Source organism: Epinephelus fuscoguttatus, linkage group LG5 (genome assembly GCF_011397635.1).
Source record: "Epinephelus fuscoguttatus linkage group LG5, E.fuscoguttatus.final_Chr_v1".
NCBI classification, from domain to species: Eukaryota; Metazoa; Chordata; class Actinopteri; order Perciformes; family Serranidae; genus Epinephelus; species Epinephelus fuscoguttatus.
In genome coordinates this window covers 33156463-33227193 of record NC_064756.1, presented here as the reverse complement: position 1 = coordinate 33227193, position 70731 = coordinate 33156463, and the positions used below count along the sequence as shown (strand labels likewise).

At 41.3% G+C, this 70731-nt stretch overlaps 5 protein-coding genes across 9 annotated transcripts in view; 3 read left to right on the top strand and 2 right to left on the bottom strand.

The window, feature by feature from the left end:
* Positions 1-1341, top strand: part of LOC125888735 (rho GTPase-activating protein 42) — an 84057-nt gene extending 82716 nt beyond the window's left edge. For both annotated transcript variants that reach the window (XM_049576281.1, XM_049576279.1), the window contains one exon: positions 1-1341. This exon is cut by the window's left edge and continues 3024 nt beyond it. The gene's annotated coding sequence lies outside the window, so the exon portion shown is untranslated.
* On the bottom strand, positions 197-9671 carry pgr (progesterone receptor). 2 transcript variants are annotated; one of them, XM_049576288.1, is made up of 9 exons: positions 8577-9671; positions 8320-8462; positions 7119-7228; positions 6027-6143; positions 5472-5777; positions 4434-4578; positions 4147-4277; positions 3619-3776; positions 197-3512 (listed from the first exon to the last, which is right to left on the bottom strand). In XM_049576288.1, the coding sequence occupies exons 1-9, from the start codon at positions 9213-9215 to the stop codon at positions 3357-3359; spliced, it is 1905 nt and encodes a 634-aa protein (XP_049432245.1). In that variant the 5' UTR covers positions 9216-9671; the 3' UTR covers positions 197-3356. The 2 variants fall into 2 exon arrangements, with proteins under 2 accessions (XP_049432245.1, XP_049432244.1); XM_049576287.1 differs by having other exon boundaries at positions 8320-9670.
* A 1240-nt stretch (positions 9672-10911) lies between these two features.
* On the bottom strand, positions 10912-21262 carry trpc6b (transient receptor potential cation channel, subfamily C, member 6b). The gene is made up of 13 exons (XM_049576282.1): positions 21139-21262; positions 20627-20711; positions 16927-17695; positions 16562-16747; positions 16254-16418; positions 14772-14988; positions 13979-14206; positions 13334-13598; positions 12963-13158; positions 12444-12650; positions 12157-12213; positions 11777-11852; positions 10912-11680 (listed from the first exon to the last, which is right to left on the bottom strand). Exons 3-13 carry the CDS (start codon positions 17671-17673, stop codon positions 11532-11534), a joined length of 2493 nt encoding a protein of 830 aa, XP_049432239.1. The 5' UTR covers positions 17674-17695; positions 20627-20711; positions 21139-21262; the 3' UTR covers positions 10912-11531.
* A 1569-nt stretch (positions 21263-22831) lies between these two features.
* On the top strand, positions 22832-37067 carry cep126 (centrosomal protein 126). 3 transcript variants are annotated; one of them, XM_049576277.1, is made up of 12 exons: positions 22832-23205; positions 23450-23569; positions 25002-25147; positions 25251-25362; positions 26566-26737; positions 28634-30310; positions 30419-30587; positions 33305-33423; positions 35502-35571; positions 35914-36123; positions 36261-36325; positions 36418-37067. In XM_049576277.1, exons 1-12 carry the CDS (start codon positions 23171-23173, stop codon positions 36499-36501), a joined length of 2979 nt encoding a protein of 992 aa, XP_049432234.1. In that variant the 5' UTR covers positions 22832-23170; the 3' UTR covers positions 36502-37067. The 3 variants fall into 3 exon arrangements, with proteins under 3 accessions (XP_049432234.1, XP_049432233.1, XP_049432232.1); XM_049576276.1 differs by having other exon boundaries at positions 26569-26737; positions 28634-30587; XM_049576275.1 differs by having other exon boundaries at positions 28634-30587.
* Positions 37068-40576: 3509 nt separating this feature from the next.
* On the top strand, positions 40577-70322 carry yap1 (Yes1 associated transcriptional regulator). The gene is made up of 8 exons (XM_049576293.1): positions 40577-41317; positions 42584-42819; positions 53888-54006; positions 55569-55682; positions 62412-62566; positions 64579-64706; positions 65874-65986; positions 67414-70322. Exons 1-8 carry the CDS (start codon positions 41117-41119, stop codon positions 67647-67649), a joined length of 1302 nt encoding a protein of 433 aa, XP_049432250.1. The 5' UTR covers positions 40577-41116; the 3' UTR covers positions 67650-70322.
* The last annotated feature ends 409 nt before the right edge of the window (positions 70323-70731 follow it).

Here is a 70731-nt window from a genome sequence, read left to right as displayed (position 1 = left end):
GAAAAACCAAGTTTTCTTTACAAATTCAAGGGACCATGGCATGACTGATTCACAAATGGTAATTTTGTTGGTTCGGAGTTCCTTTAAGAAGAAATGGGTATTATGATATTATTGTTCGATGTAAATATATTACCCATCAACTGCACTGATGTTTTTAGTCCCAGTATTATCCTACAGAAACACAAAAACAATCACGTCCAGTTTCACAAGTTTTATTCTCAGAAATATATCTTTTTTTAAACTTCCCATTCAATCAACACTTTCCTTTCATTAAAGGAAACCTGTAGTTTCATAAACATTTTCTGCTAGCTGTAATAGAACAAACTGTGATTTAAAATAACGATACTAATCTATTAGAATTTAAAAGAAAACGCATAATGGTTTTGCACCTTATCTTTCATGTTTATGGCCTGTGATCATTGTTCATCCACTGAACCTGCTCACTGCTGCAGCGCACTTTCTGGTTAGCTACACGGTACTGTACTGTACATTAATGCTCGTGAGTTCTTCTGTCGTCGCTAATCAAAAATATTTACTTCATGTAACTGTGTATTACTATAAATTATCACACCAAATATATGCAGTATGTAAAAATGTGTTTTTATAATGTCATGAAATGTTCATGAGGTGGAGCTTTCACCTTTCATGCCTCTGTTGGAACTGTACTCTCTGGTACACTGGTGTACCGGTAATAACAACAAGACATGTATCAGATTATATTATGTTAAAGATACCATTTAATATTTAATTTTCTAGTACTGTCACAACATTTCCAAAGTACAAAGTCCATTATTATTTAAAAGGTTAACTTAACTAATATTTCAGAAAAAGATCAAAGAAAGAAAATAATCAACAACACTTTAGCTCCTCAGATATTACAGACTGAACAGACTTTCTCTTGTGACCGAAAATGTATTTTAAAAGGTATTTGAGATCTTGTATACTTGCCAAGATCAGGGCGTTCTTTTCCATTTACATCTCTTAGAATGCGAGGTGGCCTTGGACACTGATGCTGGACTAACACTCCCTTACCGTCTGACTTAGCAGAGGAAATGATATTCATATCCTAAATATGTAACATTTGGCATCCTTTTTTTATATGGCAAGCTTGTTTCCTTGCAATCATCTACTGTGTCTTGATGGTGCGTAAATATGTCTTTAAATAAACAGCGTGATTTATTAGACCTGTGGTCCAACTCTTTTGTCACTGTTGATGAGTATAACTTAAGATCACTGCAGCCATAAACTTGATTGGACACGCAAAACAGACTGAATATTGAGAATGTATTGTCAGTGCATTAAGTGTTGGAGGGAAAAATACAGTTGTCTTTGTGTCCCTACTTTTAGACAGTTGTGTTTTTCACTGAAAAAAGCTTCTAGTATGATGTCGGTTTCTTCCTATCCATAGCTACATGACAATTTGTTTTAATTGGACAGTATTTTTTACTATGTATACCAGAAAAGTTATTTTTGGTCAAAGTGTTTTTGTTTGTTTGGTAAGTGTACGAGTCAAAAACATATTAACTGATATCAGTTGCATTAAAGTTACAGTAATACCATGTGCAAAGAAGAAAAAGATCAGGGTTTACTGACATACTGATGCAGACGTTTTTAAAGGTCCAGCATATAGCCTGACGTGCACCTCCCCAGGAATGTTACTATACGTCACGGTGACACAGACCTCCTGTTTATTTTCGTAAGCTTAAACCATTTCCCATTATGTTTTAAAGATAAAAAATAATAAATTGTGAAGAAAAATTAGCATTTTAAGTCTTGTGTGTGATTTATCCTGGTTTCATTTGAGTAGAGGAAATCTCTGCTATTCACTAGGCTAATTTATACAATGTAAAATGCCATAGGCTTGTGCTAATAAAGTTAGCATGTCATATTTGTTTGGAAAACATGCTTAGTATAAGACAGCTGTTTTGATGGTGAACCTTGTGTGTTGTAATGAAACCAAATTTTGTAACATTACCTTAGTTAAATGTTGCTGCTGTCCCTGTCTTCATTTGAGTAGAGGAAAAGTCCACTAGCCACTAGGCTAATTTATACAATGTAAAATGCCATAGGCTTGTGCTAAAAACATTAGCATGTTGTTTTTGTGTAGAAAATGTGTCCAGCAAAAGACAAATACTTTGTCTGTGAATGCTGCGAGTTATAGTGAAGCTAATTTGCGTACTTGTCACTTTTAAGCCATGTTTAATTTGTATTTTGGGTCTGTCAACTAAAGTCCACATTTCACAGAAATGCCACACTGACTAGTGTTTTCGAGGCGTAATGGCGTAGGCCACGTGCGTAGATTATAGCTCTCTACACAGAGCTGACGCACAAGTATAAATCCCGCTTTAGGGAGATATATTTGCAGAAATGAAATAGCTTCATCCATATTGCACCTTTGACAATAGCCCAGAATGGACAAATGGACAAATTCAAACCAGGAATTCACACTTGACACATGGGAGAAGTTTCAGCTGGTTGCTATCTGCAGTCCTCACCACTAGATGCCACTAAATCCTACACACTGCTCCTTTAAATGGTTTATTTGTAAAATTTGGCACTTTTAAAAACTTTGTCTATGTTAATGAACTACACTCTCATCGAATCTGTCACATGCTTCACATTAATGTCTGTAACTGGGTGTATTTTGATGCCCATTCAGCTGTAGATTAAAATCTTTCAGTACATTCTATTATGAAAATAACTCAGTGGGGGCATGGCGTCTTGGCAGAATTCTGTGTTCTAACTGACTCATTTCTAATTATCTTAAGATGGCAATAATTTGCTATTTGTTGCAAAATTTGTTATTATTATTAAATACTTTACAGATAGTTATCTTCCCAGTTTCTCCTCCCTTGAAGAAGGTACAGTGAGTCACGCTGCTACCATCCCTAAACAATGTCATTAGTTTAAGCAGCAGGTTTCAGTGTCTCCTGCATTTCACTTTCATTACAAATAAAATGTTGGCGAGAACGCTGAATATTTTAACATTTTGTCAGTACTGTCTTCTTTTATGCAGCGTCAGTACAAAAATATCAGTATCTCTAATGGTTGTCAAAACCCTCTGTGTATCAGCGAGCAAGTATCATCAATCAACAGAACTATACGGCGGAGCTTTATTGATTGATGCCTCTGACTTTATGAGACTCAAGATAGTTTTGTACTAAAAAATGCATTTTTAGGGAACATGTTCTTCTGTTTCACCTCATAAAGTACAAGGGCTTAACAGCATTTGAGGCAATTTGAAAGTAAAGATGACTGACTATAATCGTGAAGGCTATAAAGAATGCAGTAATTGTGGGCTGAATGATCCAGTCACAAGATGTCTCTGCAGATTTGTGATGTCCGTGCTGAAATCATCACTTGGCGTGGAATATGAGGGGCCTCACCATGCCTGCCAGGACCTTGGGAAGCTGGGAGGCAATGACCTCTGACATCATCTCTGGAAACTCCACTTTCATGGCGTCTGCCTGGATGAAGGTGCTCAGACAGAACAGGTTGACCTTTTTCACTATCTGTCAGAGAAAGAGACATTCATGTTTATCTTAGCACTCATTAAAGTAGCAATTAGATGAAGGCACGATATAACACTGTTGTACTCAGATCTACTTGGGAGCGTACATCGTGCATGGCGTCCATCAGTTTGGTGAGGTGGTAGAATCGCTGTGAGCTGGCCACCAAGCCCTTCTCCTTCATGTGGATAGCCTTGGTCAGCTCCCGGATGTAGCTTTGTCTCATTTCTTCAAATGCGGCCTGACTTTTGAGTCCCTCGAGAGGCACTGAGAGCAGAGAGAACACTTGTAGACACTTTTGCATGTAGATAAAGGATTACTTTGTTTCAAAAGCTAACTAAACACTCGAGAAATGTAATAGAAGTGCCAGTAAATGATCTATTTAGGGGTAACATGCTGCTGTTCAAAACAATGTTTTTCAGTAAGTGTAAAAGTAGGAGTTGATAGCAGCTGCTACATAAATCCTGTCAAGGTCCAGTCACCCTGTACAACACTCCCTTTGTTGTGCGGCTAGATGATCATCAAAGCTTCACATCTCAGCTTGCAACATTGTACAAGCCAGCAAGTGCTGTTCATCCAAACGAGGGTAAGAAGTGAGTCATCTTAAGTCTGGTTCAGGAAGTCTCCTGGCTTTTACCTGTGTTGAGTAATATTATGGCTTTCATGCAGAGAAACTCCTCGCGGGTAACTTGGAGATTGGCAAACTCCTGAGGGATGAATTGTATTGCCAGGCAGAGGTCGTAAATGGGAGATCTCCTCATTTGATCCCTAACAGACAAAAAACAGAAAATGATGAGAGCTTCTTTTTCTTCCAAAACCATTGCTTTGTGAATAAATGATGACTGCCATGTCCATAACTGCTAATTATAAATTGTAATGAACCAAAAACCAACTCAAATTGTCTGTGTAATGACGGTGACTTACTGACTGAGAACCAGATCAGGCGCAAAGTATAAATATTCACTGGTGACATTCTGGAAGGAGCGCCACCCCAGAGAGAACACCATCAGGTTCATCCATGAGTACTGGATCAGGGTCATCTGATCATTGATGTGAAGGTTACGAAACCCTGTGAGAGAAAAAAAAATCCTGTATTTAGAGCACTTTTTTAATAGTTCTTGTGTCACGATACATTTGCACGAATATACCATCATACCTAGTGATGCAGCAAATTGGTTTTAGTACAATAGAGTACTGTAGGGAAGACGTCTTTTATAGGCTGACATGGAAGTTAATGTTGCCCTAGTTCTCTCGACAAAAGGCTGATAGGATTTTTCCCTTGGATTCTAGATTATTGCAGAAAATAAGCTATGTGGCAAACAAACGTCTATGATGCTTATATGTTTTGTTCAGCAATATACTCTTCACAAATGAGCACCACTTCTATGATTTTTGAAGCGTAAATGCAGTCGCCGGAGGTAAAAGGCTAACTTTAGGCTATAAACAAACTACGTCACGGTGCCTTGACTTAACCTCACCACCACAACAAAGTTGTAAAGCTGTGTTCGGAGTTATGACGTTCTGTAGTTTCATTTAGCCACTCGTTAGCAACTGTCGGTTTTAAGACATCTAAAAGCTAAAAGTCTCTTAAACTTGTGTTAACCACAGATCTTATTTCAAGCATCCAACCAAAAACCCATTAAAAAAACTCATTAACTTCAAGACAAGGGAACCAGGAGTGCTAAAATGCTAACTGATACCTGGGTTTAAGGACTCATTCCTGCACCAGTCTACCTCGGCTCAACTTAAAGCTTTATTGTTTGAAAATCTTCCTTTATTTTACATTTCCTGGGACAAACATAATTTTATACTACTTAGATTCACTTCTCTCATAACCAATATTCTTGGCATCACCAAGCCTGTTATCTCAGTCAGTGTTTAAGGCTGGGACCTTCGGGGAGGCCTGCCAGTGAGTCCCCATGGTGACAAATGTGATGACCCTGAGCTGCAGAGAGCCGTTACCTGGCAGAGACTTGGACCACTTGACGATCCACAGCAGCTGTTTCTCACACAGCCTGTTGAGGCTGCTGAGCAGAATATGTGGGGCATCAGCCTGGGAAGCGTCATAATCAGAGTGCACGGTCTCGGGTTCAATGTTTTCCAGGATATTGAGGATCGTATGGGAGAGGTGCACCTCGCGGATGCCTGGTATGCAAGACATGGTCGTCAAGGCCTGATTGTCGCTGGACATGGCCAAGTGGGACTGGAACATCAGGGACGGGGCCAAACCCAAGGCTTTCAAGGCTCCAAAACGCTTCAGCTTCCTGCCTGTGACATGAGTGGAAGGCCTGGTCAGATAATGTGAGGTACAACTTGTGCCCATAATACATCATGCAGCTTATTCTGTCAAGTAAATTCACAGTTTGCAAAAATCCTGTTAAATATTAATTCATTATTGTCTTTTGATCTGAGCAGTTTTAACATACTCGGCATTACATTACCAATCAGTTTAATATCTGCCATATGGGTGCATTAGCTCTGTGTTACTGTGCATAAAGAAATCCAACTAAATGGTACCTCCAAGCATCATCCCAGCTTGATAGCACTTTCGGAGGCGACATGCGGGGCAATTTTTCCTCCGAATTTTGTCCACAATGCAGTCATTTCGCCCAGCGCAGAGATAGCTATGATGGCCTGTTGGGTGAAAGGGTACAGACAATGCACACAATTTTAACAGCACTTAATTTTCAAACATATAAGGTGGAGGAGAGGCACATAATGAGAGGGGGAAAGTGTCGAAGGGTTCTTGACTATTAGCATGGCTACTCCATCCACACTGAGGCAGCGTTAGGAGGAGAGATCTAAAGAAGAAAATTAGATAGAAGTAAGGCTGTGAGGACAGAATGACACGGCCGTGGTGAGACATAGTGGCTCTTATATAATCTCTCCTGTTGCAAGATAACAAGAAAAACAAGTCAAAGACGAAGAACACGGTGAACACTGGTCAGTGTGATACTGTTGCTCGTGACCTTCAACAACTACCATAGAAGGTCAGTCAAATTTGATGCAGTAACTTCCCTTGAGTGTACCACATTATCCACTGTAGACTTCAGATTAGAGATTAATAATCAGTTACAGCCTACCTCCTTTGTATTTCATTTTCAATTTTTAAGTTATGTGATGCCCACTGATAACAGAAAAAAAATGTTAGGAGGCAGATTTTCATTTGCAGGCACCCTAAATATTGAGTATTTACAATATACAGCATACTTAATGAAATATATTAACAACAGTTGGCATCAAACTAAAGAACAAAGGCAACATAAAAAGATTCGCTGTCCCAGATTGGAGTAGGCAGATGGAAAACAAAGGGGGCGGACTGATAAAACAGTCATGCATGTTTGATCAGCTGTCCCTGGCCAGATGTTAAAAGGCATCTTGAAATAGAATAAAAATCTGAAGAAAAAAAAAAGCAGTCAAACTGTTTGCTGTAGCTGAAGTGTTTTTCCTTTCATAACAGTCCCAAAACAGTATGTGGCTCTGACAACGCTTGACTGAAAGTGTGCACGAAAAACAAAAGAAAAGAGAATGTAGAACTTGTGGTTAAATTGGTTTGAAAATTAGAAATAAACATTTCCAGAAGTAGGTTAAAACGTTTTCTTTGCTCACCTTCAACGGCTCTTTTAAAAAAGACTTTACAGCTCCCACAGGTTAGGACTCCATAGTGGCAACCAGATGCCTCATCGCCACAGATCACACACTGTCTCTGCGGTGGCATACTGAGGGAAAGAGAAAAAATAAACATATGTTGATGAGCTCTTCTATGAAGGTGAATTCATATAGAAACTGCAGACATGTCCAGAACCTCCAAGATTTTAAAACTTCAGCCCTGTTTAAACTTTTTACGTGTAGGTGAAATGTAGCGCCTTGAGTAGGCAACATTAAGGAGTTCATCATATGAGTTTGATCCCAATTAGAACAAAGGCAAGATCCAAGGGCATAGGTTTCATTTTGAAACTGGTGAGGGGTGACACATATTCAGCTAGAAAATTGTGAGCCTCAAAGACTTAATCTCCTGCATTCTGGTGATTTTTTTTTTCTTTTGCGGTACAAATTTGTGCCTTTTCTATATTATTAAGTTGAAATTACTTTGTTGTCATCAAAATAAAAGTCCTCTGCTACTTTTATCAAATGCATATTATGGATATTTTACTATACTATACTATAATATAATAATAAAAGTAATGCTAAATATTAAGGGGGCATACCCCCTGCATCCCCCCCGAAATCTACACCTATGGCAACAGCTAAATGAGGCAGCCTGTAGTCTTACATTAATGACTGTCTTGTTTAACACCTGAGTAAATTCCAAGCCTGTCTATGTTTGCAAGGTAACAACTGAGTGACTTTTTTTAATGGCTTTCTGCTGCCCTAAAGTGACACCACTGAAACCAGACCAGAGACGCTGAGATGTTTTCACACCTACTTGTTGCCAGTACAAATGAACTTGTTTCGTAATGTTTCCATGAGAGGCAGATGACAGTTTAGATAGGCCTATATAGAAGTGAGCGGATGTCAGTGCTTGTCAGACAACAAGAGTTTGTTCTTTCCATCGTCTCTGACTCAGAAATGGACAGACTGACTCATAAACAACTGTTGTGCAGTGGCAAACAGTTTGTCCTGATCATCAGTTTATGTGGTCACATCTGGCAAAACTGTTCCCTTCTGTCTATCTTTTAACGCCAACTGTCACACAAGCAGAAAACGTACATTCAAAGTTAATAGGTGGCTCAGTTTTGATTGAAAAGGTCAGATGGAACTATATTTATATCTGTGACTTCCAGGTAAACTTTAGTCATGAAATATTTACCCTGGGAATGCGGAGAAAGGTGATGAGTTCCTCTGAATCAGGGTCTGGCTCTGGATCCCATCGTAGCTGCTGTGTGTGAACGGGTCCTCGGTCACCCCTGCGCACTGGGACCAGTATTGGGGCTCAGCTGGAGAGGTCTGCACCTGCCAACGGGGAAGTTCGCTCTTGTACATCATCACCTGCTGGGCTGCGTGCAAGTTGGTATCAAAGTTGATGACAGCCTTCCCGGACAAAGCGTACCTGGAGTCAGTCCTCACCTGGTTGAGCGCCGGCAGCTGCTCTGACTGGTTCAGGTCGATCAGAAAGTTTGGAGATCCCTCCAGTCCCGGTCGGGGACACGTCGCAGCAGGGGTAAAGCTGCTCGACTCCACGTCGCTGAGCCCACGTTGCTGCTTCCTGTCGGTGTCACAGCAGGTGTCGAGCGCAGGTATCTCTGATGATGGAACAAAGTTGGGACAGCGGGTGTCCATGATCACAGAAGGCTCCTTTTCATCCTTGATGAACTTACACGCCCCGGTTGTTGAGGAGAGGCTGACATTTGGCGAACTTTCGGCCACATTCGTCCTCTGAAGTTTTGAAAAATCTTCCCATGGTACACCGTCACACTTCAGATATTCACTGCTACGATCATAAAAATGTTTCCCAGCAAGTGAACCATCGAGTGTGGCACAGTCTTTGAAAACGGCACCTTCGCCGCTTGAATTCAGACCGTGGAATGGTGCGCCGGCGTTTCCAAAATTACGCACGGTGGAGGACAGGCAAGTTAGAGACTGTGACTCGTTCTGTAATTTCGTATTAATGAAATCAGCTCCAATCAAGTCACTTACTCTTGTATCGGTGGAATCGGCGATGGAAGTATTGGTGGTGCTCATCCTTCCGTTTATTTTATTTTCCATTTTCTAAAGTGCAGAGCGCGCAGCAGAGACTGGAGTCCGCCCGGAGGTTGGACAATGTGTGATAAACTGTGCCTCACAGACTTTTTCTGTAATCCTCCTCCCTGTCGAAAAAGGCTGTGGCTACGTCTTTCTTTCACTTAGGAGTCCTGTCCGTACAATTTAACAGCTGTTCAGAGAAGAAAAGGAAACTTTGTGCTGCTGATGAGGAATCAAAAGTGCGCAATTATGCTGTTTCCCAAAATAAACTTGATTAGTAAATTAGAAGTGTAGTTCCTCGTCCTGGTTTTAAGTGTCATGTTTCAAAGCTGAATGTGTGTTCTTCTTTTAACAGATTTACAATAGTTTTCCTCGTTCACACTAAATAGCCAGTCCTCCAAAGGATGCCAGGGGAGGACTTAATGTAGAGATGGATGGTTCCTTACAGCAGACCTTGAGTAAAACAGACAGCCAATGTGAAGCATGGATCACCTCAGTATCAGGGGCCAGTAGTCTCCACCCTACTTTTTATGAATGCGGTGCAACATGACGACAGTTTTGGCCAAATTAAAAAATATTGGAAGACGAGACAATGATAACTCCTAAACTCATTCATCCTTACAGCCTTGTTGAGTTCAACTGAAGGTCAAGACCTACAGTAACTGACATTATGAGCGTAGGTGTATTCTTTATTCTGAGTGAGCTGTCTCTTGCAGCCATGATAATGGGGTTTCATTGTGTTTGCAACTAGGAGACAGGTGGGACAAGTTTTATTCATCACTTTAGGCAACTTCACATCTCAGCTGTTCTAATGGGGTGTTATGTAGGTTTGTGAAAGCTGTAATGAAGTCAAATCAATTAGAAATTTGACTTTTTTTTTTATTTCTTGTCCGTAAGAGATAATTCCTCCAAGCACTGTCATCACCGTCTCTTGCCTTCTTTGTTCTTGTCTAATTTACATTTCTGTTATCACAATTAGATTACAGAGAGGGTTTTAACTCTTACAGTTAATCAGCTGAGTGTGGATGTTGCTGATACATGTGCTGATGATGCACACACAGACCTTGGCCCTGTTTCCTACGTCATTTGCTTGACGATATCAGAGGGGATTCTCACGCTGTGGCCTACATAATTCTTAGTACATTGTTTCACATGTGATTCAACATGTTTCTCAAATGCTGTAATGGCCTACTTATCAGACAAGAGTTTAATTTTCAAATGTGACACACATGGTGGCCAAGAGCCTCCTGTGCAACCTCATTGTCAGGTACTTTTAACATTAAATTGCTAAAATTGTAGACACTTGGGGTAAATACATTTTACTGGGCCTTATGATGTTTGTGTTACACAAAAAAAAGTTATTTAATGAGTGTTGTCCGTCCCTTAGTTTTCCTTTTGTATAAATGCTTCACAATGGTTCTGTTCAGGGGCTTGACAGTGAGGGGCTGGTGGGAGCTTTTACACTCCTGGCCCGGCTGTATTTAGATGTGAGCTGTTTGTCTACCTGACAGGTCAGACTGTTCTCAGACATTTGTCTTGCTTCGCAGCAGGCGTGAGGGGGCACAATAGCATCTGCTGCAACGATTTTAAAAACCCATAAACCCTCTGTGCTCTGTGAGGTGAGGAGAACCAACATAGATTTTCACCATTAAATATTACGCTGAGGTGATCAACATTTTAATAAAACACAACATTAAATAATCAAAACGTTAATGCCCTGTATGAAAATTAAAACTAGAGTCCTGCTGATTGATTTTAAGGTTACATTACAGGAGAGAAAATAATGATCTCATAACTTGAGATTCACAGAAAGCTCTGGGGAAAGTGATTACCAACAAGCTTTCATTTATTTTTATGTTATGCGTGACTTATGAGCCCGCCACTGACACATCCAGACACGTGCTTCTGTTTTTTCAGTCTGAACTGCTCTGCTCTGTACTCCAGATGGAAAAATCACCTCTAAATCAAACCACACAAACAGCTGTTAACAGGCAGCACCGTCATATGTTAGCAGTCAGTAGTGCATATTAGTGCCACAGAGACTGAGCAACAATAATAATAATAAAAAAAAAGATCCATTAGTGCCACCATGTGATTAACTGTATAGACACAGGGACAAAGAGAATCTGAGTCTTCCACCTTAAGGAATACATTTACATCAAGTGGAAAAAATCAAGTGTGTTTTCCATTTTTAATATTCAAATATCCATTTTTATCTGTTGTTTTTGCCCCATAACTGTGTATAAGGTCTGTGCCCAAGGGCCCTTTGACCTTTGAGCGTGCAGCATGTCCCATTAATTCACCTCTGATCCTTACATTTTTTAAGAAAGTATAGCCAGCTCATTCTTTCTGCTCCTCTTTCTGCTGAGCATGCATGACTTCCCCCAGTTGCCTGATGAGCTTTGCCAGTGTCTCCGTGTCATGGTTTGCCCTTTCCAGCAGCTCATAGCGCAGACTGGAGATGTCCTGTTTGATCTCCTTTAATTCACCTGCGGGACGGTAAGTGAAGCAGCTTCAAATAGTGTTTCATAATTCGGTCATCCAGATGAGAAAAGCACCGTGTGCAGAAAACCTGCTGAACTCACCTTCATTTATTTCATCATTGTCTTTATCTCTCTGTGCTTTTAAGATGTATCTTTTGATGAGGCGATTCATTATGTCCTGTAGTAAAGAATAGAGGATTGGAGTTTTGAACTGATGAGCTAATTATTCACTTAAAACACAGGTTGGTTAAAGGAAAAGAACAGCCGCCAACTTGTGTCAGTAAGCATGTTTGATTATTACAACACGTATCCATTAAGAACCATAAAGTGTGCCCTACATATCAGGTGCCGAAATAAGTTTAAAGTCAAAATATCATTGGAATATTTATGTTTACATGTCTGTATGTACAAAACTTAACTTAGAAAAGACTTGACAGCTCAGTTATTAACAGGTTAATCTTTAGAAATGAAAATTGCTTTACTTGGTGGCGGGTTGCACAAAGTGGTGATTCAGCATTCAGGTCTTCCTGTTGCCTCAACTATGATGAGAAACAAAAGAAAAGAAGAAGCACTTTTATTTTAAACATACTCTTATGGGAACTCTTACACCTGCAATTTATAAATGTGACACAAGAGGGCCCTGTAGACCTGTGTCAAAGAATCACCTACAAGAAGTTCTTCTAATGTCTCTAGTCTTTGATTTACATTCAACAAAATTTGGTCATTTCCTTTCTTGAAATATCATTTGTGTGAGCAGCTGATGCCTCACCTTGTTAAGTTCCATCTCATCATTTGAGTTGTCTTTGCTTTTGCCTTTAAGCACATCCCAGAGAAATTCCCTTATACCCAACAGGAGGGAAATGACAGACTTGGGGCTGGGCAGAAGGTTGAAGGGCACAGGAAGTGTGCCACCCTGCTCAAAGTACGAGAACCAGAGTTTAGCTCTGGCGAACTTCCACTCAACATCAGCATCATCCTGCACAGACAGGAAGACACAGAAGGAGCAGAGGAAACATTGGATAAGCAAGTCAAAGTAAATCAGTTTGCATTTCTAATGTGCAACCTACATCTGCTCAACATTTGTTCATTAGGTCTGCAATATTATCGTGTACAAAAATGGACTGAAACATAAAAACTGTGGTATATAAACAGTAAATCTTAACATCTATTGACACTTATAATCAAATTATTCCAAGACAATACTGGCCTCATAACAAAATGGTCATTGTCATCACTGATAAGACAAAAAAAAATGAATGGTAAGAAATGGATGATGATGAAGATGTACCTCAATTTCCTGGAAGGAGCTGTTGAACATGGCAATGAGCATATTCAGCAAGACGATCACCATGATGATGTTGTACACCCCGTAGAGAACATAGCCAATGTTCTCAATGAACTTATGGTCGATGTTAATGACTACTGATTTCACTTCCGACAAGCCAAAGATAGCCCAAAATAGCGTTTTAAAACTCTCCTCAAGCCTGAAGGGACAAAGAAATGAGAACTGACTAAGTGTAGTGCAACCAAAGCGTTCATCTTACATCATATTCATTCAACACAGATTATATCCAAAGGCATAACTGGAAAATATTTAGAACATTTCAAAGCTTTTTTCAGGCAAATGCGTCATTTCAACAGTCTATAGTCGACACTCACGTTGTGAAGGCATCGTTGTGCTTGGCTCCGAGGTAGTATGAGTACAGATTGAACATTCCCACCATGAAAGCCACAAAAACAGTGATGAAAATCACCATGAACTTAAAGATGTCTTTTACTGTTCTTCCCAGAGAGATCTGCAACGGCCCGAAGCTCTCATTGGCAGGCAGGATGTATGCAATGCGAGAGAAGCTCAGCACAACTGCAATTGCATAGAGGCCTTCGGAAATAAGCTGCGGGTCTGAGGGCATCCAGTTGATTCGAGCTGGAAATAAAGAAATGATGAACAGTTTTCATGCAGCAAACCTTCCCTCCATTTAAATCACTCTGTACAGAATAGCCAGAAAATCAAGTAGTCAAAAAAGGCCGTGATAATACTTCAACTAAGTGGAAAATTATTTCTTTATTGTCATGGATTTTCTGTTCCTGGTGTCAAAATTATGGTGGAGAAAAAAAATCAATTCAAGATCAATAGACTTGGATCAATATTTTTAAAAATCAATATCCAGTGTAACACTTACACAACTAACGATGTAAATCTGAACAAGGAAATCCTCGTTAATAAAATATTGAAGGTCAATTTTTCTGCATAAAAGAAAAAACTGAATCACTGATTATAAATTGAATTCTTTAGTCTGCACTCACCCAGCTGGAAATATTGTATCTCAGAGGGCAAGGTCATGTTGGACAGGTCAGAATAGTGCTGGTCAACGTAACACTGGGCAGAGTACGCATGCCAGAAGGCCATTAATCTGGCAATGAAAGAGGTCATAAAAATGGCCAAAATACTGAAGTCAAGGAGGTTCCAGGGCTCTGAGATGTATTCCCGGATGTCCTGCGACCAAATATCTTTACATTCTTCCCAGATTTTTCCTGTAGGGGGAAAAAAATCATTCAAATCAATAGTCAGTTAAAAGTCACACTGATTCTTTCTCAAATGAGATAATGGCTGATATGGTTTTAACATGTATGTATAAACATGATAAATAAGGCTTGAGTTGATAGTTGAGTCACATAGTATTTATTTATGCTGCATCCTGGCAACGCGTGCGTGATATGGTTTCCAAGTCTCGCCTGTGGAGCTAATTTAAAGTGTCACCTTGCCATTTTTGTCTTTGGACATACATTACCACTCTGATTTATCGGGGTACATGTGGTAGGAATACATTATTATCTACAGGCTATAGGCAATTTCCAAGCATGATAGATGTGTGGGGATGTTTAAAAATTCAATGACCTCCAGTATCCTTGACCCTGCATGCACAGCAGTGAGATGTAAATGTGAAAGTGTGGGAGTGCCAGAAAGATGGGAGAGGAATAAATTTACATAACGAAAAGGCACACTAACGTCATAGGAAAAGATTCAACAGCTAGTTGTGCTTGTATTCAAGATTGTGGAAGGAATAGGGTGAGGGCGTGAGGTGTTTACACTCATGACCTATGACCCAGGATATGATGAGAATCTCCATCCAGGTGAAGGGGGTCGTCTTCATTCGAAAAAGTTGTGAGGGGTGATCGTGGCTGGTCATGTTAGGCAGCAGCGATGTTCCCTCAAAACGGTCTGCCGCGTTCAGGACCAGTAGGCAAAGAAATATCATGAAGGAGGCTGCGTGGGCCACAAACTTCAGGAAAGGTCCACACATGAGTTTTCCTAACTGACACAAGTCAGGGAAAGGCAAACAGAGTACAGTTTAACATTGTTTTGAGCTGCACTAAGTGAATTTCACATTTTATGAATACAGCCTCTAACAAAATATCATCTTTACACACAGTAAAGGATTAACCAAAATTTAAAGCTGGTGTAGGCAGTTTAAGTTTTGGCTCACCGGCCAAAAAATCCCATAATAACCTTTGAGCATACTGTAATTTAGGTAAACTTAGAGAACACAAGACTCCTATTGGCTCTGTATTAAGGCTTTAGAAAATCTAAGTCGTGACAGGCGACTTTGGCCAGTCTTAGGTACTTTCAGAGAGAGGGCGTTCCTATTGGCTGTTTTACAAATGCAGATGCACGTCCCCTCAGTGAAAGCCTGATTCAGTATGGGCGCACTCACACTAGGGCCAGTTGTTCCGTACCGTGCTGAAGCACAATTATGGAGATGGACACCCAGTCAGCAGCCACACTAACCTGAATCCAGGCAGCGCGTAACCCAGCTGTGATGGACCGGTCAGCCTCAACTCCCCGCCTGCTGCCTGCTCTCCCCCCGGGGAAGCAGTCCACAGTGGCGGGGAGTGAGGCACAGAGGCCGCGGGGAGGCTAGCTAGCTAACTCTTGTCTCATTTGTGGTCTGATAAGCAAAGAGAGAGAGCCTGGCAAGGTGGAGTTGAGTGCATGAGGTGCGTGTGACTGTACACAGAAACGTGTATATGCCTATGGTCATCTGATGGGAGGGACTTAGGACAGGGAAGGGGGAAGGGTTTAATTTCAAATGCTGCCATTTTGTTGTTGTTGGGTTTTTTTTGCCTTTTCCAGATTTCTGCCTTACCAGCTTTAAGACCGAAACACAGAACTGTCTTGCCTATAGCAGTGGGCATCAGCATGTTGAAACACAGTCTGACCAATAGTGACTAAAACAGTCATCCAAATCAGAAGAAACATGGGTCTGAGAGAGTTTTCTAACTTTATGTCACTGGTTAATGTTAAAGCTGCATTAATTGGAGCTCCACAACAAGCTGACAGACCCACAACCCTGACATATTATTGCCTAATAAAGTTTTTGTGGCTAATATGTTAGCAACATTGGCCTATTCAAACATCGAGCAGACATGGTGCAAATTTAGAAGCATGTCAAAGTCCAACGTTCACTTTCCCTTAAACTCTGTTAAAAGTGTATAAAATGTTGCCTAAAAGAAAACTAAGACCATTATTGGTGAATCCAACTATTAAGTTACAACAGTGAATGGGTTTTTTGGGACTAACCTTACTTGAGGGTGCGATCCAGTACATAAAGGACAGTACGGGCAACCCAAAAGCTACACCAAGGGCAAGAAGGATTTTAACCGCTGTGGTTTGCTGACGAAGTCCTGACAAATTCTCATACCAGATGGAGAGGAGTTGCTGTTGGCAGTTTGGATGTGCCACAAACTGCCCCATCGATGGTATGTGTGAGGAGAGAAGAGGGAGGGAGAGTAAGGTAGAGGGATTATTAGGAGAAAGAAACAGTATTCAGATTATAATATGAAAGCAAGTGCATCGATTCTAATCTTAAAGTTTTCTCACATGCTTACCTTTTTAACTTCATATTTTATTGCAAGTTTTAACCTGAGAAGGTTTTGTCGGCCCAAGGTCTCAGAGCTTTGACATGATTCTGTGTCCCCGTTCAAGATGGCCTTCACTTCCTCTGTGTTTCGACACAAATCCAGGAGTCCCACCACAAAGTCTTTACACTGCATGGATAGTTTCTTGTAATCATTCTATAACAGACAATGGAAACATTTATAACACCTTATTCTTTTATATTTATGAATCACTACCAGCACAAAAGTCAAAACTTCAAATCCTGTCATAACTGTAGCTTCAAGCTTTTACTCAACATGATGTGCAGCTGTTGTCTTTAACTTTAGTTTAAGGATGGGTACATTTGATACTGTACCTTGAACTCCTTTTCAATGTTGGCCAGAACTGCAAGCTCATTGCTCAGTGCCAGAGCTGCCATCACTGGGTCTTCATTGGAGAGGGACAGATACGCTGGACTGGCCAGACATTTATATGCATTGATGCGGGACTGTGAATGGCTAAATGAGTCATGTCTCTGCTGCTCGCTGCAGGTCCCGCACTGGCAGAAATAGTCATGGGGCCGCTCTACACGGGCCCCCTTCATAAGAAGTGTATGCACAATTTCATACTCATGACACTGGGAGGCCAGGATGATGGGAGTGATGTCATGAGAGAAGCGCGTGCCCTCCTCATCATAGGCAAAGAAGTCATCATGTGTACCCGCCTGGCTGGGACTGTTAGTCAGCCTCTGGCCATCTGCAAAGGCCTGATGGCTCAGCAGGGCCTCCACTATACGGATATAGCCTTTACTGATGGCTAACAGCAAAGCATCTCCGATTCTAGCCAGGTCTTTCTTTCTGAGCAGGAGCTTAGTCACCTCTAAATGCTCATTGGCAACTGCCAGCTGCAGTGCATTCTGGCCCATGTAGTTCACACAGTTGACGTCGAATTCTGGCAGCTCCTCTAGAATCCGCTTCACTTCGGGGATGTTGCCATATTCTGCAGCATTTAAGAAAACTTCCTCTGTCTTGGAGAGGCAGGAGGTGGATTGAGCATGATACAGGTAACCAGCTCCCCGTAAAGCTTGTCTCCGAGGTTTGGTCACAGCCTGCTGCGGCATCATGGCTCTGCATTCATTGCTCCACCTAAACACAAATAGGCATCGTTTGATTATCTAATATCAATATCATATGAAGACCCTATCTGTTTACAAATGATTAAGGGGGACAAATTGGCAGAGATGGAATATAATGTCATAAGTATGTTTTCTTTAGTATATAATCACCTGGAACGAAGAATTGTCATGTTTTCGTTACCTTAGAATGAGCCTTTAAATCTACCTAGGAAGAGGGTCCTCATCCATGGAGCCCACCATGTTCTACAGTAGCTCAAAATGGACAACCCAAACACTGGCTCTAGACATGTTTTTTGCATTTTTGCATCAGCCACTGTAGTTAGCAGCCCCTCCTTGGAGCACAGTCTCACTCAAGCATTGTCGAATCCAATGCTTGGGTGGTGACTTGCGGCACCAGAAACCAACGAAAAAAGGCCACCTTAAATGTTGGCATGATACATGGCCGGTTGCTGTTATAGTTTAACGGCGCCTGGCGATGTCAGGGGGATACATGGTGGGACAAGGAAGAAAGTTAAGCCAGTGAAAGTCTGAGTGGTGCAGGTGGAAGGGGTGGTGGATGGGTCCAACAAACCCCAACATTCACCCAAGAGAGCAGTGTTCACATCCTGTAAGATTCTAAAGCCAAACCCTGTTCTTTTTTCCTAAACCACATGCTTTTGTTGCCTAAGGACGCATTCACACTGGCGCTATTTGGTCCTCTTTACACGAACCCTGGTCCGCTTCCACGGATAGTTCAGTTCATTCTGAGTGGTGTGAACGCTCATTCGAACTCTGGTGCGTACCAAATAAGCGAACCCTGGTCCGCTTGAAAACTGGGGGTCTCGGTTCACTTGCAAGTGAACCCTGGTGCGGTTTGCTTACAGTGGGAAATGCAAATGGACTATCAAGCAAACCAAAGAGAGGAAGTGATGTAGAGCACAGTGCATTTTGGGTAGAAAAAAAAAACAAAGCCAACAGCACAAACTGGGAGAAGCAGGGGTAAAAAAAGAAAAACTTGGAAGACGTCTCGTGGGCAGACGTGGAGTAGTGAGGAGGTGCAGGTGCATACTGATATATGGTCAGAGGACTATATATCGCAGTTGCTTGTGGCTACCCACAATGGATTTCCGTTTTCGGTCCTGGCCAATCAATGAGCCGGGTTTTCTACTTCCTCATGCTTTTTTTTCTTCTTGGTCAGTGGTTGTTTCAGGCAATACCGCCCCCAAACGAGCAGCTGTTGTAACTGTGTGACGTTGTTCAGGCCGTTTGGTCCGCATTAAAAAGTGCAGTGTGTGGGGCGTCGGTAGCGTGGTGGGTGGTGCCGGCGCCCCATGTGCGGAGGCCTTGCTGCAGCAGCCGCGGGTTCGGGTCGGGCTCGTGGCCCTTTGCTGCGTGTCAGTCCCCACTCTCTCTCTGTCTCCCCATTTCACTGTCCTGTCATTAAAGGCAAAAAGCCCATAAAAATAATCTTTAAAAAAAAAAAAAAAAAAAAGTGTAGTGTCAAAGTGAACCAAACCAAATGAAGGTGTGAAATTTTTCGGCATTCTCCGCCCAATCGAACCGAGTCCCCGGGATGATCCTGTGTGAATGGGCCCTAAACCCAACCATGTGTGTTTTTTGTTGAAGATATAAAAACGTCAATATGTGGTGTTGTACCAACGTAGTGAGTTTATTTTGAAAGAGACTGTATGTAAATGTTAAATTTCCTGTAAAAACAGACGTGTATCTCGAAAGAAGAGAACTTGACATGGTGTCCCAGAACGTCAACAACCAGCACACCCAGGGTCTTCATGTCGTATGTGGACATAAAAAGTCCATGACCAAAATGTCAATATGTGACGAGGTTGGAGTGAGAATGTGTTGCTCCTTGACGAGCAGCATTGGAAAACATTTTTAACAGTAAACTGCTTTATTCTGTGTTTTATTTTACTGGTTAATTCATGCAGTCCGTTTCTTTTGGAGAGGAAGAGACTTCTGCAATAATTCAGTTCCAGGTAAAAATCTACTGAACAATGACACTGAAGGAATCCTACCCAGGAATTCATGCTTGGCACAGTGTAGAAATTCCAGCTGGTTACAATCTGCAATCATCACTCCTAGATGCCACTAAATCCTACACACTGTTTAAAACATTTAAATTCCTCCTCAGCAGACACATGATTTTAATTAGCCAGCTGGTTTGGGTTAATTCACGTCAGCTCCATGTATATTTCCTAAAAAGGCCTTAGAAATGAGACAGCAGAGTTAATGAATGGACAACAGTGTGCAATGGACAGCTGGTCTCAGCTGATTTATAACTCGCCCTACATGTGTGACACCACCCACAGACTCATCATCTGCTCTGCTTCATTTCATGGCCTGGAACTGTCCATCCATTCAGCCTCTGCCTGTACGCTGACCAAATTTATCTTGCATGTCTGGAATATTATAAAAAAAAGTCACCGGTGTTGATTGTTAGTACAGTGGCAAACTTTTATTTACTGATTCTGGTACGATGTATACTCCATTCATTAGACTATAACTACCATGTAACAGTGACCATCTCTGATACTAATCGTATTTTGCATCATTGTCTAACGTAAATCTACTTTACGTTCAGTAATTACATTTGAATAACGTGGTTATTCCTGGAGCTAATTGCTTCAGAACAGATGATGATAGATGACGACACAAACATCCCTTCATTTAATCATGATTAGTGTTAATAAGATTTTACATAACAGGGCAAACTGATGGGCGCAAACACAGTACATACAGAATTCACTCTATTACAGACAAATCACTCATCTTTGGCATCCAGTCTGTATCAGCTGAGACAAGATGAAATGAAAATGGTGTCATGCTGCTCAGCCAGGGAAGGTGTGAAAATCACAACAAAAAATGGATGGACATAAAATAAATAATTAAAAAAGAGAGTAGGTTTTTGCCTTTAAAATGGCATAGATGCTCTATGGGAATTTACCTGCCTGGATTTTTGAGAACGCCTTGTTGTTTTGGTCCTGCTGCTGCTGCTCCTCCGCATCATCATGACAGGCAAATGGGTGACACTAGGAGATGGAGAAAAAACATTGGCATGAATACTTTAATGATAGATAAGATTCTTCTGCAGTTCATGTCTTTGGATGAGCTGTGTGCAGTTACATGTGATGTTAACACTCAACATTGTAGTAACTGAAAAACAAGGCTTTCAGTGTGGAGAGGAACACATCAGTGTTGATTACAGATGACAAGGAAAGGCACAACAGAGGATTTGAAAAATGAGACACTGCAGGATGAGATCACTGAGTGCTACTCTAATACTGTTGTTTTTTATGAGCATCACGGGCCTGAAGCTTTTCCACAGACGCCTAAATAAACACCGACATTCCTCTATCAATATTTCTTTAAATAAGGCACCGGAACTCCATTATCTTCGACATATTTACTATATGTTTCACATCAATATTCAGAAGTCTAACAGGACGCTGCACTCACCTCACCGATGTGGCCAAATGACTTCACCTTCACTTCTTTAAATCCAAACTCCGTCCCAAAGCGAGCAGCTGCAGCTCACGTGTAACACACCGGCTCCTGTCAGCCTCTCTCCACCACCTGTCTGACTTCACCCAGCGTCCCACCTTGGCTCCTGGTGCTGACGGTGCAGCCTCTGCGCGCCCATTGGCCGGTTTTCTAGCAGCTTTTTGTGTGTGTGTGTGTGTGTGTGTGAGTGTGTTTGGATATTAGCATTTGTTGAACACATTTAGTTCCTATTCTGGAGATTACATTACAGTCTAGATTTCAGTGTAATGTCCTTGATTTCCCATAAATGTGATCAGTAAGCCCCAAAATCAAGATATTAAAGCACTTTGTCAGACTAATAGAAGGTTTAAAAACAGCAGAAATGCTGACCTAACTGGTTGTGCAATCAATTGAGGCACAATATTATTTTATTACCAACTATTTCTAATTGTCAGTGTGCAGACTGAAGGCAATAGCATTACTAATACTCTATATGGCGTTTGGCACTCTGAAAATAGATCATTTGATGGTGTTGCCCCAGTCCATAGGACAGCGTAAACAATCTGGTAAAAAGCTTTTCGTAAATCCTCTTAACTCATAGTGCCATCAAATGTAACAGGTAATAATAACACCTTTATATTCCATGACAGGCACCGTCCCGATGAGATATAGACTAAGCTCTGCAGACACAATTATGATTATAGCTCTCCAATGAGGTTTCATCAATAGGCTAGAGTGTAGCTGGAGTTCATGGCTGGAAATATGTTTGAGCTGTAAGTCTTTCAGATTTAATTTATATTAAGTTTACTCGATAGTACTTAGTTTATTTTATGATATATATATATATATATATATATATGCTTAAGTAATGTAACTTTGCAAATAAATGTTTTAAAGTGGGCAATAAAAACTGAAAAAAAAAAATGTATGGATATATGCTATACCAAAAGAAAGCAATCCTACACAGCGAAAAAGATGCACACCAACGAAAAGAATAGGGCTATATTCTGATGTAAAACCTTCACCAACATTTTGATCAATAACTGCAATTTAAAGTTATTTTTTCCTCAGTGACTTTAACTGATTACAATTACATTTATTTTGTAATTTAATCACATTTAACTAGTTGCATGTAAAGAGTTTAAAAAAAAAAGAATACAGTTATTCACTACATTAATTTTTAACTCACTAAGGAACTGAAATCAGTGAGGTGGTATTAAAATATACCTGCTTTCACACACACATACACAGCCTTTTCCTAATCTGTATCAAGAAAAATATTATAAGGTAAATTTATAAAAGAATATATAAAGCATATAAAAACATAACATAATAATAATAATAATAATAATAATAATAATTACTAATAATAATTACTAATAATAATTACTACTACTACTATTAATAATAATAATGGTAGGAAAATATAAGGAGGAAAAGGAAAACTAAAATCAAAACCATATTATACATCATATGAACCTATTAGTATCAATTTATATCCACCTTCTTTCACTTAACTTATTTATTTTTGTTTTGTTTTATTTAGCTTTTTGTTTTCATCCTTACCCTGTAGTTTACATGTTCACATTACGACACTCCCAGGAGTACCTGAAGGCAGCATGCACATACAGAGCGTGAGCCCTCTGCTGGACACCGCGCGTGTCCGACAGTACCCGTTGTCAAGGAAATGCGTCCTCGGTTGCTATCATGGAGGGACTGTACACAGACAGGCTCAGGTGAAGCGGTGACAACTTAGCTGAATTATTTCATAGTTTTAGAAACGAGCAAAGAAGCTGCCATTAACCGGGATAAAGTCGCTGCCATGTGGATTCGTACATTTAATTTAGAAGTTTGTCTTCGCCCTGAAAACGGTTGAAGGAGTTTGAACGAGGCACCGTGGACGTTAGCTTAAAAAGGACCCAACAAGCCAAGTTAGCAGCTAGCGGCTTAACAAGGAGCTGAACCTGTATGTCTGACCGGTGTCAACAAGGACCAGCAGCCTCGGAGGATGCAAGCTGGTCAGGGCGACTTCTTCTACCACTCGTATCCTTTGAATGTTCACTTATTTACACTGTAGAGTTATTATAGAAACGTGTATCATGAAACTTAGCTGCACCTGTGTTGATGTAGAGATGCTGTTGACACCGTGAACCACTCTAATGACAAAACGTAAACAACCAGCCTGCAAAATTTCATTCAGTTTTCATTCACTCAACTCAAATGTTGCGTTCAGGTGCTGTATCTACTCTGCCATTTGAAACTGCTCTCCTCAGCTGCTCCCTTCCAGAAACTCGAGGCTGGGAGCTAATGGAGGTCTCGAAGATGAGAGACAGCTTTTGGTGGAAAAGCAGAAAATATGCAGATCCCGAGCTCGCAAGTTCACACTGGAGACAAACCGACGCAGGAAGTCAGTTTTAGTGAATCACACTTCTGTACTGTTATTTTCATTTCAGCACTAATAGGATGTACCCACAGTTTTAACTGCAGTCTGCAGAGAGACAGTTCCTTGTAAGTCAAAAGCAGCATCTTCCAGAATTTCCTGGAAGCAGATTTGCTGATGCATGATGCACCTCCTGGACAGGCAGCTGATGGTTCTGTCCTGAGCTTAGCGCCTTTGAGGGATGGATAGTGTTGACAGGATTTTGCAGTCTAGACCTGGAAATAGATCTGTTAGCCCAGAGGGTAACTATAAGCCAGAGAAGCGACTGAAGCGTCACCTCTCTGACAACTAAAGCTGCCAAGTTAAGCACCATGTGAGGCTCAAATCCCTCACAGATATTAATAACCGTCTAAATTGGTGTTTCCATAGATCAGCAGAGGCTAAAAGTAAGTGTTGTTGTATTTAAACTAAGAGCTCGAAAGTGTGGGTGAATGTGAGGATAGCTGTAGGTGCAGGTTAGATTTATTGTGCAATTGTGCAGTGTCAGAGTCAGATTTTACACAGGCAGGTGATCATTTTTAATCAGAAACATAATGTAAGTCAGCAGTTAAATAGCTTATCACTTGTCTGTGCATGAAAAACATACAAAAAATGTTTGCTCTTTAAAAGGGGGGACATATTAAAGGAGATTGGCACATTACATGAGGTGATCTTAGAAAGCAATATCCAACAAACAACTCGGCTGTGAATGAAAACTTTATGACCTAACCAAACGTTTATAGACTATCAGAGTTGATAAATCAATATCAAATGCAATTGATTATTTGTTTCATGCATTTTTTTATTGTATCAAATAAGCAGAAAATAAAAAGATTTGACATTGAAAATGAAGATTAATTTTTGCAACATGCTAAAAATGTTGTATAAGTTTGCAGTTTGTATATTTAAATTAGGAGGACTAATGTAACACCTCTTCATGGAGTGTGTTTACTTTATCTGTCTCAAATTAAATGTCATATTACTCACAATATTGGCGTTCCAAACATTGCAGCTTCAGTAAGATACCTTTATAAACGTTACATTACATAATGAACATAAGATGATGAAGATTTTTTTAATAGAACAGGTTTATGTTGACTAGGAGCTTGCGCTACTGTTTGCTTTGGCTCTCAACACAGTTTTAAAATGTACTCTGCTCTTGTCGACAGTGATTACCATTTTGCCTGTTAAAAAAAAAAAAAAAAGAACAAAGCATTAATGCTGCACTTGTTTGACCCTGTCGAGGTTATATTGGCTTCCTCTGTGAACCCAGTAGTGAGTGGTGGCTTTAATTTATTAATGACTGTTGAAAACATATCTCAATGAACAGACTCGGGTTTCTGAATCTAAAACATGGCCTGTCTACATTTAATCGATTAAAATGCCTCAGGTTCATGCTCCGCTCTTCTTCATGGCTCAGGGCGCTGGAGGAAAAGAGGAAGCAGTGGGACGTGCAGGAGCAAAGACTGATCGAGAGCATCCTGAAACAGCGCAGACAGCAAGTGCAGGATGCAACTGAGCGCTTCCAAAGAGCCCATCTACCTCCTTCTCAGAGACGCAGGCAATGTTAGTGATGAAGCTCACACATGACTCTTAGACCCTGAGAAATAACGCACAGCAGTCTTGACACATTTCACTTTGTCTGATGTTTTTCTTTTTGGTGTTTTAGTTTATAGAAGAAATGTCCCAAATATTGAAGATGCACTCAATCAAATTCAAGGCTCCCTGAGTTCATACATCCGGCAGTCCTCTTTCTTGTCCAGCAGCTCCAGAGTTAGCAGGTAAAATGTCAGATTAGTACACACATCACTCTCATGTGTCTTATGCTAAAAAAATAGCCCAGTCGCTTCTGTTAGATTAAAGCCTCTACTCAAATTCTGGTCATGTTTATGTTCATAACTTCTGATTTTTAATATACACTCATAGAAATAAAGGTGCTAACTAGAACCATAGAGGGTTCTTCGGCTTGTCCCACAGGAAAACTCCTTTTTGGTTCCTGGTTGAGCCTTTTATAAAGGTTCCACCTGGGCCCCTTTAGATGATACTATCTAATACCCAACATAAAGGGTTCAGGGGTACAGAGAACTCCTCCTTATCATAGCTGGCAGATCCACCGGATCAGCCTCTCAGGTCCAGCGAGAGCAGCGTTAACGTTACCATGACCACACAGCCCACACAAACACATCAAGGGAGACTGATAAGACTGATGAATGTCAGTCAGGCTTATATAAAATCACACTGTGAACATTACTGTCCATAAAGACAATTATTTTCCATCTAGGAAAGCAACCATGGCTTTTGCCCTGTAGGCCAACAATGTTTTTTGTTTTGTCAGCGGATAATAATGTGGTCGCTGCAGCTGGCTGACAGATTACACTGCATTTAAACAGCCTTCCCAGTCCTCGCCGTTAGGTGTTATGCGGTGTGCCAGCACACTGAAATGGAGCGGATGCACTACTATTATAGCCATTACTACCTCAATGGTGCAGTAGATCTCAACTCTACCAGGATGCTCAGTGGCAGAGTGGACAGTATCTCCACCCATTGGCCAAATGTAATTGTGTCTCTTCCATATAGGTACGGAATAACCTTTTGCATGGTATGAAATGATGGGAAAAATACCAACTATGGCAAAGCACAAGTGCAATTAACTGATTAAGGGGATTCCAGATACATCTACATTTAAAAATACCATTGGAAACATGGGTAAACATTGATATATTTTAGGGTGAGGATCTTTAAACCCCCATGTTTTAAATAACCCTTGAAGAACTCCGTCCTCTAAAACGGGATCTTTGGATGAGAGGGTCCTCAATGGAACCCTAAGTCTTACAAAGGAGGCAAATGGTTCTGGATAGAGCCTCAGCCCTTCAGGGAGAACTCTTTTAAAGCCCTTATTTCTAAGAGTGTATTTGTTGTGTAGCATGTTGTGAAGGCTGGAGAAGTCATGCATTGTATTCATATTTTTCTGTTTACACTTAAAGAAGCTGCACTCCCTCTCCGAAGCCTCCCACAGTTGCTAAATCCTCCCACCGCCCAGCACTCTCTGCTGTGGAGGCCTACACTAAACTGCTCCAGGAGCAGAGCGTGAGCAGCTTCAAGAACAGTCAGCAAGCTGAAAAGACACAAGAGAAGCAACAAGATCACAGTCCACAGGTATGGCAGTCATTTCATTTGAATGTGCATTGAACAAAACATTTGCTGCCATTCTCTTAAAAGAATCTGTGTCAGCTGACACTGTTACTCCAGAAAAGTTATTTATGTCATTTCATCCCTCCCCATTGTTTAATAGAGATGCCTTGTTTTGTAAGATGGTGCTTTGTCTGTGTACACACATGAACACACACCCCACTGATACTGTATGTGAGTGGAGTGACCATTGACTGCTGTTAAAAGATTGTTTAGAAGAGTCTCCATGCTGTCACCTGCTCTAAAACCAGACTGCAATTCATCCAGAATCTTTATTATTAATGATGACAAGTACTTGCTGGGCTGCCATCTTGGCAGGTCAGATGCTTGTTTTTTTTTGTATCTCATCCTGCACAAGTTGACCTGCAGGTGGCAGCAGTGTAGCAGTTTGCCACAATCCCTTTCCTGCACCAGAAACACACACCTTTTTTTGCTGCAACTGTCTTTAGCACTCTGTGGTGAAATGTGTGTGTGAACAGTTGTGTAGAAAAAGAAAAAATGTTTAAATCCATGTGCGTGTGTGTGTGTGTCTAACAGATTCTTAATTTGCCTTTGGTGAGAAAAAAATTCTGCCTCAGACAGCACATGGCAGATGCTTGTTAGCATGGGACTTAATTTGAAATGCTTGAAAGAGTCGCTCAAAAAAAAAGTACCCACATGTGCATAATATATCAATATTCTTTTTTATTGGAATGTAGGTGTAATGCCCCTCTTCAGTCTGACCTGTGCATGTTACACGCATACTGATCCAGCACTTTTCCACAGAGGAGAACGTATGCATCAAATCTTGTTCACGGATATGAGACGTCCATCATGGGGGGTTATGTTAGCAAAAGAGGATATGTTTCCATGCTATTTTCAATGGCAAAGCAATTTACAGTGTAATTAGTATCCCTGTACTGTCTGTGTTAACAAATTCAAGACCCAAGAAAGTGAAATGCAGTCTAATGGCCAGCATGTAGATGAGAGTCTGACCCCTGCTATTAACCAGAGTGATTTTACAAGTCTGATTACCCAGTTTAACCCTTTCACAACAAGTTTATTTACACATGAACTACAGTTAAGCAAAAACACATACATGGCCACTTTTAATCACTGGTGTGTTTCAGATGATTATGTTGACTTATGTCGCGCAGTTTAAGCATGCTCAACATCAATGGCGATTCATTTTTGCACAGAAGGGCTGTAAAAGGCAGAAAATAGATATGATAGACTTCTTATCACCCGAAAAGTTAACCTGCAAGACCCCATTACTCTGTGAGATTGAAGTGTTGGTGAGGAAAAAATGAAAACATTTAAGGAATAAAATGCAATCTGAGCAAACAAGATCACTCTCTGAGAGACTGCTGGTCCATCAACACTATAGCCCTCAATTTCTCCTCACCAATCTCTCCCTCTCAAACACAAACTACTTTTATTTTAGATCTGTGTCTCAGCACTGGATGCATATGGAAAATGTAAATCCAGTGCTGGATCTAGCAGATTCAACGCCCTAGGCAAGCTTCCCCTGTCCCTGTCCTTTTTTTCAGTTTAGATTGCCCTGGATGACTTTTGCCTTTTGATTTTCTCTTACTCTAAAGTTCTCCAAATATACTCCACTCCACTATACCCATCAATGCTCTAGCACATTCTTACTGTAAGGATCACTCACTGATGAACACATTAAGGTTAACCACATTGCAAGGACTAGAGGTGATGCCCCTACTACAGACTAAGCATTAGCATTAGATATTAGATATTTGAATCATGTTTAATTGGTGGTGCCCTTGGCAGCTGCCTACGTTGCCTATAGGAAGATCCACCACATGGTAATTGATATTATTATTTTCCACTCATCACCCCTCTTTTGTTTCCATATTTCAGGACAGCCAACTGTCTGATTGCTGTAATTCTGAAAGCCTTTCAAGTAAGGACAGTTTGGACAATGAGGAACTTAATCACAACACAAAACATCTACAGTATTCCTACTCATCATTCTTACTTGACTCCGAGAAGCCCAACCCAGACCCGAGAAAGCAAAATGATTTGTGTCCTACATCAGACCTAACTTCCTCCTCAGCTGTGATGCTTTTTGGTGATAACTTACCCCAATCAAACAAACTGCACGAATCTAAGCAGAAAAAACAAGAGCACTCCGGAGAGCCCAACAATAAAATGCACATTTCTAAAGCTTCCTGGGGGTTCACATCTGTTGAGCAAAAGCCCAAAACAGACCACCAGGCTGCTCTGCAAAACTGCAACTTATTAACTCTTTGTGAAATTTTGAGTGCAGACCCTGAGCACTTTGAGCTGAAATCCTCACAAAACATTCCCAACGACAACATCATCATTACCGATAGAGTTGCTCCCAGCAACGCAGCACTTGAGCCTTCATGTCCTAAACAAGATGCTCTGTTGGATGTCAGGCAGAAGGGGGACCATGATGACAGACAATTAAAACCTCCATCAGCTCCAGAAATTATTTTGCCTGCCAAAAATGGTGACAGCAGTGACATTTTGTTTGAGGCTCCCCCAAAGCCCAATATCTTCTTGAACGATAGCACAACAGATAATGCCTCAGAGGAAGGAGCTCTTCAGGAAACAGAAAAAGAAATCCACTATCTGTCACCCCAGAAAGAGCCTAGTGTTTCCATAAACAACCTCAATAAGGTTTCAAAACCAGAGCACAAAACTGAGAAGCCCTGTAATGCAGCATCGCTGCAATACGCATGCTTGTCTAACATTCAGTCAGACGCTCCTAAGTGCCTTAAATGTCCTGAGGAGGAAGTACAAAAATTGCCTGTTTCTGTAGGGACATCTCATCCAGTATGTGAAGTCAGATTCATCAAAGGAATCCTTAAAAAGCCGTCCAAATACGTGCCAGAAGATGCTACATGTGTGTATGGCTCAGGACATTTGATTTTTGCAAAACAAGGAGCTTTCGCGATCCGAGATAGTGTTGAGTTAACGAGGACAAAAACTAAGGCTGTGGAGGGCAACAGCTCTGTGAAAAAGAAGCTACGTTGGTTTGATGAGGTACAGGACAAAGACCACAACATAATGAAACAGATTAAAGGCAAGTCTTCCAATCATTCTCAGTCCGAGGACCACCAGCTAAGTCTCACTACAGTCTCAGGGGCTTCCAAGCCTGGACCGAGCATGACCCCTCCAGCCTCCACTGGTTATCACTTTACAAAGCAAGCGTGGGCAGATGTTGGGGTTCAAGTCAGCTTGCCCCAGGAACGAGCAGACGAGGTCAAGGTGCCGCGGAGCAGTACCAGGACCAATGGTCCCAAGGGCCCTCGAAGAGAGAGCTCTGCCAGAGCTGGAGCGGGTCCTGTTTCCTCGCGGATCAGAAAGGGCACTGTCATACGACCTCAATCTGCCACCGAGGTGAGTCAGATTGCCAAAACCCAAGGGAGGACCATGGTGCCCCACCCGCCTCCTAGGATGGAATTGATGGAAGAAAAGACGCCGTATATCACAAAGACTCCATATGGCCTGGATCATGCTAATCTCAACTGTAAACAAGCTCTGGCTGTAGAGCAGGTCCTGCACAAGGTAAACTCAGGAGGCATTTTCTCACCTTACACACATAATGTAATTAGAACAGATAGTGCTGTCATGTACGCACCACTGCCTCCCTCGTGTACCTACCCCTTCTTAAAGGGCAACATGAAGCGCACGCCCAGCTCAGGTCATCAGGAAACTCAGGGCTGCAGCAGAAGAAGAGGGATGGTGTACAATGAAAAAGGCCTCTGTTTAGATTCCACTCCCACAGATGAAGAGATCTCACAGCTCTGGCACGGTGTCCGCAGTGCCTTAGCCACCAAGGACGGTAATGTATATTTTGGCTGACAGCCCCTCATACTGCTTACGCTTGGTTTATGTGTCTGCAGAGATGTGTCATTTAGATTTACATGCAGTTTCTCTCAGGCCTATTTGTTTCTAACCATTAGCTATCAAGCTTCAAATTATAAGTTAAACAACGTGAGCACTGGCTCCAGTACTGTATACTGATCCCTTGTGTGCTTTATCCTTAAAATACAATAACAATCCCACTCCCTATGATCACATTTAGAGAAACATGCAGTGAATGAGCAGCATGATGTTTGTGTGACTGCCAGTTTTCAAAGTTGTTTATGATCCCTTTCACTGGAAAGCTATTTTTAATAATTTGAATCAATAATCCAAGTCATATTTGGTGCTTAGTGTTCATCTTAAAACAAGTATTTAATGAAATTGAGCCCCATAATAACTGACATACTTTATTTTTGCATCACTTCATGTTTTGATACCGAAAAGCCACTGACGTTGAAGTCTGAATTAGTTATCTTGAGAACAAGAAGCCAGTAGTATTTGGAAGAGTGGACTTAGTTGACCCTTAAAACTTCCTGCCTCACAATGGCCTGTTGTCTGCCTTGCCTCAAACCAGCGTCAATCTGTCCCACGTTACCATCAGCGGTGATAGTCTTAACAGCTGTGTCTAAGCCATCACAGAAATGAGTGGCTTCTTTCTTACCTCGTTTACTTGTGAGATCAAACATCAGATCCAAGCCACATTTTCTCCAGTACATCAAAGACATACTATTAAGACTGTACTTTTAATGTAATTACTTGGAGGTATACTATGATACTATGCAGGACAGGGGCTGCCCCCAAAAATTGTCATAGAGGTGGCCAGATGGAGCCACTGAAAGTCCAAAACCAACGGCGATAACAGAATGTTAAGGAATTCTGTCATGCTGTCAAATTGGAGAGTTAAGGAATCACATACAGATATACTTTGTTTTCTTATTTTAATAAACGTCACTACATGTCTGATGCGCACAGACTGATACCAGTACAGTTAACATTTTCGGTTTCACAACAGTCCTGTTGTAAATCCTGTGTAAATGTGTCATGTACCTGTAAATACATGTTAGGCAATTCATTGTCCTGTCCCTTACAAAGACAAATACAGCTTTAATTTGAAGTAGTACATTGATTGTATCTGGAGGTGAGTCTTCAGGGAACTCCCTTAAAAATTAGCATGCCATTTTTTCCCTCACCAAAATTTGGCCTAAATTTGGAGTGTTACTTAGCCCCCTTCCAGACAAGCTAGCATGAGGTGTTTTGTACCTTAGGTTATCTAGTTTCACAAGATAAGACTATGTTTGTTTGTTTTTTAATTTATATACTTTATTAATCCCCAAGGGGAAATTCAATTTTTTCACTCTGTTGTCATGCTGCTTTTTTGTGCTTTTAAACTCATTGTTTTCAATGTATACGCGCGGCAGGCGAGCTGAAATGCCAGAGCAACACCGTCGTGGCATGCACACACTGCACTGCGCTTTGAGATAAACTGAGTTCAACTTTTTGAAGGCAGCAGCACGCACCACATGTCATATGATGAGGACCAACCAATCACAGCTGACAGATATCTTCCCCTTCTTCCGTAAATATCAGTCTGTGATAAATATGGAGGAGAAGTTGATCATTTTAGTGCAGAGCTGCCCCACAGATGATATACCCACACACAGCACCTGGGAGAAGATCAGCTCTGAACTCAGGATTTCAGCTAAACGGGCTATGGTACCATGCTTGTTGAGGTTGTTTAGCAGCCTCAGGTGCAACCTGCTGCCGTACTCTTGAAATCTTGCTTAAAAAAGGCACCAAGGTAGCACCCGACCTCGCATTTTCCAGGTGGTTAAAGACGTGGCATGTGTACGGCCCCAAAAACAGAAATGTCCGCCTGTAATTATTTTTGCCTAGGGGGGACAGCAGTTGTATCAGGGGGCCATGGTTCCCCTTTGGGATCACCACTGATGCCGGAGTGTCGGTTTGACGTTAAGTCTCACAACATTTTTGTGTTTTTTTTAATGCGCGGTGTCTCTTGGATGCCTGCTGCTTAGAGTCTGGCACCTGGTTGCAACCTTTTAATAAAACCCTGACCTCACTTGGGCGCTGCAGGGGTACACACCCAGAAATGTCCTGAACTCAGAAAATAGGAATAAAATAAGACATACAGACAGAGGGCAGAGTGTCTGCAGAAAAACCTCCACACCTAGTAGGTCATAAGTGACGATTGAGATAGTAACTTCTGTGTGAGTCTGTACATTGATTTTAGAAAATTCCTGCATAGTATACCTTTAATTTGACTTTCTTCATATATTTGCACAACATTTAAAATAGCGAAGCTGAACAAATTAATGATGAGCTGCACAATATAGACAAATTTAGCTTGCAATATCACTTTAAGCAGGACAAATGGGAAGCCCTTACAAAACAGAGAACAACAATTATAGTGCAGTGTTTTAAAGTTATATCCTTTCTTGTATATTGAGGGGAAAAGCTACACATATGCAGCTCTTGATCACAAGATTGATATTCTGTCTTGGGATTCTCTGTCATCTTTATTGCAGGCTTAAGATGGAAACTATTTTGGTATGTATCGTCTTTAGAGGACCACAGGGGCCTGGGCTCACCACATACTAATAAACATTATCATTTATGTTGACATACTAATGTTTTTTGTGCTATTTTAATGATTGCAGCAAATATATCTTCTTTCAGCAAAAAACATGTTTAGACGACAGGCCCTGGACAGTGGGCGAGCTGTGAGGAAAGCCTGCGTGGAGCAGAGCAGACAGCCGCCTGGCTCAGGGAACAGAAGACTTCCTCAGCCCTCTCAGGTACATGCATGCAGTTGCCCTGCGGGGAGGAAGAGTGAGAATAATTGCTAAAGATCAGTAAATGGGTGTGTTTGAACTCGTTGAATCAGTTTCACAGTCCCTTTCATGCTGTCCTTAGTGTTTGTAAAACTGACTTGACGCCACGATTTGTGCCTCTCAAGACAAGACTTTCCGGACAGACTTGAGTTGCAGGGTTTTACATAAAATAAGTGTTGATGCATAATGTTTTTGTTTAAAGCTTGCTCTACCTGTTATTGTGCTTTATGCCTGTCACCGAAGAATTTTTGCAGTTACTATAGGCCACAGAAATACTATTTAAAGGTCCAGTGTGGAGGATTTAGTGGTATATGTTGGCAGAAATTGAATATAACAGGTACCTCCTAATCTATGTCGTCCTCCATGTTGCACTGCCATGTTTCTATAGTAGCCCAGAACGGACAAACCAAACACTGGTCCTAGAGAGGGCCACTGGTTTTCGTGCTAGCCACCATAGTTAGCAGCTCCTCAACAACAAGCAAAGTCAGAAAAACACAGTTTTTTTGTTACTGTGAAACTGCTTCAATTGGGGTTTTTACCGGTTTAAATAACCAGAGACCTGTACAACGAAGCCAGTTCAACTCACCCAGGATATCTTTTAGTTATCTGGCTTGACTAACCCTAACACTGGCTGTCTTGATAACTGATATCATGAAGCTGGTTTTCAAGTAGTTCACTTAATTCTGGGTTTTCCTATAAAGCCATGAGAGCATTCATGTGAAAGAGGTGGGGTTATTAATTACAAGCAACATCATCAGAACTACTACTACTACTACTAGATTACTCTTTACCTGTCACTCCGGACTTGTCCATGTCGGGATACTTTATTTCTTCAGTGATGTGATTGGTCAGCGGTTAGAGTGTTGACAGGTTGTGATCCTATACTCTGAACATAACATAACATAGCTGTTCATAGGTTACCAGCGTGGTTTATCCTGCTACAAGGAGAAGCTGCTTCATAGAACTGCAAACCCAGAGTTAACCCTGAAATTATCTCGCTAAAGCAGGATATATACTTGTGCGTCAGCTCTATGCAGCGTCTACGCCGTAGCCTACGCATGTGGCCTACTCCGGTGTGAGTATTTGTACTTGGTATGCGGTGGTATGTCACTCTGCAGTTACACCTCCAAAATGCTTGTCGGCAGCAGGGTTTCTGTGAAGTGCTGTAGAATTAACTTGATTTGAAACACATCCAAAACACACATTAAACATAGCTTAATAGAGACAATTTCAAACACAAGTACACAGATCAGCTTCACTATAACTCACAGCATTCACAGACTGAGCATTTGTCTTTTGCTGGACACATTTTCTCTACAAATACAACATGCAGGCCTGTTTTTAGCACAGGCCTATGGCATTTACATTGTATAAATTAGCCTAGGGAACTTTTCCTGTATTCATACGAAGCCAGGGTAAAAAGCAACATTTAACAAAGGTAACATTACAAAATTCAGCTCCTTATAACTCACAACTTTCACCAACAATACAACTGTCTTACACTAAACACGTTTTACCCAAACAAATATAACATGCTAACATTATTAGCACAAGCCTATGGCATTTTACGTTGTAGAAATTAGCCTGGCAACTACTGGAGATTTCCTCTATTTATATGAAGCCAGGATAAATCACATACAAGACTCAACTTGCTATTTTGTGGGGGCTTTATTTTCTTCACAATTTATTGTTTGTTATCTGTAAAATTGAGGTAAATAAAAGCACTAAGGAAAATGTTTTCAGCCTACAAAAATAGACAGGAGGTCTGCGTCACCACGATGTGTTGTTACCTACAGCGTAGGCCCTATGTCAACGCAGAGCCTACACTGCAGGTATGGCGTGGATTCATCGCAGAAGTATAAATCCTTCTTAACTTCATATCCTGCTTCATAGTACAGGCCTCTGGTCCATTTGTTTTGGAGAAGAACTGAGTTTCCAGCTGTTTGCAATTTGTAATCCTCACCACTAGATGCCACTAAATCCTACACACAGTTCCTTTAAATTTAATCTAAAACTTACAAATGTTTGTTTGTTTTTTGAAGTCAACAAAACAGACCACAGAGCCAGCCAGACTGTTTTCCAGTACTTACAACATGGCCTTTCCACATGAAGGTATTGTATTTACTGTGCACCTGTCTTCATGTTTCTATAAGAGTTAAAGCAAACTTTTATTTTTTATTATCGAAAGTAAAAAATGTCTGTCTAATATAAAGTTCAGCATTTCATAGGTCTTCACTCAATGTATAACCAAAAACATGCCAAAGTACCCATAATGTGAAAGCAATATGAAAAGTCTGAGCTAATACCATTCTCAATTTTTGCTGTATGGACTCCAGGATTTAAAAAGACAACAGGACAGCTGTATTTTACACATAAATGCATTAAAAACAACAAGAGTAAAGTGGAAACAGGTGAACACGCATGCCTTTGATGTGACTTTAACTGTGCTCTCAGGTTTGGTGAGCGCTGCCCAGTTACATCTGGCTGAAGTACATGCTGGAGGCCTCCTGGAAGAAACGGATGTTGTGGCTGCCACGGAAACAGCCCAAACACAGAGGCCTGGCACGGTGCAGCAACACAGCCAACAGCAGGGACTCACCACCATTTCCTTGGAAGAGCAGAAAATCCTCCTCTCTCTGGACAGACTCAACCACCAGCTGTACTGTGAGTGTTTTGTTAAGGCTGTTTGTTTTAGGACAGAACTGGTCGACCAGATTGTTTTGATCTATGCAAAACAGACAGGTATTAATGTGTCATCATTTCAATGCAGAATAACCACTCCTGTGTGTTACTGTTTGTAGGTGTGCGGGAACATGTGGGGGGTAATAGTGGCATGCATGGCCTCGTACTTTATGATGCACCCACTGTAAGTATGAATTTATAAGGGATTCATTGTTTGCCTCAACTCTTAAAATGACTTTGTTGTTTTATCACTTAACCTTCTTCAACTGTTTTCAGACAGGTGAGGTGAAAGTCACAAACCATCATAAGCACCGTGCAGCCTCGGCTAACAACCGCTCTCGATACCAGAATAAATTCTGACTTAACGGCATGTGTAGTCCACAGTGGTCTTCTCTCCCATCAGTGCATTATACCTGACCTTTTTGACTGTATGAACAACCAATTTATTACCCTGTAAAATGAGTTGAGTCTCTGCTGAAACAAAATGCGCCCTTTAAGAGATCAGTAGGAATGGACTGTTGAGGCATTAAAACATAACAGCAAAATTCACTCAGTTTTAAAGTTGGTGAGTTGAAATTAGTTTTGTATTTTTGCCATCTGCTTGGACAGGAACAGTTGCTACAAAAAATATATATACATTGTCACTTTATGTTGAACCACTTATTAGAAGCAATGACATTTTAAGTGCCTTTGGAAATGATACTGACTTAAAGAAGAGTAAGAAAAAAAGTCCTTTTTATAATTAATGCACAACTGTTAGCAAAATATATACTGTAGATTTGTACCATCTTATTATTTATTTTCAGTGCTGTCTCATTGTAAATTTGTTTTCTATAGTAAAAGTATAATTTAATGGAAACTATTTTGGAACCATATTGGCAGTGAACTGAATAAAGCTATTTGTCAACCTGCAGATAAACTGACTGGGTGCAGTGTGTTCAGCAGTGTGAGTATTTCCTCAGTGATGCATAGCACAGTCAATAAATGGACTGAGGACCGGAAACGGTTTATAGAGAGAAGTGTCGCAATGTTGAAGGTGTGTTTGTTTTTCTTTGATGGCTGTAGAAAGGACGATTACATCTTGTGGCATAGACTCAACCTACAGGCTCAACAAGGTGAGCCGTTGCCAGAGGGTTTACAGCCTTCTGTTGCAACTGCATCTGCCCTGAACTTTACTCTTGCCTTAGGTCCTATTTCATTTTATGGTGTCCTTAAATTATAGTATCATCAGTAGACTAAAGCCTGTTATTATTTAATTTCAGTTGTTGGCTACTGCAGTTTTTCCTGCTTGAAATAAAATGTTCCTATGTCTACCTCGCCAAAAAAATAGGTGCATGGGGGGGGGGAGCTGCAGGGATTATTGATGTGAGTTCAGTTGCTCCTCCCTCACCAGCATGTCTGGTTTTGCCCCTCAGTCAACCTGCTAGGACTTGCTCCAGAAGGTGGAGGAAGCCTGAGCTCATTTAAAGAGTCAGGCTCCCATAGCTGATGACTTTTCTTGTGGTTTAACTACAGGTTTCTGATTCTATGCATGCATGCATTCTTGAGCGTTTCAACAAGGAGCTGTAAACAATGATGTGAATGTGGTGTCTTGCTGCCATGTAGAGTCATGCATCATCTTGTTATCTTACACGGAAACTGAGAACAGATACAAAGACAGAAACTATGCTCAGCTTTGGTGTATGATGATGCCTGCAGCAGAGGAGGCCCTTTGGGGAGTTGTGTGCAAAGAGATTCTCCAATTAAATGGACAAAAAATGTCCAACGTGGTTATTTCGATGTCACTTCAAAGTCATTGGGCATAAGGTAATTAGAGAGGAGAGGCCTGGCACTTTATCTGGATATGTCAGCTCTGATATTCATCTGTCACTTGCATCAGTAAGTGAATGAATCTGAGTGCACATGCACAGATAAACAAAAAATCCTGTACAGTAAAAGTCCATCTGTACAAACTGCCTCCACAGCCATGACCAAACCTTTACTCACAACACCCTACTGCAGGATTTCCCTGAAATCTCTTCCCTTTGGCTCATAACCATGTTCAGAGTCATTATACCATACAATGGTGAGCTTAATGACATTTAAGCCTTTACCAGTGCAACACCCAGAAACTCAACAAGAAAGGGCAAGAGTGCTGAAAATAAGGGAAGACATTTCCACACACGCAAGTTCAAGCTTGTGCTTTGGTCCGTTGTGAGGCGTAATCTCATGTTTAGTTACAGTCCATTTAACATGCAGTGAATGAGTGTCTGGTGCAGTTTCTGTAAAACTCAATATTCGCTTGGATGCATGTTAAAAAAAAACAAAAAAAAAACTGACGTGACAAAAGGTTACAGCTAATTTCAACGAAATTGTGCATGAAGACAATATATTGAAATGAATGTGGGTGAAACTGGTTGGTATTACACTCATGCAACAATAAACACAATACAATACATGTGTTTGTCAGGTGTACATTGAATGAAAGAAAATCAAGAGTTCATGTATAACACTGAAAAATAATATATGATTTTAATTCCATGGTGTTCCTCACTTGTACTTGAATTATTTCAAAGGAAGGCAGACAGAAAGAGACAAAGCCACTGTGTTTACTGATCTATAGTCTATATACTGATTAAAGACTGCAGGGGGCACTCAAGCTCCCATCTGCCCAGCTGCCTGTAGCAACACTCTGCGTCACTATATCCGATAATAACACCAGACTGGAGCGTTTTAAACAGGGAGGACTGTTATAGCCGCCCTGCCTTTCAGGACCAAAGATACATTCACTATGTCAGAGCCCTGTTTTCTGCAGAGCATCCACCCAAACCCCAGTGAGATTGAGGCGCTTCAGGAGGATGAAGACATGTTGACCAGAAGTGACCAAACTCTGCTAAGTGGGTGGTCCCCTCAGGGCTGCTGGGACACTGCAGTTCATCTCTTTAATGTGTCTGAGTGCGTTACAATGATGTGAAAATGGCCACTTTCACCCAGACAATGGACATCTCTTGACTGGCAGCATGTGTGCACAGAATCTATCATTCATACATCAAAATATGTGGGCCTGTAGCACAATCATTAAGTAATGCACAGACTTATAATAATAATAACAACAATCATGTAATCATTTCATGTGCCTTGAATGGAAACATAACAAAAATAACAGGACAAATATAAACCTAACCTGTTGCACACTTCTATTTTAAACAATTTTAATGTGCTCATTTTAGATGTTTCCGAGTTGCTGAAGTTTTAATATTGAATACAAAATGATACCATCTGTTAAGAAACCTGAGCATGTGTATGTGACTGGCAGAGTGAAGCTCTTTAATCTGTTCATCGGGGCTTTACAGTGTCTGCGGGTATTTAATAAGGCTTCATAATCATTCATTCAGTGGATGTATGGGAAAAAGAGTTGAAACAGAGCCTCTGTATCCAAAGAGAGTGGATCTTGACAAAATGATTTCTCAATGGAAGAGGGGCCTCATTAGCATAACAATTGTGGGAACTGCATGGATCTACTTTTCATGAGCACTGTAAAAAAAAAAAAAAAAAAAGACGGGAGAAAAAAAAGTGCCATTATATATACGGATGAGAGAAAGTGTGGGGTTGGATTATTGTTACAATGACTAAGCGGTGAAAATGTGTTGCATCATCATCCATAGCAGGACTATAGAATGTTTTATACATAAACACAGAGGGGTTTAAAGATAGCTTTTAGACTGTGTGCTACATAAATAACACCTAAAAAGTAGTAAAAAAAAATGTTAGAATTTTAAGCAGCCCATAACAACACTTGAAACAGAATAATATATTTTAAAAAAACAAACTCAAAGCAGTTACAAAACTTATTTATTTTTGCAGATTTTTTTTAGATTTTAATGGTGCTTCCACACACACATTTCCACCTACATGTACATTTTTTAAGGTCTTAAAGTGAGTAGGATGTAACTGGAAAAAAAATGAAACATGCATGCATTTCTGTTTCCATTTTCTTAACACTGAGGCACAGTCATAATTTATTATTCTCCTAAAAGGGCTTCAGTCGGCATCAGCAGGGGTCCTTGTTTTCAAGGGCTTGCCAAAAAATAAAGAATACTTTAATCTGATTATCTAATTAATGTGTGAGAATGAGTGTTTATTTGATTATTGATTAAACAATAACAAAAGTTGCCATGGCAAATGTTGAAATCCTGCCAAGTGGAGGTTTGAGTTAAGAGGATTTTTCACTTTTAAAAGTTGTTACATATGTATAATAAAATGTGGGTGTTATTTGTTCACATTATTATAAATTCGTGTTTTAATGTAATCGGGAAAACTGTAGTATAAATAAATCTGGAGGCCCCTGAGCCTGCTCGGGCCCCTGGGCTGCACTGACTGTACCTTTAAAGCCTCTTGTCCCAATTAAAGCCAAGCCCCGCCCCTGGAGCAGACATCCCATGAGTCATAAAGTTTGATGTCCTGCCCAAAGTTTAGACCCGACTGGAGCAAAAGTTTTTTTCTAGAAAGTGAGCAGCGGAGATTTGTCCTGCGAACTATGAATCTTTCCTGTAAGAATATTCTCTAACTCGGCCTGAACACAGATAAGTGCGACTTTTCCGAGCGCTTGTTGCGTTTGTCGTGTTTTGTAGCTGCGTCTGCTTTTTTTTTTTTTTTTTTTTTTTTTTGGAAAAGTTGGGGCCGGGCGACAACATATTCCAGTGTGGAGTAGATATGCGCTTTGTTGCATTCACAAGTATGCCAGCAAGAAACAACAGGAAAGCGCTGTGTCTTACCGCAGATTTCGACAGCTAACACACTTTGGAAGAAAGCAAAGTCCTCGGCTGTGAAACTTTAATATGACTCGGGATAACTTTTACTAAGTGTCGTCGAGATTTCCTGCTGTGTGAAGAAGAAGAAGGGGAAAAAAGTTTGGGATTGGCTCAAACTTCTTTTTTTGTGACTTTCTGAACGCGACATTTTCGGACACATAAAGTTGACAGACTGTTTTGGGACAATGGATCCGAGCCAGCACAACCCTCCTGCCGGACACCAGATCGTCCATGTACGGGGCGACTCAGAGACCGACCTGGAGGCTCTTTTTAACGCCGTGATGAACCCGAAAAACACTATCGTTCCCCCTTCCGTACCCATGAGGATGAGGAAGCTGCCAGACTCCTTCTTCAAACCCCCTGAACCAAAGTCCCATTCCAGACAAGTAAGCCCGCCCTGTCTCTCCTCTGCCCCTTCCCAGAAATCACGATTAAAGCAGGGCCCATCCTGTGGGGGCCCAGGCCCACAGTAACGTTACGTGACTGCTACAGTCATTTCATACTTACTTTATTCTACTTTGGAGTCGCCTGTGGCCTTTAGGATATCACTGCTGTTCCTTTAGAGGCTGTTTGTGGTCACATCCTAAATTGTTGGACACAATAGCTCTGTTTTGTTAAGAGTTAATCGCACTATACACAGTTTATTGACTTAACATTCAATTACATGTTCTATTACAATGCATTTGCTTTTCAGTTTCTAACAAGTTGTAATCAGATTGGTAGAATCACTGCAGAGGAAAGGCCGCTGGGCCCGTGCGTAAAAGTTTGGAGTTGCCAAACAAGCTATTTGTTTGTGCTTGTGTTTGTCGTGTTTGTAAACTATGGATCCGCGCAGGATAGGAGTATATTATTCCACTCAAAGTGAGTTGTCAGATTGGCTGAAGCCACACAGCATAACTTAGCTTGCACATTTGTTTTGGTTAGATTTATGGTTGCATTGCCTATTTACAGAAGGGTGGCAACCGTGGAAACAATCAAAGGGAGTCTCTAAATCAGTGTTTGTGTAATCAAAGGTGATTTGAAATCGAGAAATTCGATGCTTGGATTTGTCCTATTTACCCCCTTTCCCCCTGTCCTCCCCCCTACCGTCCCCCACAACTGTTGCTTGTGGTCTCTGTGGAGTTTTGTCGTCAGCGCGCATGCGTTGTTGTGCAGTGAGTCTGCGCTCTCCCTCTGTCCCACACAGGCCTCAGATCCCCCCCATCCTCAGACTAAAACAACTCTCTAACTTGCCTGCACATGCACATGAAAAGAACCTGCTAACATTAATGTGAAGTGATTATAACTTATGGGAAGTGAGTGAAATGATAAATCAGAGGAATTTATGCAGACTTTATGTTCTCAGAAATCACCAGTCCTTTATGTTATGTGTCCTGCACTCTTTGAATCCTTCATAAACTGCCCTCAATTACTCTCTATTATCTTTTCAAAATGAAATGTGGTTTATACATTTTGTATAAATACATGGACTGGTTTTGTTGTTGCAATTGTGTAATGTTCACGATATCCAGAAATATTCAACCAAACTGAGTTTAAGACAAACTTGATTTGCCCCATAACAACAGCAGAAGAAACTTTAAGAGGCCACTAAGAGAAATCCCATAATTTCAATACATTGGACTTAATTCTCACTGCTTCTCTTCCAACCCCAGGCCAGTACCGATGCTGGGAGCGGCGGAGCACTCACACCCCACCACGTCCGTGCACACTCATCCCCGGCCTCCCTGCAGTTAGGAGCTGTCTCTGGTGGCTCTCTGGCCGGCATGCCTCCACCAGGTGCTTCCCCTCAACATCTCCGTCAGTCATCCTATGAGATTCCTGATGACATGCCCCTGCCACCAGGGTGGGAGATGGCCAAGACCGCCTCTGGCCAGAGATACTTCCTCAAGTAAGTATGCTGCCACGAGTGTCAACACTGTTTCCTGCATTATACAGTCCTTATAAAACCTGGAAAGTTTGCATCTTAAATGAATGTGTTTTTTAAATGAATGGAAGGCTTTGAAAGTACATAAATAGTTTAAAAGATACATAGTACATGGAGTCATTAATATACCTCAGCCTGACCTACTGTCACCACTTTGAATCCTGATGAAGGCTATGTAATGAAAATTTTGGTTAAAAGAGAATCTGTCTTATTCATGACGCTGCACCGGGATGACGCTGGGGAGCGCATCATCCCGGTGCTTTTTTGTATTGATGTACCTCGTGTGGGTATGTTTCCATGACAACAATATCTCTACACTAACGTTAGCAAGGTAGCTAATGCTACATTAACATAAGTTGGCCGCACCACAATAAGCTTACAAAGCAAATGGTGATAAAAGCTCAACATTCACAGTGTCCGCCAGCTAGTCAGCTCCCAGAAAATGAGCTTCTCTGTCTTTGCTGTGACATTAGACAGTACCTAGCTAAAGAAGCGGCAGTGTCATCACCGGCGCCTCTTTTTGAAAAGTTCCGAGATTTTCAACTAGAAGTTCTCGGAGCAGCTGCACAAAAAAGGCGGCGCACTCTGAAAAAAGATGATGGGCACGGCACTGTTTCTCCAGGCAGCCACTTATGCTCTCTTCATTGGAAACAATTGAAAAAAGATGGCGATGCGGAGACAAAAATGCTATCACATTCATTTGAGTGTGGGGAACCTGCATAGAACCATGTGTCTCTTTATCATGTCTCAGAATGCAACAAGTCGAGATGCAGCAAAGTGGCTTAATCAAAGGGGTAAAGACTAAAACCGTAAAAGATACAGCATACAAATTATACAACAAAAATAATACTTTAGAATCTTCCCAAAGCAATGACAAGAGACTTTCATTTTGTGTTGGCCCCTGTGGACAAAACCAGTAGATTTTCGTGTAATGAAGACTGCAATTTCTAAGAACACCATCGTATGTGCATTTGTTTTGAAAGTGAGTGAAGAAGATGCAACTTTGGACATTTCTCGGCCACTCTGTTTGCTAATAGTCTTGTTGCTTATGAAGGTCATACAAAGGCACCAGTATTCAAGGTCCAGTGTGTAGGATTTAAGGGCATCTTCTTGTATCATGGCAGAAATTGTATATAATATTCATAACTATGTTTTCATTAGTTCACAATCACATGAAAATTGAATGAAAAAGAATTGTTGTGTTTTAATTACCTTCGAATGAGGCGTTAATATCTACAGACAGAGTGGGTCCTCTTCATTGGAGTCTGCCATGTTGTTTCTACAGTAGCCCAGAGCGGACAAACCAAACACTGGCTCTAGACAGGGCTGTTGGTGTCTTTGCATCAGCCACCATAGTTCTCCTACACACAGGAGAAGTGGAGCTCTGCAACCTCAGTGCTAGATGCCACTAAATCCTACACACTGGACCTTTAAATTAAGACTGTTTCATAACCAGTTTAAAACTCCTTTCAGCTGCTGTAGGGTTCAGCAGAGATGTAACGGAACCTTTAAATGTTCAATTTGTGCACCATTATAAGCACATGTTGAAAACTTCTTTGCAAATTTAGTTTCCACTACTGGTCAAGACAAGTCTTAGTTACCAGAGAAGTGGTCTTGAGATCGGACGCTCATACTGCAGCTCTGTTCAGCGTACATTATGCTGACAATAATTTGCAAATGTGCTACAGTGCACAATGGCGGCCAGTGTGCTCACAAAGAGACAATTGCAATAGTTGAATTGTAGGTTATTAAATTTGGTGGCCTCTGCAAACAAGAGAGATGTCTTTTGAGGGGCTGCTGCTGTATGTAGTGTTCCTTTTCTTGGTCTCAGGTTTCAGTAGAAACAATGGATCATTGTGGCTGCCCCAGACAGCACAGGAGAGACATCTCTGCAAAACTCATCTGCTAACCAGCAGATCTCCTCCACATTAATGATCCAAAGTCAACTTTTTAAATAGCAGTTAGTGGGTATAGCTGAGCCCCGTAGGCCTGTCATTGAGTTCATCTGTAATGTTTTGGGTTGTGTGGGTTTTTCCTTTTTTTTATCCTTTTTACTTTCTTACGCATGTTACTTCATTCTCTGTAGTTATGTGAAAGATTGAATAATTCATAGGAGTGACGTCCTTGTCAACAATTTGTGTTAGGATAATCAGCTCATTGTGAAATGTTCCAACCTTTATGAAATGCTCAGCAGCTCATGTTTAGAGATGATTCAACACTGAAAGTCGTCATCCTCACTCCCCTCTAAGGCAAAATGTTGTCAGTTCTAGGAAATACTACTCCCTGACACGGCGTCTGAACAAACATGATAGCCTCAAATCTACTTGTATTCGAAAAAGAGCTTTCGGTACCAGATGTTTTTTAAGGTCTGACATCTGGAGAACATCTGGGCCGTTTTGAGGAGGCTCTTCTAAAATTGTACAAAAGGACTCGGGGGTTGGAGAGAGAAATTGCTATTCTCATAGACTCTCCCAGGATCAGTGCAGTTGTTTAGGAACTGACTGATCTAATGGGCCTCCAGACAACGGAGCGATTTCGCAAACTAAATTAAAGCTTAGTTGGAAAACCCAATCTTAAATAATTTATAGCTCAGTGTTTGTAGGAATACGTCAGTTTTTTAAAAATCGAAACAATGTGTAATTTCACTGTTGTTGTGTAACAGTTGCGTAATTATCCAGGTTTGAGGTTTTTTCTACTGCTTTTATTTGGAAAACAAAGCAGATGAGGTGAAGCTGATTGATTGATAGATTATTGACAATGGCACCATATTTTCACAGTTTAGGTCTGTACCATATGTCAACAGACAGTTTACATCCTGAATATTTCAGTTTCTGGTCATATGTGTTTACAAGTCTTTTCCAAAAGCAGAGCATCTTGCTCTCTGTGGCTTTGGAAAAGCAGTTGAACAACTCTGTTCAGACCTGTGTTTCAACTGGCATGTTATACAACCAGAGTAAATGTAGTACACAGTGTTTGTGTTCCAGTAAGGAAAACTCCAGGAGACATCTTCCATACACTGCACATCAAAGTGCAGATATTTGATCTGGAATACAGGCGGCCTCAGCAGAGCTGCTGGAAAAGACACTCCCCTATTTATAAACAGGGGTTGTCTGAGACGTGTTGCAGAAGGAGTGAAGCAGAGCGAGAGAGTGTGTGTGGGTGGGTGGACGGACCGGTGGGGGTAGGGAGTCTGTCACCAGCTAGCAGAGCCCAGCAGAGAGCAGAGGAGGAGGAGGGGGAGTGCTCACATTTCACTCAGGTGACCGCTGTTGTCCTTAGAGATAAATCAACTCAGGGTGAAAGTTTTTTTTTTTTTTTTTCAAGCTTCTCCACCTTTGTTGTTTATAAGTACACTATGTGGTCATGCAGTCCGGGGTGATAGGCCCCTGTGAGTCACAGCGGCGCTGCGGATGCCGATGTCCCACTCCCTTTAAAAAGCCAGGCTCCGTTTTGGAATGAATGGAGCCGTGGCGCTGTGATGGTGCCTCTTTTGTGTCAATGGAGTTAAATGGCAGCCATGTGGAGATGACTAGAAGAGGGGCCAAGAGAAACTCTGGCCCTCCCTTTGTCCCAGCAGTGAAACAGTGATCTTTATTCAGACCACAGGCCTGTTGAGACTCATGTGAGCCTTCCCAAAATAGACAAATGGTTGACATGACGTTTTGAAGATGGCGGTGAAAGAGTGCAGCGGCTTTCTGAAGAGTGTCACTGTGTTCTTCAGATCTGAAATGTGCAGCTCTTGTCAGGTTAGGAGTCGATAAGAAGTGATTGTTGGATTAGTGCAAGTGAAACAGTGTGGACAACTTCAGTTTGGCCTCATTTGAATAGTGATTATTGGTAAAATAGTCAGTAGATCATATGATTATTCAGTCCTTAGAAAATTAATCAGCAACACTTGTTTATATATCAATTTCCTGCTGTTCCCAATTTACTCTTGTTGTAAATTTAGATTTCAAACTATAAATTTAAAGGTTACACATGAGGTTCTGAGAAGTTGTGGTAAAGTTGGGCAATATATTGAGATTATTACAATATTGTGATATGAGAAAAGATATCTTAGATTTTAGATGTCATAATATTATAAATGTTGTCTTCTGGTTTTAAAGGCTGCATTACAGTAAAGTGATTTAATTTTATTGTCGCAGTATCCATATTGAGGTATTCTGTCAAAAATACAGTGATGTTTATTTTTCTGCAGATCACCCAGCCCTAGATAATATATTAGTTAAAAAATACAATTAAATAAACAATCAGCAGTTAAATGATTTAGATAACTGGTAGTTGTAGCCAGTCTGGAAATAGGCATCAGATATGAGCAATCCCTGTTACATAAAAAACACAGACTTAAAGCTGGGAGAAGACTGGGACAATGTCAACAAAATCTGTTGACCTTTTCTCCTCTTTCTTCCAGCAGTTTGCTGTGGCCTTTGATTTATGACAGCAGGGGCAGGGAGGTTGGGTCACCTTGCTTGGCACTGGGATGGGGGCAGGGCCGCTCTCCCGGGCTGGGTCATAAACTAATGAAGGTTTCTAATTTAGACACACCGGTAAACTAGGAGGGGTAATCACTGTTTCCGGGCACTTATTAAATGCAGCTTTGAATGAGCTTTTAGTCCGTGGGAAGTCAGCCCTAAGCAGAGGGAAGCTTTTGGGGGGGCGTAGCTTTTGTCTGCCCTCAGGGGCAGGTAGAGCCATGTGTTGATGGACACTTTTGTCTTTTCTCAATTGGATTTTAAACTGTTTTGATGAAGCAGGTTTCCCGCAACCAGAGATTACTTAGGTCTTTTAAAGTTTAACTCATCAGTGATCAAATAATTAACTGTGACCAGATTTGTTCATTTTTACATATCATGCTGTATTATATACTGAACAGACTAATATATACTAAGTTGTTTTCTGTGTTTTCATACACAGAAAGCCGCACACTCATGATTAACCACGACAGCTTGAGAGACTGAGAACAAGTGGAGCTTCAGGGTACATTACTGGGTGTCCTGAACATCTGTTGCATTAAATTCAAGTCAAAGATAAACCCATTAGAGCAGGATAAATCAAATGCTACTGTCCTACCTAGTTAAGAAAAACAACTTTTTACCACCTTTTTCATTTGTTGTTAAATTAAAATGACTTTGCATATATGCCAATGTGTATTTGAATACTCCAGTATCCATTAGAGACAAACAAATGCTGTGTTTATGCACAATGAAGTTGTCAGCTACCTGGTCTGTTGTTAAAATGTGCACCACATTTGTTGTTGACATCTTGTTTCACAGCAGAGTCAACAGTCTGTCCATTGTTTAAAATGGATTTCAGTTTAATTGCTTAGCTAACACCGATCTTATACTCAGCATCTTATGTCAACATCATATATAATACCTAAATATTCTCACTATCAACTGTTATCTAATTTACTTCAACTCTGCTAAATGCTTGCTGTGATAAGTACGCAAATTGGATTCCAAACGAAGCTGTTATGAGCCGAGGCCGCCCGGTCAGTCCCAAATGGTGCTGGGAAGACTGGGTTGTAAGCCTGCGTGAAGCCCTCATTTGGAGCAACTTTGTGTTTGACAAACTTTTGGTTTATTGACCACACACAGACAAGGCCCTTCCTGTTCAACTGGGGCCTGTCAGCTCAGTACACAAATGGGACTGTGAGAAAGTCAGGCTAGTGTTTACCAAAGTCTTGATGTAACACCTCTGTTCCAGACATCAATGCCTCCACTGTCACTGAGGGCATCTCCACAGAGATGTAGTATCTGAGAAGTGGACCCTCTCAGGTGGGGTGTAGAGTTCCCAAAACTACTCAAACCGTAGCACCTCATGGCAACGGCAAGTGCTTGGATAACAAAATAAAGAAATATTTGTTTATATGTTGCATACATTTGTACTATTTCTACTGTTAAAATGCATGAATGAGGTGTGATGTCGCAAGGGTATCTATCAATTTATTGAATTCAGCACTTATGTGTTGCAGTCAACATTTGTGCACAGTTTTTGCAAAAACAAACTGTTTAACCTTTGAGAACTACTGATTTATTAGTCTCACGTGGCAATCCCTAAGATTACTCTTAAATAAATAATGCTTTTGAATTTGTCTTTGTAAATAAACAGCAGTCAAAGTGAACCTTCCAAGCTTCACCTAGTTTCAGTACTTTGTGAATGAGTGGCTTCGTTAGGAAGTATGATGCTACAAACCCTTCTTCAAAGGGAACCTTAAAGCCACAATAGGGTCACAGAGATTGCCCCAATAATCTCTCTTGATGATGTCCTGCTGATAGAGAGGCAGCCAGGCATCCCCGGTCAACCGGAGTGGAGGTGGTTATCCTCATCTTAGAGGCCTGATTACATCTCGCCTCCCTCACTGCACTCCTTTAGTCATCGGCTTCAACCACCTTCCAAGCATATACTCCCTGGGTGGAGCCACTGTGGCCTGAGGATCCCATTTTTAACATTTGACAACTCAGCTGTGGGGTGTGTTTCATCATTTGCTGCACTCCCCATAGCTTCACTCCCTTGTTTCACACCAGCGAAACGCAGCTTTTGACATCTGGCTATGAAGAGAGACAATTTTGGAGGAATAAACAGTCGATCTGGCCTCAAATCTCGCTTTGATCTGCTGTTTTGGCAGGTAGCAGAGCTCATTCTGAGACTTTAAAACCACTCAGCGGACTTATTTTTGGATAGAACAGTCTCCTCAAAGCCAGATGTAAACGCTACAGTTTTCATAGATGTAAACAAGTAATCTGTGTGTTAGGAAGTTTGTCATACTGTTGTAATCAGATGAGGTCTGTGGAACAAGTGCAATATTTAAACTTCTTCACTTTAAAGATGTTGAACCTTTGTTCAGTTTCTCTTTGAAGCTGAATCTGATAAAATCTCCTGATTCAGTCGCAGCCTGAAGTCGATGTGCACCGGCTTCCATGTGAACGGCACAGCACAGAAAAGTCGAATGCCAAATCATTTAAGCAAAGTCAAGTTTAGCCTTTACACAAAAGCTCCCCCTCCCTCCTCCTCAGCAAGACGCATTATAAATAACGCTGGTACAATAAACGCCACCTTGATAATTGGGCCATCAGTCAAGGAGATGTCAAGTGCCTGGGTGGATCAAGAGTCCTACCCTGTGCTCTGCGAAGCCACAGTCGACCATGATGATAGCCTGAGCAGAAATTAGTAAGCAAAGCACCACACTACAGCCAACCGGCTTGATAACTGGTCATATTTGAACCACATTTCTGCGATATCTGGCCATTTACAGTCAGTTTCCCATGAAGAAGTTAATGATGGGTTATGTTTTGTTTTAAGTGATTTACAACAGAATACTGAACATCAGATTGAGGCCATGTCCAAAAACGCAGATACATTGATTATTTCCACAGTTTTGGCTCGTCTTCTACAAGAGCATTGCATGTTGGAACACCAAAAATATGTTTTTCATTTGAAAACATTTGAAAAAGGTTGGTTATGAAAAAATGAAACACTCCATTTATCAAACAGGGCTTTGAAACTTGTTGAAACCACTTGACAAAAATTGCCTAAAGCTGCTGTCTCATCTCTCACGGCTTGAAAGGTGGCTGTGAAAGAGTGTAGTTTGCTTGTTCATGAAGATGAGAAGTACTGGCTAGTTTGAATTCACATCAGGTGCAACAGATTTTATAGCTCTAAGTTTCAAAAGACTGAAATTATTTACGCTAAACGTCAGCCCTAAAATTTAAAAAAACATATTTTTTTCCTTTTACCCATAGTGCTATTTATCAATCTAGATTGTTTTGATGTGATTCATTGTTGGAAATATCGGCTGTAACGATGTCTGCCCTCTCTCAAATATAATGGAACTAGATGGCACTTGGCTTGTGTTGCTTAAAGGGCCAAAAAATCCTATAAAAATATCTCTTTCCAGAAATCATGACCCAGTCACTCAAGATAATCCACAGACCTTGTTGTGAGCAGTTCATACAGGAACTATTTTCTTCCTACCAAACTACACCCACCAACCGAATCACCTCGCAGAAGAAAGTGTGCATACTGTTAGCTTACCTAATACTACTAAGCTAGCTAATGTTACAGCTCAGCCAGGGAGGACGCCATTAATGTTTACATCTCACGACATATTGTAAAGAGCGTAAGTCTTTTGTCCATGAGTAGATGCACGCTTCCTTCTGTGCATTGTTGTTGAGTTTTTTAGACCTGTTTTGTTTTAGGTTTGTGCACCACAAGCCGAGTGCCATCTAGTTTCATTATATTCACAAGAAGGCCGACATCTCTACGGTCGATATTGCCGATGCTCAGCAACTCACACCAAAACAATCTAAATTCATGAATAGTACTACAAGTAAGTGGACAAATATGTATTTTTAATTTTAGGGTGAACTGTCCCTTTAAACATCTCAGTGTTTTGCAATGTCAGTCTGGACAACAGTCCTTTAAAATCCTATCAAAACACTGTAGTGTAGTTTGAAAACTTGGAACATTGTTTTTGAAAATAGCTGCATTAGTGTGGACGAGCAGTGGCCCACAACCAGTTTGCTCTGTGTCCACTGCCCTGCCCCAGTGATGGAGGTTGGGGGAGGGTGTGGTGGCCGCCCTGCTGAGCTCGCCGTGGTGTCAGAGACATGTAAAGACAACACCGAGCAGTTGTGACTGTGGAGGTTGCAGATCATCAGCAATTCCCTAACAGCAACTGGTGGCCTCCAGCCGTCCCAACAGTTGCCATGACATTGTTTTGTTTTATGTTTCGCCTACAGGAAGCGGCGTATAGCCCTGGCCATATAGGGTTTGGGGCAGGTTGAGTGAATGGATTATCTTTTAGTTTTAAAATCTGGTGATGAATTACAGGCTCTTGGTAACTTATTGACCAGTTCTCTCAGTTCCCACATACAGGGCTCTTTGAATACAGTGCAGTGCTGACTTGGAAGCTCTCACAGGGTGTGGATTTTATCTCAGGGTCTTTGATTATGTTCTCTGTTTTCAGCTGAAGCTTTGTTTACATCTGTTCTGATTGATTTGAGCTACAAACATTAGCCTCCCAGGCTGGGCTTTGATAGAAAACTCAATATTTGTACTTTTATCTGTGCAAAGAGAAGCACACGTTCAGGGCAGGCGCAGAACAATTTATAATCAGAGTTCTTGGAGGCTTTGAGGTTGTATATTTCCATCCGTGTTTTCCACTTGTAGCATTTCTGTTCGGCTTTGGTGTACCAGGATGTGAAGGCCTCTCATTTACGATAAGCCCTCCCTTCCCTTATCCCAGTGCTCCTCTCCCAGTCTCCTCCCCTGTTCTCCCCTCCCCTCTATAATAAATGTCATAGTTTCCAGAGTGGGAAGGAGGCAGTGAAGGGGGCAGGGCGGGCGCTCCGAGTGTAACAGGACCACAGCAACTCGTGCAGCCAATGGAATTCAGAGGGATTGCTTCCGTAGATGTTTTTTTCCCTCCTCTTTCACTCCTTTTTTTTTTTTTTTTTTTTTTTTTTTTTGTCTTTTCTGTAGTTGTCTCACCCCGCTCCCTGTGACCCCTCTTTCTCAAGGGGCCCCTCCAATCTGAGCAGTTCCAGCTATTTTGCTTGGTTTGCAGTGTTTGTGTGTATGTGTATATGTGTGTGTGTGTGTGTGTGCGTGTGTGTGTGTGTGTGTGTGAGGGCTGGGGGAGGGTTTGGTAGGGGATTTGGCAGCTCCTTTGATCAGTAAAGCATAAACAAGAGGGGGCTTCAAAATGGGTTGCATTGTGTTGGGGGGGAGGAGTGCTGAGTCAGGCCCTCTCGCTCTCTGGCCTGGGATAGAGAGCAGACAGGCAGGCTGGGATTACCGCAGAGGCCAAGAGAAACTCTCTGAATCTCTCACTTCACCCAGCTGTTCCAAAATCCGGGCTAATGGCACTTTGGGATCAAATTAACAGCGAGTTGTGAAGAATCACAGCGGATGGAAGAACATGATTATTGCAGGGTTTAATATATAGACTGCTGAGGGTATATATTTAATTGCATCATGGACAAACTCTTTGTTTTAGTCATGTGCATTAAAATAATTCAGCCACTGCTCCAATACAAAGAGTTGTGGTGTTGCATAAACAAGCTACTGGAGCTTGGTGCCTATTTGTTTGAGGTGAGGGGGGTCCTTTAAATGGGATGTTTCAAAAAACAAAAAAAAAGAACAAGTGAATAGTGGGGTTTTAGGTCGTAGCTCAGTCTGTGCCTTTGTCAAGCAGGTGAAAGCTTTGTAAATGTGGCGCCAGATTGTTAAAGCCCCTGACACTCCACAGTGTCCGAGCCACTTCCAGGAAAAAGGACCCCCTGCGTTGAGCCCTGGGACTGACCCTCCCTCAATAGAGAGGGTCCTGCTTGGGAGAGGAGGGCTTCCTGTATTAGCTTTCCATCTTAATCAAGCAACAAGTACCAACAAAGCACTAATTATCAATGCCTTCACAGAATGCAACACAATGCCCCCTCCCCCGCGCCCCACTCCTGTCCCGGCGAAGACGAGCCGTAAAATAGATGGAGCAACATTGTTTGACGTTACAATAGTTGTTTTGAAAGCAATCACGGGCTCTTAGACACTTTCAAGAAGCGCTCAGTTGAAATACAGTCAGATTTTTTTAATTTTTTTTTTTTAACAGATTTTTATTTGCGCTTATGTAATCTTTTATAACTTTATTTTAATCCCAAACCAGGGGCAGTTTCTCCATTCTGATTCATGGCATGCGCTTTAAGTGAATTAAAGAGGAAAAAAATATCCCAGCCCAATCCAAACTAAGAATAAAAGCCTTGTGTGAATCTATATTGAATTGTGGGTTCAAACTGAGTCCAAACAGACACACAGCTGAGTTTGGCTTCCTGTAAGAGTCATCGTTTACAGAAAGCAGGGGTTAGATTCAGTGTTTTCATCAAAGCGCTTGTTGAAACTACTGTGAGTCATCAGTTCCTGCATGTGACCTGCTGTTTCACATTGATACAGCCACTGGTTTAAACTCACTACTCATTACTGGTGAAAACAAATTGATATATATTTTTTAATGTATTTTGGCTGTCTTGTCTCCTTACAGCCACATTGATCAGACCACCACTTGGCAGGATCCTCGTAAGGCCCTGCTCCAGATGAACCAGGCTGCCCCGGCCAGTTCTGTGCCAGTCCAGCAACAGAACATTATGAATCCAGCCAGTGGTATGTATACGCTGACTTTGTTACATTTATTTTCACCAGAGAAGCAGCACAACTTACAGATAATGTTCCTTATTGTGGGTTTTCAGCATTAAACACTGAATTACAGTATTACAGTACCGTGAGGTTATTTCTGGGCATTTTCTACCTTCACACCACGTACAGTAGAAATCAGAAGCAGTCTAGTCTAGTTCTTACATGTCACCGAGACTCTGTGTACCTCAGCTCTGTCCATGCTGTTGGAATTTGCCCTAGGTGAGGTAAGACCAAGGTAGAACGTGACAGGTCCTGTCTGACATGTTTGGGAGCTCCGTGACTCACAGATTACAGAGTTTACAGATGAAGTCTTTCTTTATTCTTAGTTATTGACCTCTCAGCATTATCACAGCCTCATGAAAACAATTGTTATTGAAAACACTGAGTAATTTTGCTGTTAGGATATGACTTCAATATGAAACAGACCACAAAATAAAAAACAGACTTACATCATACTATTACTATAAAACATTAATACTAAGTAGCCACAACATTTAAAATGGGCTAAACCTTACAAATAGACCCCAAACTTAAAAACAAATGCAGTTTTCTATGATAATTCTATGATGATTGCTTATCACAAATCTTTAATCTAAAATCCACTGTCATAAATTGTGTCTGATCCTGTTCATCGCTTATTAAAGAATTCATAAAACTGCCCTCAGGAAGACGCTGCAGAGCTGCTGCAGCACCCAAACCATTTGCAAAAGAATTTATATACTTAATGCATAAATACTATTCACACAGTAACCGTGTCTGATATATTTGTCTGTACTGTGCATGTTGTGTTATTATTGTATTGTACTGTATCGATATGCAGATGCCAAGTGTCTTTTTTCAAAATTACATAAGTAGTTAATATTGCAAATACAAATTAAACTTTTGTAGCCCTCTACAATAATAAAATGAATTGCCTTGTCAGTCCACCAGATGCATTTTGCAGCAATAAAGATGATTTAAGTGACATGAACGGGCTGAAAACTGTATCTTATTAGATAAAACATGTGTCAAGGCTTTCCTTTGGGGACATAATTTGCAGTTGAAAAAAGTCATGATACATTACAAATGTGATTTGAAACATTTTGCAATATGCTAAGTACTGTGTATGTGTGTGTACTTGTATCATGGGGCCTCAGATTTTTTGGGTGATTTCAGATTCTCAAATTGAGATATTATTAAAGTGTTGCTGTTTTGGAACCCTATAGGTAAACCTAAAAGGAAAATGTTGGCTTTGAATGTTGACAAACAGGCTGGTCCTTGACAAATGACAAAGATTTATTACACTCTCAAAGATCAGAAGAAGTTGCTGCCATTTTTTTGGCTGTCATTTTCCCATATCGCCTGTTTATTTTTGTCCAAGCACGTGCACATTAGCATACACTCTATATCTGATATTACTGCCCTTTGAACTACTGTATGCTGTAATTATGCCCAATTATGTTGCTATATGTTGCACTATTATGTCAGTGAAGAAAATCTGAGTGAACCTCCAGCATCTCTCGAACTTTATTTTTGCCTGCGTCCCTCAGGTCCTCTCCCCGAGGGCTGGGAACAAGCTATTACATCAGAGGGAGAAATTTACTACATCAACCACAAGAACAAGACCACATCCTGGCTTGACCCACGACTTGACCCGCGCTTTGGTGAGTTTGCTATAGATGGGATTTTTTTGTCTTAGTTTAGTTCTTGATGTAAGTAAATTGCTGTGTATGTTCTAATTATTACATTAAGACACTTTATTGTCAGGTGCCTAAAAGTCATTGTAGCTATTTAAAGTTATAATATATGTGTTGTATTGAATTGAATAAGGGGAGCTGTAGCAGCATCTTTTTCTTTAACATGTGGTGTTTGGGGCAGCAGTTTACTTTCCCCAGTAGAAAGCTCTGGCTAATACATAAAGGATGCATCACAATTGTAATAGTGGGTTCAGTTCTGTATGATTCATGTCCATTTCACCACACTGCATTGTTTTGGAGTGACTACCCATAGCATTGGTTGTTGAAACCAGATTTCACCGAACCCCCACCCTTACAATCCGCACCTAACCTTTTGTCAGCCATTTTAGTGTTGGAGCAACAGCTGAGTTGGCCATTAATCCCCCACGCTGAGCTTAAGTTTGACAGTTAGCTTTCAGTGTGTGGTGGCCCAGGGTTGGTGAATTAGTGACAGGACCTGGTACATGTGTTGAGATTTCTCTGTGGCCATGGGAATGAGCTAATCCGCCTGTGCAAGGAAGACTTCCAGAGATGAAGGTTCCTGCTTATGTCACTCTGACTCATTTACGCTTCAGGGGCCGTCCCTTCATTACAGCAGCATTCCCCAGGGAAGCTCACCCCGGTTCACAAAGGCAACATGTGTGAATCAGCACGCAGCCTGTTATCCTGTTTAATTTTAGCCTTACTTTTTATCGCGCCCGGACACTTAAAGGACAGTTTTTCTGTAGGCAATTGCCAGTCGCACTCTGAAGGCAGGCTGGAGAGTTCAAAACAGAGTTGTAAGGGGAGTGGGGCAGCTGGGGAGAGATGGCGGCTCTGATCGGCGAAGCTCTTTGAAGATTTATAAGTCTTGAACACACAAGGCTGCTGGGCCCCTGAAAGCGAGTTAACTCATTATGTGCCATCAAACATCATTTAGTTCCACCTTAGAGAAAACATTTTCTGTTTTTATTAATTCTTATAGCTCATATTTACACCTTATGCTGCTCATCTGCTGTAGTTTGTACTTTCTGATACTTAAGATTTTAAGAAGAGTTGTAAGTTTTATGCACTTCAAACTACGTGATATTCTTTAAGTGTGGCCCTGTGCTTGACGAAAATCTAATTGTATTCTTTGAAAAAACATGATTGAAAAATTACTACCTAGTTGTGCATGGGAATGGGCTCCTCAGCTTCAGAAACATCTATACTGCAGCTATGTAGGTCTCCAATCATAAGCCAGCTGCTTTGATAATGGAGGCTAATTTGAGCTTTGAGAAGAAAAGCAGCAGAGCGCCTTTAACTGAGGGTTGTTGCCGGCTGGCTTTCCCCTGCGTGAGGCCCAGCGCAGGCACAGCCCCATTCTGCTCTAGCTCCAGACAGACTTGAATCTCTGCCAGGCCTCTTTATTCTGTGGTCCAACTCTTAATCTGTTCCAGACCTTTTCAGTCAAAGAACTCCAATGTGAGAGGGGAGGTGGGGGGCAGGGGAGAGGCAAGGCGAAAGGGGAAGAAAGAAAAACAGAGGAACAGAGGGAAAATGCCGACGGGATAAGCATGCATCCTCTTTAAGATCCAAGGAGGTGGTGAACAGCGAACAAGCCATGAGTGCACTGTGGCTGAGTTCGAAAGGGGGCTGGCCTATGCGGATAATGTTGTTTTCTGTACGTACTACTCCAGAGGAACAGCAGGGGAAAGCATACTAGGAGGACACTGGAGTGCACAAATAGATTTCCTCTGGGAGTTTAATGTTTTCTTTGAAGCCGTAATGTAAAGCTGCTTGTCAAACATAGTGCTACATTATCTGTCATGTGATATTTTTCTGCCTCGCCTGTCAGAGAACGTATCTATTTATATGGACAGTGTTGGTTTTATCTGTGGATTTTTTCTTTCTTTTTTTCTTGAGATTTCAACATCTTAGATCTCTGCACCCACTACTACACCATGGAGGTGAACTGAATTTTGTTTGTGGTATTATAGCATTTTAAAAAATCACATTCGGAAGAACTTTCGTGGCATCTACCAGTGAAGATTTCAGAACTTTTCCCGGTTAGAATTCATTGTCCAGTAAGTTTTTACCAGGAGCCAAATTATCCACAGAGGCCTCTTCCTCTCCAGAACAATTGAACTAGGTGATTTAAACTGGTTAAAACACTGAATAAAGCAGTTTCACGTTAATAATCAGCATTTATTGACGCTTTCGGGCTTGTCGCAGATGGCCTACTAGCCCAGCACCTGCTAACATTTGCTCACCTTATTTCTCTGATAACTTAAGATCCAGACATTCAGGAGGTTTTCACAGGGAGCTGAATAATCCGAAGAGATCTCCTCCTCTCTGAAACAGACAAACCCGGTGATATAAACCGGTAAAAACACCAAATAAAGGAGTTTCATGTCACAAATCGATGTTTCTCCAATGCTGTTTGGCCTGTTAGAGACTGGACACTAGCCCAGCACCTGCTTATGCGTGCTCACCTTTCTTTTCCTGGATAAAGATCCAGATACTCAGGAGGGGCTTAACTACATTTGTTGATGTGAAAGCGTAAATGGCCCTATGTAGAGCCAGTGTTTGGTTTGTCCATTCTGGGCTACTGTAGAAACATGGTGGTGCAACATGGTGGACTCCATAGACATGGTCCTGCTCCCTATGTAAATATACAGACAAACTCATTGTGTTGCTATATTTGCATTTCATTTTCATCAAAAATTTTTCATTTTTTGCTATGATGACAGTACTTTAATTCAACAGGTAATTCCAGCACAGCTTTGTTTTAATAATTCCCACAGAGGCTGGCCCACTCTGTTGTTATTTCCTGACTGGCTGAATTTTTTCCATCTCTCTCCTTGCCACGCAGAGCCAGGTCAACACAGGCTGGCTTTGCTCAGACCGTACTGTTGTACTACATGATAAAACAGAGTTTGTATCACATCCAGACTGTTTCTCCACTTTGCTTATCTCGACGCTCGAAACACAACACCTTCCCAAGGGGCCTTTTTTTAAACTTGTTAAATCGACAGCAGACAAATATTTACCGAGCCTTCAAAGGTGCTGTGCCCTGGTCACATAGAGAACTTCCCACAGCTGGCACACCCTCAACTCTACCTGCCCCAGGTGATCTTGTGGTGTAATATGCCTGACAACGTGATTGGCTGATAAGGGCTTGTGTTGCTGGCTCGTTGTTTTGCAGGGGTGCGTGAAGAAGACAAAAGGCAGACAGCATTACCTTGTCTCTTATCTGCCTGGCCCACCAGCTATCACCGCCCATATGTGCTGCTGACTTCAACCACCTCTCCAAAACCACACACACACACACACACACACACACACACACACACACACACTGTCTCCTCAGCTGTGACAGGCCTCCTTTTTATGCTATCACTCTGGCCCTGAACTGAACCTGTCCTTCGCTCCTATCTCACCCACAGATGTAATTCCCTGCTTTGATATGCTCATTGTTTGTGCATAGTTCCTGCAGTAACATTGGTTACTGTTAGGTGTTTGGTCTGTGCGGGAGTCCTTGACTTGGTGGTTTAGCAGGAACCCAGCTGCAAGACTGCTTTTGTCAACGTACAGTCACTCTTTCAAAACTCATGATCTTAAAGGAAAATTCCACTTAATTTCAACTTGTGTTTTATTTACATAGTTTTAGCCATTGTTTCTGTCAGGTATGATAACATCGTACTCACCACAGTGGTTGCTTACATTTGGGAACATGGCGGTATCAATGCAACACAGCCAACTGGGGCAAGAAACATGACCAGGCACACGATCAGACAGTTGTAAACAAACCAACATTTTATCTACAACTGCAGAAAGTAATAGAAAGTCTGATAGGTCAGAGTCAAACCTGGCAGTCTGTAAACTTTGATGAAAGTTTACAGGACAGGTATGTTAGTAAAGAAGGTCCGAAGTATCAATACTGAGTTACCTTTTATGGTGTCGAAAGCGCTGAAGCTATAAAAAAAAAACAGATCTAAAATCAGATTTGTAACTCAAAGCTGCACATATGAACCAACGGGGAAGACAATGAGTGGTCCTCTACAACATTCTCTCCGGCAATGAACCCATGTGACTGATATGCCGTGTGCGGGTTTTTAATTTAAAAAAAAAAAAAGAATATTAAGAAGGATTATTGTTTTAATTTGTGTACCTTTTTTGCTGCAGTATTGAGTATCATTTTTTACACTGGTATTGTATTGAACCCTTAAAATTCTGGTATCCTGACTTTAGTAATAACTTTACAGCAAGGCTGTGTTTTCTCTTTTTAAACCGGTTTAGATGTCTGGTTGTAGTTTCTTGCCTTGTCAGACTTGGTATTAGCATTATCACATGAGTACGATATTATTACTGATAGAAACATGGGTCAAAACTACAAAAATAAAACCCAGGTTGTTTAAAATCTGAATTTTTCCTTTAACGTGTGGCCTTGTGTATCGGTGAGTCTTTCTCCATATGCTTCTTCAAAGCTCAGGCCCTAACAGATCTACAGCTGCCGACATGGCCCATGTGCAGCACCTCTTCCTTGAGAACAGCTAATGGTGCCCTGATGGTGGAGTGATCCAGCCACAAAGGCCTCAGTATCTGCCAAAGATAAGAAACGGAGAGAAGTAACACTCTCCCATGGCTTCAGTTGATGTGTGGGAGAGTGGAGGCGGCTCCGCGACTCTGTGTGTGTTTGTGTTCATGTGTATGTGCTGGGGTGGGGTTGCTGGGGGAGGCAGCGTGGACGGTGAGGGAGGGAGGGGTGTGGGGGGTGTGGGGATGACAGGCAGGCAGGCAGGCAGGCAGGCAGGCAGGCAGGCAGGCAGGCAGGGCAGGGCGGGGCCTTCAGAGCTTCCCAGGGAGAGCCCTGAGCCGCGGTTCATTCAGCTCCTGAGATAGTGTAAACAGACAGTGATTGAATGGTGATGAGAAAGGTGCCGGGGCGGGCAGGACAGCACAGAGAGGCAGCCCCGCATGAAAATTGTGTCCCCGTCAAGGCTTTGTTTTGGTTGGTGCTTCAAGCGCATAAGCAAACAGCTCTCCTCATTGGTTCCATTACTGTTACACCCCTCGTGGTCAAGCGCATTTGCTTTTCTCTCTCTACTATAGTGATAAAATGTGTGACCTACTTTACATGCATAGATTGCAGCGCTGCTTTATACTTATGTTTATTAGACCCGCCCTTGCTAGAGTGAAGAATAACAAAGATTTCACTGGGGAACAGCTGTGTTTTCAATACACACACATTTGTTCTGATAATGTAAACATGTAGTTACCTTGTTAGAGCACAATGCAATTACAGTTACTCGGTGAAAGAACTTTGAAACCAAAACTAATAGTGGCACAATGATTGATGTTGGTCTATTTTAAATTAATCCATCTGATTTGCACGCTGGAGCCATCGGGCTTGGGTTAGGAGGCAGTCAGTCTTGAGGGATAATCTGTGATTGTTTAGAAGGAAACCAAGCGCACAATGAAAGGATAAGTCATAACTGATGCAACGTACAAAACTAACAAAGCCTGTCTTAGTCAGTGAGTGGGAGGGGATCAGGTCTTACAGGAACAGTGGTTGTTTCAGACACTAGCTGGAAAACTTGTGTTGGGACTTCCCTTGGCCTACACAACCTGCTGCACTGGCTCCACTCTTACAAGTTCACCTCATAGACAAAACACTTAAGTTGTCTGTCTTGTTGTGCAGTGTTAAATGCAGCCAAGCATTAAAAGGTGTAGTTGTAGAGACGGTAGTGTATTTATAGTCTGTTGGAGATCCTAAATATATTATTTATACATCCAGTAATGAAAATTGTCATTGTTAAAGCCGCTTGCATCTTGTAAGACTCATCCTATTTAATTGAGACCCAGAAGATTTTCCCTCTTTGCCCCAAAGGCATTTTGCTGTTGGGTTTCCCACAGAAGACAAAAAGATCTAATTGAAGATCCTTGTCCTCTCTAGTCCTCTTGCTATAAAGCAGTCCCAGACCATTTTTGCAAAGCTGAAAGGTATGCTATGCAGGAATTGTTGGTTACTGTTTGTATACACAGCATTCACATTTGGCAACTCTTCCTACATTGGCTAGACATACACTGCAAGCTACTGTACTTTTGTAGGAACCTCACACTAGCTCTAATGAAAAGGCAATGTCTTTAGCAAGCTAACTAAGCGTACCGCCGACACCTGTCTATCCAACAGAAGAGCGGTTAACTCTATATCACTCTTTATCCTCTCCCTCAGTGCTCACCAGTGAAAGTGGTCATTGTGAAATTAGCTTTGTACCCATGGCGTTTAGCCTCACTATATTTTTGTTGTTTTGGAACTGTCTGCAGTTTTGTTGCCTCCTCTTGGATGCGTGCTGCTATTACCTGGTCACTACCTTTTTAGAAAGTTCAGACTGTCCCTTGAGCGCTGTTGGCGGGGAGCTGCATGCCTATGAATGTCCTGAACACAGCAAAATAAGATGAAAATAAGAAAATACAAGCAGAGGGCACATAAATATGTCACCACACACTTTTAGTGGGTCTTCAGTAATTATTGCAGTCTACAGATTGTTTTTTTTGTTTTGTTTTGTTTTAAGAAAATCCTTCATAATTTACCTTTTTGAATTTATCATTTAGTCTCATTATGCAAAGTTTAAAATTACCTGTACATATGATATCATAGTAACAGATCTGAATTCCTTTCTGTCTCTTTTGCAGCCCTGAACCAGCAGAGGATCTCCCAGAGTGCTCCAGTGAAGCAGGGCCAGCTCCCTCCTGGAATCATGGGAAGTAACAACCAGATGAGACTGCAGCAGATTGAGAAGGAAAGACTGAGACTGAAGCAACAGGAGCTGCTTCGACAGAGACCACAGGTTAGGAATCAGAGTTAAAGCATTTTTTAAAATATTCAAAAACTTTCTGGAAAGTACTGGGGCTTCAGGGAAGAGTAACTAATTTGCATGAACACATCACAAGGTCAATACTTTTAGTATGTGAGAACACTGGACCCTGCTCACTAGTTGAATGAGGGAAGCAAAATGGTTGTTATAAAACCTAATGTATATCATGAATAGACCTTTAAATATGAGTCATCATTCATAGGTATGGCGGCGAATCTTAAGCTCCTTTGATCAGTCTTTATTTTAGCACCACCCTGCAATGAAGTCTCGTGAGTCATATGTGGTAATTTTATCACTTCCTAACTGTGATGTGTCACTGTGCCGCCCACACAGGGTGGTGCAGCCAAGTCCAGTAGTTTACTCAAGGCCGTGTCATACCTACAGAAACAGACCTTTATGATTATGAATGAGGGTGCCGGTGACTTTGTTTACCATGTCATTCACATGGGTTGTCTAAAGTTCACTGTGTAGGAAGTGACCCGAGAGTGTACATGCTCCAGGCTGTAGAGGGGAAGAGAGGATTTGGACTGTCCTTACTGAAAGTCCTCAGTGCACATGCACTGTAAGCTTAAGTGACCTGGTTACTGTCAACTTTCTGAAATCAGGTGGTTTGTATAATGGGGTGAGGGATTAAGAGAAACATGGTTGGCATGGATTGATTTCTGTTGGAGAATCCTGGTCTCTCAGCCATGTCAAAACTTTATACTGGGATCTAAATCAGTTTGTACACATCTTTATGAATGCAAACAAAGGTTTTAGAGTAACCAGGTCATTTCAGGACATGCATGTTCTATTTCTTGGCTCTCTCCAGGTTTGTGTGCATTGATTATGCAAGAAAAACATATAAAGACAATACATGAGCAGCTCAGGTATCCAAACTTCATACAGCTTAGAGAAAGAAAGAGCTTAATGGAAAATAAAATGAGGAGATGGGATTGTGGACCAAACTATCTGCTATCAGCTAGTTTCCAGTAAACCCCAAACTCCTGTAACATCTCAGATGTTTGAAATACGGAGGACCTACCGTGTTTGCAAATTCAGGAGAGCATGATTATAGTAGGAAATTGTGCACCAGTTCAGGCTATATGCTGGTGTAGGGAGTTCAAGTTTGGGGCAATAATTGCCACACCCAAATGGATTCCACATGGCAGAAGTATGATTAAGAGCGGGCGGCGATGTATGCAACTTGCTGGTGGCAGTCCAGTGCTGACGCTGCTCAGTCATGCACAAAAAGACAGCCAATAAAACCATAAAGGTTGTTTACAGTACACACAGCCCTCGTAATCCCGCTTAATCATAACCAGATTGTTTATATGTGTGCATGCGATTCTGGGATAAATGTAGTTGTCAGAGGAGGACACACCTTCAAGCTGGCTGCAAGTACAACTAGGGAAAAAAACAGGATGAAGAAACATCTCATTAGGATTTATTTATCTTTCTGAGAACATTGTGTCCATTTCTCCTCAACCAAAACCAATAACAGCTCCTACTAAGCACTTATGGTGTCTCGTGGCAGTTTTACATCCTTACTAAAAACATCACATCCCATTGTTTCTCTCTGTTGTTGTCTATGACGCGGTAAAAGTTAAATGAGATCTCAAAACGCCGACACCGCTCAAGTCACTTCACCTTCCCGTTCAAGGACGTATAGGGGAAGGAGGTGAAAAAAAAACAGCATGACCTCATATCCGTGGCCTTATCTGATCTGAGCATGATCTGAGCATGTGTAGAAAACAATTGTCTCCAACTGTTGTCAGCCCCCCTATGTAATCTGACACGCTGTATGGGGAGAAAAGGAGAGCACCATGTTGGCAGTCTGTGTGTAATTCCTCAATTTACAATTTTATGCGGTGCCAGCATCGCGGTGGGGGTAAAAGGCAGTTGTGATATGTTTTTATGACACTGTAGCTGTGTATAATTAGCTTCTGAGGTTAGCTGTGGGGTCGATTGTGTTGCTCATGGGATTTGTGCTTTATCATCCACAGGAGCTCGCTATAAGAAATCAGCTGCCGACCAGTATGGATCAAGATGGCAGCACGAACCCTGTGTCCTCTCCAATGGCCCAGGATGCCCGGACCATGACCGCTAACAGCTCTGACCCATTCCTCAACAGGTTGGTTTCATACAGAAGCCAGGAGTAGCCTCTGTGGAGCAGATTTTCCTCTAGTACAGAACAATCACAGCCGAGGTGTGCTGATTGACGTCGGTGTACTTGGCAAGTGCTTCCATTCTGGCTCAGCTCTTTAGACTTAATGTATCCTGTTTGAGCGAATCTGTGCGCTCGAGCTGTGCTCAGAGCTCCCTGAGTTACACAAGTAGTAAAAACAGAAGGCCAGACTCTGGGCTTAACCCACTTCACATGGTAATGTCTCACTCAGTCTGTGCTGGAGTTCATTGCACAATGATGACCTCTGGTGTACAACTGCTGCAATAATGACAAACAGAAGCCAAATGGTGGTGTAACCTGTGAAAAGCTTTTATGAAAGCACACTGTACTCAGAGTGAAGATGGACAGCTTGCACAGATTGAGCAGGAATGACACAAACGACACCTGAAAATGGCTGCGATGAAGAAGGGACATGCTGTTTCTGTTAACTATCTGTGAATGCTGCTCCGTGGCATTCTGGGTAATCATTTCTAGCAGTTCAAGCTCTAGTTCTTCTGTGAGCGGATGAAGTGAGGAAAGAGCTGAATAGCAAGCAGGCCATGAGAACATGTGGTCCAGTCAGTAGACAGGCCAACCTAATCTCCCCTCCTCCCCCTGTTGCCTCCACTCCCCTCCTCTCACAATGGCCTCATTCATCCTGCCTCTGCCATACTCTGCCTACATATTTTTCCTCTGCTAATTAGTATAGGCTTGTCAAATGTCTTCTATCTGCCTCTTTGTCTCTCTGTTGCCCCATTCATCGTTGCTCTTTTTGCTATATTCCATAACAGAGGGCGAAAAAGTGAAGCTCAGTGTCAGTGTGGATTAGTCGCCATCGCTGTTCAAATAGATACTGTTGAAACGTGGATGTATGCAGAAGCTCCCTGAGGGAATTCAGGCCACACTGTTACTTTTCAGCCTGTGTGCTTTTCATAACTGAGTGTGTTTGCTTTGTTGGATCGGTTAATTAGATTCACGTAGTCGGGTTTCAGAGTAGTTAAGTGAAGGTCATTAAGGACATCCGCAAACTCTGCTTACAGAAAAAGCTTTTTATGCCCTTCAGTCTGACAGAAATCAGGATGTTTATTGCTGATTGTGCAGAGTTTATAACCCAGATGTCTTCGTATGTTTCAGCGGGACCTACCACTCCAGGGATGAGAGCACAGACAGCGGCTTGAGTATGAGCAGCTACAGTGTTCCCCGCACTCCAGATGACTTCCTTAACAGTGTGGATGAGATGGACACAGGTGAGGCTGGGAGCAAAATCAATATGGTTACCTGTCAGACAGTCTGACCTGCAGCCTGACGTCTCTTTGCTTGGATAGGCTGCTGATAAAGTTTCTGCTGTGGTGCCAAATTTAGTTTTGTACAATGCCACATTATATTCATCATGGCTGAATATGAAAATATGTTGTGACATGAGATCATTATTCAAAGATGGCCACCTGAAGTCGCACCACATATTGTTCATAGAAAAGTTGCTTAGATTAACTATTTTATTCATAACAAATTCGAATTTGAATCAACTGTAGTATTATTAAAGGGACAGTTCACCCCAGAATCACAAATTACATATTTTCCCTCTTACCTGTAGTGCTATTTATCAGTCTGTTTTGTTTTGGTGTGAGTTGCCGAGTGTTGGAGATATCAGCCGTAGAGATGTCTGCCGTCCCTCCACTCTAATGGAACTAGATGGCACTCGGCTTGTGGTGCTAAAAGCGCCAAAAAATACTTTTGAAAAACTCAACAATAATGTCTCTTTGCAGAAATCATGACCCGGTTACTCAAAATAATCCACAGATGTGAGCAGTTTCATGTAGGAGCTATTTTCTGTCTACCGAACTACACCCACCAGCCGTGCCACAGTGCAGAAGGAGGCGTGCATCTACTGCTAGCTCACATAGCACCACTGAGCTAGCTAGGGTTACACCTTAGCCGAGGAGGATGGCATTAATATTTACACGTCATTAGCACAAGCCTCTCGTCCATGAGTAGATGCACGTTTCCTTCTGTGAGATGATACAGTTGTTGGGTGTAGTTCGATATCAAGGAAATAGTTCCTACATGAAACTGCTCACACAAAGTCTGTGGATTATCTTGAGTAACTGGGTCATGATTTCTGCAAAGAGACATTACCTTTCAGATTTTTAAATGTATTTGTTTGATGCTGTGAGCACCCCGAGCCGAGTGCCATCTAGTTCCATTATTTTGAGGAGAAGGAAGACATCTTGTCAAGCGATACCTCCAATACTCGGCAACTCACACCAGTACAATCTAGGTTCATAAATAGCGCTACGGTAAGAGGAAAAATGTGTTTCTGATATTTGGGGTGAATACTTATTCAGTTGTTTTTATGTACAATGGACTACTGATAATGACAGTGGCTGTTAAGCTGTCTTGGCTTGTTGATATTTTGCAATTCCTCCCACCATGTGGGTGATGCCACAGCTGTCAGAAATCCCCCAAATCTCCTGCTTGTAATTACAACTAGGAGTCTGATGTGACTGTGTTTTTTCTTTCTTCTCACTTGGCTGCTCATATTTACAGTCTGTACCAAGAGAGGAATGTGGCTCAATTATTATCTTCACAGTCATGTGCCAAGCTGACAAGATCTTCCAAACCATCTCTAGCTTGCTGAGTCAAATCATTAACAACATGTTTTCCTGTTCATTAGGGGACCCTCTTCCACCCTCCATGGCAACACAGCCCAGTCGTTTCCCCGACTACCTGGACGCCATCCCGGGAACAGACGTGGACCTGGGCACCCTTGAGAGCGAGAGTATGGCGGTGGAGGGCGAAGAGCTGATGCCCAGTCTCCAGGAGGCCCTGAGCTCTGACATCCTCAACGACATGGAGACAGTGCTGGCAGCTACCAAGATCGACAAGGAGAGCTTCCTCACATGGTTATAGAAGATCCGAGCAGGACGCTCCTTCCTCCTCTCGCCACACTCTGAACTGCTGCCTGCTCTAATCTGTGAAGGAGTCATAGATGCTTTTACAAGACATTTCAGCAAGCCTCTCTGGACTTCTGTCTCTGTCTCGGCGTGTAAGGCCAACCTCTTGTGAGGCAGTATTGTTCTTTTCTTTTCACTGGTGTGTTATCTCTTTATTTTGTCTGTGTCTTCAAGGCTGGCCCATGAACAGACAATTAACGCAAGGGTCCCCAAATCTTTCACAGATCTGTCAGTGAATCTAGGGCATCTTTACCTAGAGCAGGGGCCGCTCCTTACCCCTGGTCTCCCCTCATAGCTGCGCTGGGCGGGTGCATGTGCTCTAATGCAAGACCTGTCATCATCAGTTATCACCTGGAGTCTCTGGTGCCTCTCTTTTCTCTTGCAGTATAGCGTGAACCAGCACTACTTAACTGCGTTTGGGACTATTGCATTTAGCCTGAGTAGCTTTATATTTGGCCTTGTACATTTTTATTCTTTTTTTTGTTTGTTTTCAATGAGCCTGAGAAACCAAAAATGATGTATTTGAAGCATAAAGAATAATACTGATTTGGAGTAAAGGTAATGTGAGGCCCAGTTTGGACATGTTGGCTTGTTGCTGGGACGGGGGGGCGGGGTAGTGGAGTGAGAATTGGAGCCTGGGGACCGACTACATTGCTGCTTGGCTGTGCCAGCAAGTCTAAGTTAAACCTTTGATAGATCAAGTGCCTTCAGTTGTATTTTTTGAGACGCGAGCAACACGAACAATTACTAAGTTTCTGTAATGCGGCGGCAAGCATACGGCTGCGTTCATTTACCACACTTTCCTCTTTCTACTGTTCAATAATCAAAGTTGTATTTTTGTTTTATAAACACATTATAAGGGGATTTAGGGATTTCTGTTTTTTTTTTTTTTGTTTTTTTTTAACCCTAGCTTCTAAGTATCTCAGTCTTATCCAAGCCTAATTCAAGATTCATTCTTTTTATCTTTTTAGTATTCCTTTATTTTTTAGGTTACTACATATGTATGATAGCTTAGATCAAATGGCATTTTGCTTCTTGTTTTTCTTTCATAGTTGAATTAACACTTTTTTTTAACAGGGTTGACTCTTATCACAGCACATCACTTCACCACCATGAAGTCTGCCAAGACACAATGATTCAGTTTTGGCTATTTGTTTTTTTAACCATTTAGCTCCTCTTGTCTCTGATTTACTATATACATATTAGTGTTATTGTTTATTTGTTGATCACATGCAGCTTTTTAAAACTATCTTTCCTAAATATTAACCAAAAAGGCAGATCTCTCGGCTAAACAGAAACTACAGCTCTTTGATCAATTAAACCTTGTGACAACATACAGAGAGGGGGCGAGGGTCAAAATGTTTGACGCGGCCTTCCCGCAGAGGGAGCTGAATCCCTCTGCACAACGCTGTGTGTTGAAATGAGGGGTTAACAGACCACAACTTGGACAAGTTTAAGCAGGTTTAAGAGTCATGTCAAGGGGGTAGTGTAGAAGGCCAGGGTTTGACTGACAGCAGCGAGTTATGTGGATTGTGGATTTTTTTTTTTTTTTTTTTTTTTTGTGAAATAATTACGAAACAATCAGTTATTATCTCAGTCAGGAATTGTTGTGGCAGATTCCAAAGATGTTTTTTGTAATGACTCTAACACTTATTTTTGCTTCCATTTTCACCGAGTCCAGAAAACAGTATGATTTGTAAATCAGCCTCTGTATGAGCACACTGTATAAGCTAATGAGAAAATGATGTAGGTTTAAAGTGTTAATGGACATGTCTGAATAGGTCTAGCTGAGAGATTCTTTTTTAGATGGTTGTTTTGAGTGACTAACCCCGAGATTTTAAGGATGAGGTTTCAGAACAGAGAAGCAAGTGATTTTTCTAGAAGCGCTCACATGTTTACATTCTCTCTGAGTAAGAGACTGCTACAGCTGCAGTGGAGACAACACAACACACTGACAATTCTCTCATAATCACATTATTGTCATGTTTACACCATGTCTACATCTTTGCATGTAACCTTTGAGTAATCAGCCTGCCGTGCGTGCCCTTGGTTGAAGCCTCACAGGGTGTCACACTGATTCTGTTGCCAACCAATGCGTCATTGGTTGCATTAACTTGATGGATCAATTTTTTTTTTAGATCAGAGAACATGAACAATTTTTTTTTTATTCTGTGTGAGAAACCTCTTTTTAGTTTTGATTTTACTGATCATTAAATCATGTGTTGATGATGGATTTAAGATGGATAAACAGTGTTGGTGAGAACAATGCAACTAAAATGAGTGGTACACTACAGTGCTTATATTGCACGGCTACAGAGTTTTCATTTTGATGCAATGACGCATTTTGTCACACAAACCTGATTTTATGCTTACTTAGTGTGTAACTGTCAGAGCATAGTAGCTGTTGACTGTCATTGTAGCAGTAGAACTAATCACACAAGTTAAAGGATTTTGTATTTAGAGTTTTCTAAATGCACATGAAATGAATTTATATTCAGTAATGATCTGTTCTTTTTTTTTTTTGATAGATATGTGCATGTGTTTTAGAACAATAAATTCTGTTACATTATATCTTGCTTCATATGATACTTTGAAATTGGCCTGAAATAAAGTATATACTTTGTGGTAATATTTTTTCCTTTTGTGGTTTTGTATTTCATTGTTTGTGTATTCAAAAATGGATCTTAAATATTCATACATAGGATATTCTTGGCTGTTCCTACCCTGTAAGCTTTTATTGTGTTCATGGTGATATCTTAAAATAGCTGGTGCTTTTAGTTTACATTAAATGTGTGGCCTAGATTCAGAAGAATAAACTGCAACTTCTCAGTGAATAATACAGCCTTATATGGTGCATATGAGTAAACCACAGGTCAATAGAGATGAAAAAATAGTTTATAAGCAAATTAATAACAGTATTATTTCATGCAGTGCGTTTCCTGTGAGCATCATGAGGAGAAATGTCAATAATCTTTAAATAATTAATTTATAACGTTTTATTTTGAAAGTATTTACTGGAAATGTTGTAGTTCCTCTAT

Bases quoted from the DNA above. Each gene is read 5' to 3' on its own strand.
- trpc6b (XM_049576282.1), bottom strand. From the start codon at position 17,673: ATGATGCCGCAGCAGGCTGTGACCAAACCTCGGAGACAAGCTTTACGG. The intron at 16,748-16,926 runs GTACAGTATCAA...TGTCTGTTATAG, and splicing joins ACATTGAAAAGGAGTTCAAG to AATGATTACAAGAAACTATC. The intron at 12,214-12,443 runs GTGAGGCATCAG...TTCTCATCATAG, and splicing joins ATGAGATGGAACTTAACAAG to TTGAGGCAACAGGAAGACCT.
- pgr (XM_049576287.1), bottom strand. From the start codon at position 9,215: ATGGAAAATAAAATAAACGGAAGGATGAGCACCACCAATACTTCCATC. The intron at 4,579-5,471 runs GTAACGGCTCTC...TTTCTCTCACAG, and splicing joins GTGGTCCAAGTCTCTGCCAG to GGTTTCGTAACCTTCACATC. The intron at 3,777-4,146 runs GTAAAAGCCAGG...CTCTGCTCTCAG, and splicing joins CATAATATTACTCAACACAG to TGCCTCTCGAGGGACTCAAA.
- cep126 (XM_049576275.1), top strand. From the start codon at position 23,171: ATGCAAGCTGGTCAGGGCGACTTCTTCTACCACTC. The intron at 25,148-25,250 runs GTTAGTGATGAA...TTGGTGTTTTAG, and splicing joins TTCTCAGAGACGCAGGCAAT to TTTATAGAAGAAATGTCCCA. The intron at 30,588-33,304 runs GTAATGTATATT...ATCTTCTTTCAG, and splicing joins TGCCTTAGCCACCAAGGACG to CAAAAAACATGTTTAGACGA.
- yap1 (XM_049576293.1), top strand. From the start codon at position 41,117: ATGGATCCGAGCCAGCACAACCCTCCTGCCGGACACCAGATCGTCCAT. The intron at 42,820-53,887 runs GTAAGTATGCTG...GTCTCCTTACAG, and splicing joins GGCCAGAGATACTTCCTCAA to CCACATTGATCAGACCACCA. The intron at 55,683-62,411 runs GTGAGTTTGCTA...TCTCTTTTGCAG, and splicing joins ACGACTTGACCCGCGCTTTG to CCCTGAACCAGCAGAGGATC.